This window comes from Apium graveolens, chromosome 4 (genome assembly GCF_009905375.1).
Source record: "Apium graveolens cultivar Ventura chromosome 4, ASM990537v1, whole genome shotgun sequence".
Taxonomy (NCBI): Eukaryota; Viridiplantae; Streptophyta; class Magnoliopsida; order Apiales; family Apiaceae; genus Apium; species Apium graveolens.
Genome location: NC_133650.1, coordinates 116,974,398 through 117,046,486, shown reverse-complemented (window position 1 = coordinate 117,046,486; position 72,089 = coordinate 116,974,398). Strand labels below are relative to the sequence as shown.

At 34.3% G+C, this 72,089-nt stretch overlaps 2 protein-coding genes and 1 non-coding gene across 3 annotated transcripts; 1 reads left to right on the top strand and 2 right to left on the bottom strand.

Moving 5' to 3' along the window:
• Nucleotides 1-25,031: 25,031 nt before the first annotated feature.
• Nucleotides 25,032-25,138, bottom strand: LOC141722738 (small nucleolar RNA R71). The gene has a single exon (XR_012575742.1). It is a non-coding gene; the product is annotated as a small nucleolar RNA R71 (small nucleolar RNA).
• A 26,674-nt stretch (nt 25,139-51,812) lies between these two features.
• On the top strand, nt 51,813-54,142 carry LOC141716867 (triacylglycerol lipase OBL1-like). Its single transcript, XM_074519036.1, has 5 exons — nt 51,813-52,207; nt 52,392-52,585; nt 52,869-52,902; nt 53,074-53,687; nt 53,833-54,142. Exons 1-5 carry the CDS (start codon nt 51,895-51,897, stop codon nt 54,085-54,087), a joined length of 1,410 nt encoding a protein of 469 aa, XP_074375137.1. The 5' UTR covers nt 51,813-51,894; the 3' UTR covers nt 54,088-54,142.
• A 1,327-nt stretch (nt 54,143-55,469) lies between these two features.
• LOC141719212 (cytochrome P450 CYP736A12-like) lies at nt 55,470-57,227 on the bottom strand. The gene has a single exon (XM_074521592.1). The coding sequence runs from the start codon at nt 57,115-57,117 to the stop codon at nt 55,618-55,620; it is 1,500 nt and encodes a 499-aa protein (XP_074377693.1). The 5' UTR covers nt 57,118-57,227; the 3' UTR covers nt 55,470-55,617.
• Nucleotides 57,228-72,089: the final 14,862 nt, after the last annotated feature.

Here is a 72,089-nt window from a genome sequence, read left to right as displayed (position 1 = left end):
TGAAGATTCAGTGTATAAGTGCTACCAGAAGATTTCAGTGTATTGTCATTGATTGAAGATAGACAGTGTTCGAAGCATAGAAATATGAAGGATTGAAGACATGGTATAGACAGAGGTTAAAGAAGACAGCTACAATATTGAAGTTATACTCACTGATAAGATTTCATTTATATGTTCAAGTATCGGTGAAGAATAGTGAATGAAGTATTCAAGATTGTAATAGGAATGAAGACGTTGTCTAAAGTACCAGAAATGATTCCAGTGAAAATACAATTATTTATTGACAGTCAGTGTTCGAAGCGATAGAGTTGTTGCAAGCTTAACAATGTAATTAAGACCATAATACGAAGACCTGATCGGAGTTAGTCGTCTGTGAATCGGACCAGTTGCACTAGGCGTCAACAGCTAGTGAAAGGAATCTGGGTATTATTTATATAAGATTTGTTAAATTGAGGAACATACTTGGATTGAACGTTTATCTACTAAAGTATGAGAAAAGGTGCACATGGGTACGGCTAAACAACCAGAGGGAGTGACCTAGTTTAAAGTTTAATTGTTAAATTAAATAAATTAATTTAATGGACTTTAATATAATTTATTTTATAAACTTAAAATGATTTATTTCATAAACTTTAAATAAGTTTATTTTATAAATTTAATTAGTTTATTTATGTAAGTTATATTTTAGTTTATTTTATAAATTAATTTAGTTACAATTTAAACTTAAATAAAAAGAAAAGAAAAAAAAAGAAAAGAAAAAAAAATAAAAAGAAAAAAACAAGAAAAAGAAAATAAAAAAAAAGAAAAAGAAAAACAAGAAAAAGAAAACAAAAAACAAAAAAAAAAATAAAAAATAAAAAACAACAGCAACCAAAAGGTTGTTGGTCGCAAGTTGAATACACAAAAGAAAAAACAAACCAAAACTTGTTTTGGTCAGAAGTTAAAATAATTGTCGCAAGTTGGCTGTTTGTGTCAATAAAAGTTAAGTGAAAGTTCTCCTCTCTCTGGTCGCAAGTTACAGAAATACTCCTGGTCGCAAGTTAATCCTCAGCCACATCTTTGTTGATACATTCAATTGATTTGCGTGGTTTAATTTTAGCCACACATTTTAATTGAATATAAAGTTTACACAAGCAGCAGATGGATTCAGCAATCAGAATTGTTCTGTTCATCTTCTCTCCCAAAAGAGCTGAAGAGTTGCAGCAAAGAGAGATAGAGGAGATATACACACAAATCCATATCAGTTATTCTTCTCACTGGAGTAACGTTATAATGCCCGATTTAACTCTTGTATATTCATAGGGGCATTATAAACGTTATCCGGTAATTAAGTCCTTAGACAAACAAAAGCTAGAAAATTGTATAGGATTTAATTTGTTGATCTTTGTAGAAGCTAGAAACTTTGTTGTTCTTAGATTGTAGCCGGTTAATTTATTTACCGGAGTGTAGCAACACCCCTCGCGGATTTATATATGAATATATACTTCCCCGAATATATTGTGTTTCTCGTTTTATATTCCCAAATACTATTCACCTCAAGAATACGAAACCACTAACCGAGAACTAAATTTTATATCCGCAAAAGATTCGAAAGAATTTTTTAATTTAGTGATTATCGTATTCAACCCCCTTCTACGATAATTCGAGACCTAACAATTGGTATCAGAGCTGATTGATTGATACACAAATAGGGATCCTTAAAATTGTTATTTTAATAATTTTTCATTTACATAAATTTATTTTGTAAATTTGATTTAGAAAATTTATTTTATAAATTTAATTTAAATAAGTTTATTGTTTGAATTTAATTTAAATAAATTTATTTTATAAATTTAACTAAATTAATTTACTACTTCAATTTTAGTTAATAAAAGTTTTTAATTTAATTGTTTTTTTGATTCTTTTAAAAGTGAATTCTAGCTGCCATTTTCTTAACTATATTAGGTGCCATTTTTTGAGTTCACTTTGGCAACTTAGTTTTGGCAGCTTCAGGGATGTACAAACAAATCAAAATGGTTTTTAAATGACAGCTAATTGAGTGAAGCTTCATTTATTTTGTTTGTTTAGAATTGGCTTGACTTTTAATTTGCTGTTGAGCTGCCAATTCACTTCAGCTAATTGGATTGGTAGTGTGGTATACCACGCGCCACAGAAAGGACGGTCGCCAGTTAGAAGTCAGTGAAGCTCACGCGGACATGAACAAAACAAGGATTGGGTTGTCTGAGGAGTCACACGCCATTCGTAACTTGCGAAAATAGGAAATTCACTCGCCTGCAAACAACCAAGTCCAGCAGTCGCAAGTTAGCCTCCTGGAAACTTCAGCCAGTCGCAAGTTGCTACTTAAGAATTTCTGTAGCCCTATTTTTTTAAATTTCTGATTTATTTATTTTCTTTTAGAAAATTTAAAATTCTTATATTTAAAATTTTCTTAAATATTAATTTACGTTTTATTTAATTTTTAAGAAAAATCAAAATTCTTGAAAATTAGATCTTACGTAAATATTTATTTTTGATTAATTTATTTTCTAAGAAAATTAAAATTTTTGGAAACTTAAAGATTTCTTAAATATTAAATTAAGGGTACTCAAAGTATTGGTAGACTCAAGATTACTCCGGGCTTCAAATATGATTTTAATCTTTTGAAGAATACGAAGACCATATGCTATTTAGACGAAAAATTCCCGAACACAGAAATTGAAGATAATGGTTTTCTTATTCCAATGAAAATGATTTCAAGACCTACAGAAGAAAATTGTGGAACTTCCTCAAAGGCTTACTCCATAGGATACCACTGGGTTTTCAGACGCAGGAAATGAATGAAATTTCTACGGGTACAATTTTGTCTCGAAGATTTTAAGACAACTCTATGATTCCAGATTATACAGTCACACAGTGGTTTGTACCAATGCTACAATTATCCGGGAATCACAGAGATTAGTAAGGCAGCAATTATGGAGGTCAGAGAGAATAGCGGGGACATACAAACATCTCAGTTATATGTATTAAAGTTGGAACCTCGGGACATAACGTAGAATTTACAGATAGCTGAATTAGAGGAAGTTTAGGTAGAAGTACTTGTGGGACTGAACGTCAGGGCAGTGTTTCACTTGTCAGGGATTTTAGTCGCATCAGATTTACAAGGAGTACATAAGCTATATCCAAGGATCAAGCCTATCTATTCTGAAGTAGAGACTTTATAGACTCAGTTCAAGAGGCGATTACAAGATTGAGATTGGGGCATAAACAAGATTTGATAGATACAGGTATGACAAGCAATATGTGTCAAGTAACTATCAGGGGTTTTGCTACAACAGAATAAGAAGCTTGACAAACAAGGATGAGTAGGAACTCAGTTGACGAGTTGAGACAAAGGTGGAATGTTTTCTTAGGGAAGCAGCCAGTCAAAACTTATAGTGCACGGGAAAGAGTTGGGGTGGATCAGATGACGAGAAGGAAGATCATGAATATCTTGCTTTCATAGCAATCTCTGAAGATGGTCCAACTCACATATCTCAGGTTTCAATTTCTTGAACCACTGCAATATTTTGTTTTCAATATTCAATGCATGATAAGATCTCAATGTTTAAATGTTTTATACTCGCACAAGCATGATAGCATCACACATAGATAATGCTGAACTAGTTCACTAGAATATGTTTCTGGTAGCTAGGTTTGATGTTTAACTTGTGCATATTACTTTACATGATCTTAAATATGTGTTTGAATATTTGTTGAACATGATTAATTGAGTTAGTGAGATATATGTTTTCCAGCACTTAAGACCTTTGTTTATGTTTATCTCCTATATCCTTTTACATTGTGCTTTATTCATTTAATCTGAATTGTTTGTTAAGATGTATTAGTTTATATTTGGATTGAGACAGCTAGATGAGATTCATCAACAGGATTGGACTAGATATAATTAGTGATTTATTTGTTAATTCAGTTTGTTCCATATCATGCCTATATTGCTTAATTCTTATGTATAATATTTCTGAATGAATGCCATGTAATCTTAATTCAATGCTTTCTTATTTTTATGACATGAATGCATCTTTTAGTACTTGCATTAATTGTAGAAAAAGCATGTTTAGGACTACAATAGGGCAAAGACTGCTAGTCCACCTTATGCAAGGTTGGAACCATTTTTCCCTAGCCTAGAGACAAATTTGTCAAAGGTATCAAAATGAAGAAAATGGTCAGTCAAAGATAAGAATTAGCATGATAAGGTTGCAGCTGTTGTTATCTCTATTTATAATAAAATCTTTAATCCAACTGGACCCAAACTGATAAGTTGGGTACCAAGAAATATTAAACCATTTGTGAGTGCAGGACATAATAGGTTAATTGATTCATATGTATTCTCGGTAATTTATACTCAAAGGATATGATCAAAGAAAGAGCCTCACAATCAAATATGATTAACAAAAGCTATTCCGTCAATAATCTTTGGAGATGACAACAAAGGTTTTCATTACGGGACAAAGCTATGAAGAAAAAGGGATGTCATCATGGATTTAACAATTGCTATCACTGATAACAACTAATCATTAGAGTCACCGATAACAATTGAAGCATCTTTCTTGCTGAACATTCAAGGCACAAATCCTCTTATCAGACGGTTCTGCATCAAAGGAGAACATGTCAATTCAACAAAGGATTAGTGTCTCATCTGAAGCAGGAAGGTTGAGAAGCCTGCTCTGCTTAGATTAAGGAAATGAATGCTTGTGACTAGACTTGAATCTCAAGAAAGGTGAATTCAATGGTTTCTACTATAAAGCTTCATCTGACAGATGTTTAGCTATGACATTAGAAGCTCTCACCCTTGAATATCAATTCAAGGAACTCATTTGTAAAAAGGGATACGTGAGAGGACTGCCTAATCTGGAATTCAGAAGACGATAAATGTGAGGCATGTTAGAAAGAGAAGTCTAAAACAACATCACATAAAAGTATAAATATACCTTAGTGATGATTGATGGCTACTCTTAACACAAAGTTGTTGTTTGTGCATTCTCAAGATAAGACATCACAGATGGTGATTGATCATATCAGAAGATCAAGCTGGAAGTAATTGTTAAAGAAACGATCTTGTGATCAGATAATGAGACTGAATTCAAGAAGCAGTTCTGATTAATATCTTTAACATCAAGAATATTTTGAGACATATTCAGCACTGGGAGCTCCGTGTCAAAATGGAGTGGTACAAGGGGAGAACCAGAACTTGATTAAAGCAACAAGGACAATGTCAAGCTAATCAAGACTTTCTAAATACCAAAGGGTTGAAGCAGTCAAAACAGTTTGTAACAAGTAAGATCAAGCCTTGATCAGGATGTATACATGAAGACCACTAATGAGTTAATGGCCAACATAAGCAAACAATGGATAACCTGAAAGTGTTTGGAGAGAATGTTCTACAATAGCAAACAATGAAATGTTTTTAGTTGGTTGAAGATCTTGGCATTTACAGCTAAGACTTGTAAGGATATTTTCCATGGCTACTCAGTGGAGTCTTCAACCTATATGGGCATCTGTGGTTGATCATCAAAAGGTGATAGATAGTCTAAGTACACAGTTCAACAACTCTATACTCCTAGCTGTTAAAGGTGAAATTAATGGAATTAATAATTCATATCCAAGCAGTGGAATGGAAGTGTATAACAGAACTCATTATTTCAATGAAGCCAGTCAGCAAGGGTAAGGATTTTCAGGAAATCCCAGCAATACCTTAGGGGGAGCAAAAGAAGGATCAGCTAATCAGACATAATATTACATTGTAAATCAAGAGGACACTACAAGAATATATCTGCTGAGACAAAGGATTTAATGTCAGTACTATTACCAGAGTCTAGTTCTTAAGTGATCCAGACAGTGGAGTAATGATTAGCAGAGCTATTGAGTATGAATGATTATTTCTCTAGTTTTCTATCTGAAGAAGAAACTAAGAAAGTTACAGAAGCTCCGATATATCCAAATGGATTGGGTGATTGCAAAGCAAGATGAACTCAATCAGTCAGCAAGCAGATTGTAGGGAAGCTGGTATCCAAACCAAATGACAATTTTGTAATTGGTACAAGGATAACCAAAAGTCAAAACTGGATGACAATGGAATTGTTACGGGGGACAAGGCCAAACTGGATTCTAGGTTATTATTAGGAAGCAATATCTAACAAAAATCGCCAGTGACGAGACTTGAGGATATTATGACATATCAGGCACCTGATGCATATTCAAACTTGGATTTGGACTCTAGTAGATGTGTACAAGTGTACTCCTGGTTGGTGAGTCAAAATAGGAAGTCAATGCACAACAGTTCATGGACTTTGCAGTTGCAGATCTACTGGACTCTCTCTATCTCTTCTTCACAAGCTCACTTCAGGTTGGTATGAACTAGTATACTACTCAACCAATTGTCAAGGACATGGTATGGCACTCTAACTGAAGTTATAGTTAAATATGAACTAGTAGAGTTTTCATATTAATAACTCTCTTATCACTAAGCACAAACATAATGTTATATATGTGTAGTGATATAATGATAATGTTATATGTTGGTCTACTAACAAGACTTGTGCAAGAATATTTTCTAAGTAATTGCAGATTAGGTATGGAGGAACATGTTAGAAAAGTTGCAATTTTTTTTGGGATTACTTCAAGCAAGCCATTAGAATAATTCTTTTAAGCTCAAGCAAGCCAAAAGAACAATTCTTTTAGGAGCACAAGTAAACCGGAAGAATGATGGCAATACAAGTAAGTTAGGGATCTTTTGAAGATGCAAAATTTGGAAGATTCTGAACATGTCAAGACTATTTACCAACAGGAACCACTTAAGCTTGATCAGTGCAATTCAGGTAACAACTACAAGCTATAGAGGTATAATAAGCTCACTCTTTTACTCAAATGCTAATAGACAACATGTAATGTTCTCAAGATGCCAATGTGCAAGGTTCCAAGTGGATCCTAGATAATCTAATATTATAGCATTAAAAAGATTATTAGATATCTTAAGGGACTATCAACACTTGGAGTAAAGTACCCTACAAATATTGTGCTTAACATGTTTGGCTATATAGATATAGTTTACCCAGGTTGTAAGAAAGACAGGAGAAGCATCTCTGAAGCTGTCAACTTAAGTGACAGGAAAAGCATCTCAAGAAGCTGTCAACTTCGTGGAAGAAGATTGATTTCTTATTATGATAAGGAACAACCTTAAATCCAACAACTCTGTGAAAAACTCTATGACAAGGCACCTTGACACCAGGTATCATTTATTTTGAGAGCATGTCTTTTAGTCAAAGAGTCACTTGCAGAAACACTTATTAAATCACTTGTTAAAGTCAATCTTTCAAGACTGGTTTGTAAGTGTGGGATATCATTCATTGCATATTAGTGGAAATCCCATATATAAGGAATTCTTAATATAAGTTCACATGTATTAAATCTTTAATATTTAAAGGACTTGTGAATTTATCAAGTAATCCAGTACCTCGTACTTAGTGCAACTATCTTGATTATCATGATTACAATGTCATAAATATTTGTGGTAGTTAAGTATTATAGCATTAAGTTTGAACATTATTTTAATTGATTTAAATTATGATGGTAGACAATTCCATTCTATATCATTCTCATAATTTAAATTATATTAAAAATAATATGCAGCATAGTTATTTGTATTTTGTACGAATAATTGTGGTACTTTTGGTATTAGTGATATTATTTAGAATTTTTGTTGTAAGTAATCAATGCTTATTTCTAAAATCACTAATATTGAAAGTTGAAGTATTTTCTAAGTTATGTGTATATAACTCTCAATATTTTATATGCTTAGAAAGTATTTCTAAAATTACTAATTATCCAGAGAGTGATTTCCATGTATATAAGTCATATATCCTTTTGGTGATTATTCAAAGATAATTATAAATATTTAGGTGCTAGTATCTAACTCATAGATATTTAGTATTTATTTATTTAATATTTCTTTTGAATAGTTTGGATTGTAGAAATTGAAGCAATTCAATGATTTTATTTGCTCCATAATTCAAACTAACTTAAAATAAATAAGCAACATGATTGATTATAACTAAACCTGTCAACAATTGATATCTAGTATATTGATTATAACTTATGTGTTATAAGTTAATTATGAGATTTTGGTTTTAGTGAATTTAGCAATGTTTATATCTCAAGAATTCACTTAAATCATAATCATAATTGTAGCATGATTAGTTTTGTGCTAATTCTTGACTTATATCAGTTATTTTTTGACATAATTATGAGTTTAGCTATGAACTAATTTTGAAGTATTAGTATTTGTGACATTACTTGGAACCCCTCTAAGTAATCAATGCTTATCCTCGATCACTTATACTAATATACAAAGTGTGTAAATCTTTCTTAAATTACAACTATGGTTATTGTGTTTGATGCTTTATTAGAAATAACCATATGTTGTCCACTTATAATATTTTTTATACTTATTTGCAAATTCATAAACACTTTGATAATAGATGCAATACTCATTAGATCAAAGTATATGGAACGTAGAATATTTTTCTAAGATTAAGAACAAGATAATATTGGTTAATGTTGCTTTATTTATCGAACCAGTATTGTTTGAGATATTACAGTTGTTAGGAGTTAACAATTGTATAATATATGAAATTGAATGCTAATATCTATTTAATAGATAGTTGGTATTTAATTCATTGATATCTTATTATAATATATTTGAATTATGATGTTAGACAATTCCATGTCAAATCAGTTTCATGATTTAAATTACATTAAAGTAGGATGTAACATAATTATTGGTATCTAAAGTACTTGACAAGTATAAGTCAATGATATATTGTTAATATTTTGTTGCAGATAATTGTGAAATTTTAAGTTTTAGTGAATTTATATGAGTTGCTATATCTGAAAGATTTACTATAATTTAAAATTAGCAGCATAGTCATTCTTATTAAGATTATTTATCAATAAACAATGTTGTTGATAATAATTTTAAAAAGATAGATTATGGAGCTTTTGACATGAATGAGAATTGCTTAGACTTTACCCTAAGTGATCAATGCTTTTACAAAAACTCATTCATATTGAAAGACAAAATCTTTCTTTCTCTTCTTATTACTGCTAGGTCATGAGTCTGTGTCAGTTTTATATTAAAAGACATGAGTATTTATCTCTTTATGAATAAAAACAGTCTCGTGCACTCGAACAATTTTAAGAGAAAAATCAAACTTCTTTTTACAGTGGTGGTTGCTTATTTCATTAAAATCTTTTGAAATTAATATTGTAAATCATTTCTCTCAAAAGATTAAATGCATAATTTTCGTTCATTATTGATCTTAAGTGCATTTTATCTCTATATTTTCATATATTTTTGTGATACAGGTTCAGCCTCCAATGGCCTTTGTTAATTTGATAGTCATGAGGTTGAAAACCCACAACTTCTATCCCAGACTGTAAAGATAAACACAAAAACAGAACCAACCAACACTCTCTTACCACTGAAATGAAGTATGAATGAGCGTGAGGGAGATAGTGCCTTAGTGCACCACATAAGGAAGGTTCTGAAGTCAACCAAGCAACTCTGTCTCCTATAAAGATGAGTAGTATTTAAACTGAGGCAACTTCTAGCCCCCATACATCTTCTCAAAAAGATGTAATGGCTGAAAAGGCACAAAAACAGTTGCTAGATTCATGCTCTCAACAGGGCGCGTCTATTAAAATTCGCTTGTCGGCCAGGGTATCCGATGTAGTGTCACCACCTCAAACATAAAAAATTCTTGATGCACAAGGATAGGTTACACACACAAAGGATAAGTTGACGGAAATAATAGTTTCAACCATTTACAGTCAGATTCGATTTATTCAAGGTTCTTTAATGGACCAATTACGTTTACAGGTGTTAGGAGAGGATACTAATCCAATAGCCATATGTCAATGGTTAGTGTCTACCTCCCCAGGCTTAAATTCCCTAGATACATCTGCGGATAATGAATCTAAAATAGGTGCAGATCGGCAACTTGTTGACAATAATTTATATTTACCTGATGAGTCACTAGGAAATGTCTTCACAGACATTAGAAGGGAACTTTGATCTTTATGCTAATTTTTTTGGATCATTGTTTACCTTCCCAGAGTTCAAATCTGGAACCCTAAAAGGGAAACTAGCAACTTGTAGATTATGACTCAGATTCATTAGACGAGTCTAACAAGGATGAGGATTTGCGAACTCCCATTGCACCACCTGTGACCTCCTTAAGGATGGCTAAGGTGATTTTCCTTGAAGGTACAACTAGATTTTGGAGCTATCAGAGGAGTGATACACTTGTGAGAATGAGTATAAACACGAGTGGAGAGAATAGTGAAACACTTGTGAGGTACACGAAACAGAATCACACACTCACAGTGAGGAAGAAAGAGAAACACCATATCCAATTCCCTATCCCTAAACATGGTTCTTGATACTTCGGGTCTCGAATCTGTTTATGATTGGAACCTAACTCTTAGGGACCTAACGTTTGCAGATTGTATTAGAATTCTTCGGGACCTAACAAGTTGGGAGCTAACAACTGGTAACAATTGATGATCTCACAGTTGGGAGTCATAAGAAGTTTAGAATATTGCTTAACAGGATGATCAACGGTGAAGCCATTTTTTGCAGCATTTAAAGGGACATGGTTGATCAGACTATGACTTGTTATTTCTTTTCCAACCAAGTAAAATATGAGAACTCCTTCAGACAACAACATACATTCCTTCTTTAAGGGGAAGATAAAAGCTTAAGTAATAGTTTTGAGGATTCCTCAACTAAGGGGGAGAAATAGCAGGCAGGAGGAAAAAGGTAAAGCGCATGTACATCACATAATATCAGAAGAAGTGGATCGATTCATCACTATTCTTCATAAGGGGGGAAGTTATTTTCCAAAAGGGGAGTACCATTGATTTTTATCGGCATATTCTATTGTACGGGAGAGGTGGTAAACGAAGGTGATCTCCTTTAAGTAGTTGATTCTCATAGGGGAGAAGCAAGAGAGATATGTGCTTATCAACAGGAATGTGGTTGTACAAAAGAAGCTGTTGATGATTACTTCAAGACTGAGAAGTGTTATTCGGCATAGAGTTGAAGAACCAAGGAAATGAAGATGGAACTACTTGAAGATCAGTTCAGTGCTAGAGGAACAAGCATCTTTCATTTCAGTTACTCGAGAAATCTGGAAATGCAGTATTTGATCCAGAAAACCAGTAGCATTATTTGCAAGTCATGGTACTTTACTTTTTCTAGTTTTTAGTTGAGTTATCCTCTCTATTTAATTTGTTTGTTAGGTTAAACAATCAAATAGGGGGAGATTTCTGGTGAGACTGTGTAGCTGTATGAATAGTTACGTGATAATTCAATACGAGAGCAACACTAGAACATGACATGTTAATAATACTACGTCTACACAAGAAATCATAAGAAATCAAGATAAGGCAAATACAAAGAATCAGAAGATTAGAAGAAGGCTTGAAGTCTGTTTACAGGTCACTGAAAGAAGCTTATTAATATGTTCATGCCTCAGTGAAGAATAAAGGTTAAAGACTTTCAGGGTTTCAGAAATGATGAAGATTCAATGTATAAGTGATACCAGAAGATTTCAATGTATTGGCATTGATTGAAGATAGACAGTGTTTGAAGCATAGGAATCTGAAGAATTGAAGACATGGTATAGATAGAGGTTAAAGAAGATAGCCGCAGTCTTGAAGTTATACTCACTGATAGGATTTCATTTATATCTTCAAGCGTTGGTGAAGTATAGTGAATGAAGTATTCAATATTGTAGTAGCATTGAAGACGTTATCTAAAGTACCAGAAATGATTCCAGTGAAAGTACAATTGTTTATTGACAGTCAGTGTTCGAAGCGATAAACTTGTTACAAGCTTAACAATGTAATCAAGGCCATAATACGAAGACCCAAATCAGTTAGTCGTCTTTGAACCAGACCAGTTGCACTAGGCGTCAACAGCTCGTGAAAGGAATATGGGTATTATTTGTAGAAGAATTATTAAGTTGAGGAACGTACTTGGATTGAACATTTATCTGCTAAAGTACGAGAAGTGGTGCGCAGGGGTACAGCTAAACAGCTAGAGGGAGTGGCCTAGTTTAAAGTTTAATTGTTAAATATATAAATTTATTTAATGAACTTTAATATAAATTATTTTATAAATTTAAAATGATTTATTTTATAAATTTTAAATAAGTTTATTTTATAAATCTAAATTAGTTTATTTATATAAGTTATATTTTAGTTTATTTTATAAATTAATTTACTTACAATTTAAACTTAAATAAAAAGAAAACAAAAACAAAACAAAAAAAACAAAAAGAAAAAGAAAAAAACAAGAAAAAAAAACAAAAAAAAGAGAAAATGAAAAACAAGAAAAAGAAAACAAAAAAACAAAAACAAAATGAAAAATAAAAAGCTACAACAACCAAAAGGTTGTTGGTCGCAAGTTGAATAAACAAAAGAAGAAACAAACCAAAACTTGTTTTGGTCACAAGTTAAGACACTTTTCGCAAGTTGGTTGTTTATGTCAATAAAAGTTAAGTAAAAGTGCTCCTCTCTCTGGTCGCAAGTTACAGAAATAATCCTGGTCGCAAGTTAATCCTCAGCCACATCTTTGTTGATACATTCAATTGCTTTGTGTGGTTCACTTTCAGCCACACATTTTAATTGAATATAAAGTCTACACAAGCAACAGAAGCATCCATCAATCAGAATTGTTCTGTTCATCTTCTCTCCCAAAAGGAGCTGAAGAGTTGCAGCAAAGAGAGACAGAAGAGATATACACACAAATCCATATCAGTTATTCTTCTCACCGGACTAACGTTATAATGCCCGATTTAACTCTTGTATATTCATAGGGGCATTATAAACATTACCCGGTAATTAAATCCTTAGACAAATAAAAGCTAGAATATTGTATAGAATTTAATTTGTTGATCTTTGTAGAACCTAGGAACTTTGTTGTTCTTAGATTTTAGCCGGTTAATTAATTTACCGGAGTGGCAACACCCCTCGCGGATTTATATATGATTATATACTTCCCCGAATATCTTGTGTTCCTCGTTTTATATTCCCAAACACTATTCACCTCAAAAACACAAAACCACTAACCGAGCACTAAATTTTATATCGACAAAAGATTCGAAAGAATTTTTTAATTTAGTGATTATCGTATTTAACCCCCCCCCCCTTCTACGATAATTCAGGACTTAACATAGAAGAAAGGAGATGAGAAGAAGAAGGTAAATGAGAAGAAGAAAGGGGATGAAAGGAGAAAGAAGAAGAAATAAGATGGCTCAGAACCACAACAACAGACCATAAAAATCCAAATTAACCAAGCTCAACCTTCTAAGCCAACAAACTCAAACACTGAACCACCTAAAATCTCAAAGCCAAAATACTTGTACAAACAAACAGCTAACACCTTTCTGAAAATTCCAATTATCTCAAGCCAAACATTTGTCAAGAAAATCTCAAAACTACCTTCTGGTAAGCCATAAACCATAATTCACTACAAATCTGTTAGGAGAAAACCAATAAAAATGCAAGTTACTGAAAGGGCCATCTGGAACTGTTATAATCAAAGTGATTTTCTACCTCTAAACTGGTGCATCTCAGATGAAAACTACTTTCTACAATTAGCTGAAGAAATGGTCAGAGTTTGGGTTCTACTATAAGGATGGAACTTTCACATTTCTTGGAAAAGGCTTAATGGATACATTTTCACCCAAAGAGATCAAAAGAGTGATAAGCTTACTGAAGGATAAGGATTATGCAACCAAGGCATGGAGATCTGTTTTGGTTGAATGGTTGGTAGAAAGGGAAGAAAGAAGAGCAAGAAACAAGGCTAAAAGTGAGGAAAGGAGGAGAAAGTATAATAAAGAGATAGACATGTATATTCAAAAATCTGAAGATCTCAAGGCAAAGGGGATGAGCAGAGTTACGAAGGATGGACAATTCCTAAACTTCAAGGCTGGCAGATTCTCAAGATTTAGGGTTGATTACCTGGACAATTATCCATTAACTGATAAACTCAAGTTTGTAGAAGCTTTAAGAGGGACACCTATCATAGAGGAACTAGAAATTCTTATAAAGTTAAAGGACCTCATTAGAGAAGAAACAGGATATGAGAAATTTGACTAATGTATGTATTTGTCAAACTCAAGGAATCCCTAATGTATAAAGTTTTTGTATTTCTGTTGATTTTTATGTATTGTTAAATTATTCATTTTATCTTAGGGTTATTCTTGTTACCAGGCATGAATTTGTCATAAGAAATCTTCTCACAAATTGGAGGAGATTGTTGTACAAGACATGCATGTGATATAACAAGACTAAGTCAAATTGACAGACCTAAGTAAGTTGTATGATAATCTAATTTTGCATCTTGTATTGTATTACTTGAGTCTGTAAAAATGTAAATGGATTAGACTCGAGTATTTTTCTGTAAACAGTCTCAAGCCTAAGAATAAACTCTGGAAGAAGATCATGAAGATCATGCCTCAGAGAATGTGTGAAGAAGCTTGGAGTTGAATATCTGTTTTGGGAAAAATATTCTAATTCAAGAAATCTACAATTCACAGATGAAGTCATATAGAGAGGTCATTCGAGAACTCCAAAATGACTTATCGAGAAGTCAAGAAAAGTTTATAGAGAAGTCTCAGAGATATCGACAAGTTAAATTCTCACTCGAGAACTCTGAGATATCGATAAGTCATTTCTGTACTGGAGAATTCAGAGATATCGACAAGCCAAAATGAAGACATGAAGATTGGAGATATTGATAATTCAAAATATCACTAGAGATATCAGAGATATCTACAAGTAAAAATTCAAATAGAGATTTCAGAGATATTGATAAGTCTAGTCTAAATGCAGAAATTCAGAGATCTCGACAAGCCAAAGTCTCTTATAGAGAACTTAGAGACTTCGATAAGTCAAAACAATTATAGAGTAATGAGAGATCTCGATAAGTCATTATACTTATCGAGATGTCGAGTTCTCTATATAACAAACTGGAGATCTCGATGTAAAACTCAAAGTGCAAGATATAGACCAGTTAAAGATCCAAGATTGTCAATCAACAAACAAATCAATCACTGATTTGAAAAGTCAACAAAAGCAGCTTGAAGAGTACAAGATCAAAGGCCAAGATTATCTGACAAATAAAGTCACAGACATGCGCGATTTGCAAAGATACACTAAGCTAGAAATAGAAAGTTGTAGTTAACTTAAAGTAGGGTTTAGTACATGTTATTGCATGCTGTGTCAAACCAGTGTTTACCGTTCTATAAAGTAAACACTGGATACTTTATTTTAGATGTAACAAAAAAATAGATATAAAAATCTAGTAACTCTCAAGAGAGAAGATGAGTTCTTAGCATACCAAGAATCCTAAAATTTGTAGCAAAATACTAGCTTGATTTTTTTATAAAATTAAGCGAGTTTTGAAATATTGTGTGCACTAACTTTAGTTCAGTTAGCATAATATTGTTATATTTCTTGTCTGCTTTGTTCACCAAGTTTAAGTAAATCAAAAATCCATTAAAATTGCCCAAAACACATTCACCCCCCTCTGTGTTGTATTCATTACCTAACAAAACCTCCAATAGAATTGGAGAGGATTTGAGTAGCTCCCCCTCAAAAGTACTACCCTCAAACCTTTTAGTCTGTGAAGACTGTTATACCCATGAAGGTGCATTGGAAACTTGCACATGGTCTTCAGTAAAAACTGATGAAACCCCTGTGGTTGTGATGGTGTCATCAAGGTCCACCTTAGCATGTAGCCTCACACCATCTAAATATTGTGCCTGAGTGGTGGGCACAGCTTCTTGAACTGTGTCACTTGATTTTGTCAGGGCTTGAGAAGTTAATTTAAACCCTTCATTAAAATTTGAATTTTTTTTAGAAATGAGATTAGTGAGCTCAAGCATAAATGTTGGCAACTCCCCCTGAATAGATAAGAGAGTTTCAATTGATATGCTCTCAGTGTATGCCATCCAAATTTCTTCTTTCACCCTCTTCAGAGTGCTCAAGAGGGGGAACAGACTTTGTACATGATGCATTGGGGAGAATGTTTGTTTCAACAGTGACACTTGGTTGAGAAGGTTCCACTGGAGTCTGTTTAGGCCACTGTGTTACAACTACATCTTTTTAAGTGTCATCATCAATACTTCTCATAACTTAAATATATCAATTTCACTTAAATGCACCTCTTTGTATCTCTTTATTAAATGACTTACTTTACTTGAATAGATTATCTTTGTATTTCGATTAAATGATAAGATTAACAAATTGATTTTTACAAAGACTAATAGAAAAACAAATTAGGTTTTCATCATTTTCAATCTGGATTCTCCAGAATTACTTCCTATACATATATTTAATAGCCGGCTCTTATAATACAATGAATAAATGAAATACAAATATTGTGGCGCCCTCAAACCCGGGTCAGAAGTTTGGGGTCCACACACACACGCCTTATTTATAACCTGCTTATAACAATAATAAAGATAGCAATAAAATGCAGTGACCCTATTTACCAACTACCACGGATCGCAACAGGTTAAAGTATGCACACAAGCCACACATCTACTTATATTACATACCGTTCAAATCCCAATCATTCAAACTTAAAACTGAGTATTAAACATTATTACAAACTTTTACAGACTTAAATTATCCCAAAAGAAACCTACTAGCTCAGCTCAATCAACCTGAACTCCTAGCTCTCGCGCTGGACTGGGGATCCTCGGTACCAACCGGTTCCTTCTTAACTGGAAAAGAACAGAAACAATATCACACAAATGAGCTAACTAGCTCAGCAAGTCACAATGACAAAACTGAGAATAATGATCATCAAGTGAACATGATTATGATATCAAATGAACAATGGATTATGATTTAGAATTGGATATTATATTTTCATGTTAAAAAAACAAGGTTAGGCTGTTGATCAGTCACGCACTAACCCCGAGCAAAGCACACAACACTGCTCTAACTACTGGATCCAAGGCACACGTTGGCCTAACTTGACCATTATATGGTCTGACCACGAATCTAGTCTACAATTTTATAAAAACAATCCAATTCTAACATAATAACAGAATAAGCAATAATAATCAATAACCAGAATCATTAACAACAATGAGTGTTTAACAATGAAAGGGTTTCAATCCTTGTAAGGATCAGTAAGGTAATTTCAAAGCTTGGATGCTGGGTAATAAAAGAATTGGATAACAAAGGAATCAATGTTTCAGGGTTTCAAGGATTTGGTCTTTCAAAGCATAAAATACAAAGATTTGATTGTGTAAGCAATCTGGTTCAGTGTTTAATATTTAGTTTGTATGTATTTGGGGAGTAGGATCGTATACTTGAGGTTCGTGTTTGGGTATACAACAATCAATGGTCTAGAAAGAATCAGGTTACGGCTCAAGATCAATAACTGGAATCAAGGTTTAGGGTACAGTGCTTCAAAGCACTTGCAATATCAACAAGACTATCAAGTACTACAATATTTCGAGAAAGTTCAGAACACTTGCCTGGTATTAGCTTACTACACTGCACTCGCTTCCAATCACAATCGTCTTACTCCTCAACTACATGTTTCCCTTTCCTACGACTTGCCTCTTCTGCTCACATATCATAAGCATCTATCAATAATCGACTCATAGAGTTCTATTCAACACATACTTCTATCTACCCTTCGTTTTACCCAAATCCGATTAACGGATTGAAAGTTATGCAATAATCAAGTAAACACCGAATATATAGACTAATAGTCAATCAACAAGTCACATATAGCACATAATACATCACATAATCAATGATATATTATTTATAAAGAAGTCTCGGGTCATAAATAGGCTTTCTGATATTTAAAATGATTTTTAAAACATTTTTCGGAATTAAAACGGGTCGTTGGATCAATTTCGGGTTAATAAACAGGGTTCGGTAGGCCAATTCTGGCTCCGAAACAATTTTATACTAATTATCGAGCTTTGAAAATAATTTAGAATAATATTTTAAAGCTCGAAACTATTTTTCGGAATTTTTAAATCATTTTTAAATAATTAAATCTAATTAAATAATTGATTAAAATCAATTAATAATTAATTAAAATCAATTAATAATTAATTAAATCAATTAATCAATTAATTTTCGAATTAATTGACCAATAAATTAATTAAAAATTAACTGAAATTAATTAACTAATTAATTTAGATTTATTTTTGAATTAAAAATAATTTCTGGAATTAAAATAATAATTTTCAGAATTTTCAGAAATTAAAAATGAATTTTTATAATAAAAATAAATAGGAAATATGATTTTTAAACAGTTTATAAACATGAATCCTATTTTTGAAAACTTTGCAAACTACAGGGACTAAACTTCACCATCTTCAAAAATACAGGGACTAAACTGCAATTTTTCAGTTTCAGTCACCGGAAAATCGGGGGTGGCCGGAGAACTCACCTCCGGCATCCTCCCACCACCATCACCTCCAGATTTAAACTACAACACATCACCAGGAACCTATCTCTGCAATCAAAATTCATCAATAACCCCAGACTTGGCCGAAATTTGATCAAGAAACTCGCCGGTTTCCGGGGGGTCGACGTAAACTTCAAAACACAACTCCCTTCTCTACAGACCTCGTTGATTCATGAAACTTGTACGACTAGATTGCAAATTTCACAGAGAATACAATACACTATACCACAACATCAATCTATTTCAGAATAAGAAACCCCTAAATTTCAATTAAGAACATTCATACGGGTTATAAACCCTAATTTTAAAATTCGAAAATCAAACTCAAATTTGAACATGTTATTGAACTCCAAATCAAACGTATAATATATCAAAATCATCAGGAAAACAAGCTCAACAACATGCAATCATCAAATCATACAAACAATCATCCGAACAAAAATTCATATTTTTAATCAAAATAATTCGAAAATAAATAAATTTCCAGAAAATAAACCTTTGATTCTGCAGTGAAACAAAGCTCAGAATCTGATAGAACACTTCAAATCCTTCGTTTTGGTTACTCAAGCTTTTAAAACAGAGATCGGTAACGCCTTCGTTTTGCTGTTTGATTCTTAGAACAGTTTATGTAATTAGGGTTTTTCTCTGAAAATTATAGAATTAACTATCTGCAAATGATTTTGATACGAAATAAAATACGGAAAAAGGCTATTTATATTTACGGAATATTAGTATCCCGTTGGATCATTCCGGATATAAAACGGTACGTTTATTTGTAAATACTGATCCAAACGGTATCGGTTTTCGGGATAATTATCCAAATCAGTACAATTTGTACTGCGGTCTTGGTCTCAGCGCCTGGTTACACGTATTACGAAGTGATAATTGTGATAGTTTAATAAAAAGCTCCCGTTTATCGAAAATACGGGTTTTATTGATTTACCGAAACGAATATTGTATCGAAAATGTTGCGCCGGGACCCGCGCATGACAAACCGTACGCCGGATCGAAAAAGTCGAAACATGGAATATGCTCGGAATATTACAATTAGGTTAGGAAGGAGTTCTCGGAAGAGTTTCGGGTTCCAAAAACGTAACAACGGTTGACGTCGGTTGGTTCCCGTTTTTATAAAATAGATTTTAAATACTCGGAAAAAGATTTTATAAATTTCATATGATCTTTATAAATCCATTAATCAACATAAAAATAATTAGGAAGATATGACAATTATCTATGTTTTATTTTAGACATATAGAAATTAAAATACTCAATTAATATTATTTTTGAATATCCAAGTACAGATAACATTTAACAATTAACTCACAGAATAGATACTGAACTCACATAATAATTATTTAATAGAAAAATAATTACACGATATATCCCGGATATTACAAACATCAATCATTTCTATGTTATATCAATTTGTCCATATTATGATGTGTACTATTGATAAATGCTACATTTTAAGTGTTAGATTGTCGATTTTATCATTATAACCTAACTGCATGTTAACTAATATATATATATATATATATTGTATCATTTTCCTATATATTGTATCATTGTCCATACATTTGAAGGTACGATTTAATTTTCCTCATATGATCTTTCTGGAGGGGTCAATTATTAGATTACTTTCTCAATTCACTTGAAACAAAATTTTTGTAGACATCTGAAAGTTTATTATTGAAAAAATATACAAGTGACATTCAATGAAAATGCATCCAACAATTTTATTCTTTGATACATTAATAAAAAATCTATGTCCATCATCAAATTAATTGTTAATTGAGTTAATGTTATATATATTGCTACTTTACCAACTTAATATTCATAGGTACATTACTAATAACAAAGTAGGTAAATTTGATGTAATATGTTTATATAAAATATTGATCTCATAGGTATTTAATATTTTTATTTTAGAGATCTGTAAATTTTATATTATTTAATGTTTCATATTTTTCTATACTTCTAACTTTTTTCAACCATTTCTTTAACAAACTTATCGAATTGATGTATATTAATCATATCGTAAAGTTGAAAATTATAAGAATCAGAAACTATTTCATTGTATATTATTTATGACCTGTTACAAGGCCAACAAACAAATTCTGTTAGGGAAAATCAGTCTATTGGCTTCTTTGAGGTTATACCAAATCTCAATGAGTATCTTTATCCCTTTCTCAAACCAACCATGTGTTGTGCAAGACATGCATGTATAATAACAAGACTAAGTCAAATTGACAACCCTGAGATGTAGTTGTATGATAATCTAAATTTGTTTTATATATTGTATCTCTTGAGTCTGTTAGAAGGTTAGAAGATTAGGCTGGAGTATTTTTCTATAAACAGTTTCAAGCCTAAGAATAAACTCTAGTAGAAGATCAAGCAAAGATCATGCCTCAGAGAAAAGATGTAGAAGCTTGGATTTGGATAAATCTCTTTTATGAAAAATGTTCTAAGTCAAGATATCGACAAGTCACATATCAAGTTATATAGAGAATTCATTCGGGTACTCCAGAATGACTTATCGAGAAGTCCAAAATGGCTTATAGAGAAGTCTCTAAGATATCGACAAGTCAAATGAAGATTGGAGATATCGACAAGTCATTTCTACATGTAGAGAACTCAGAGATATCAATAAGTCAAATAAAGATGTGAAGATTGGAGATATCGACAAGTCAATTTTTTATTAGAGATCTCAGAGATATCGATAAGTCAAAAGGCATATAGAGATCTCAGAAATATCGACAAATCATTTCTACATGTAGAGATCTAGAGATTTTGACAAGTCAAGTACACGTATAGAAAACTCAGAGACATCGAAAAGTCAAATACAGTTATAAAGAACTCAGAGATCTCGATAGGTCATTATACTTATCGAGATGTCACCTCTATATAGAACAAACTCGAGATCTCGATATGAAGCTCAAACATAGTAATATAGAGAAGTCAAAGATTCAAGATTATCGATTAAAAAATGATTTATTCACTTAGATTGGAAAGTCTACAAAAGCAGCTTGAAGAGTGCAAGATCAAGAGTCAAGATTAACCGACAAAGGATGGTCACAGAGCTACAAGATCTGCAAAGATTTATTAAGCCAAAAATAGAAAGATTCAGAGATAGCTTAGAAAAGTATTTAGTACATCTTATTGCATACTGTGTAAGCCTGTGGTTACTAATCTATAAAGTAAATAATGGTCCTTTGTTTTTAGTAACAAAACAGATCAAAATTTTCTTGTACCCTCTCAAGAAAGAAGCTGAGTTCTTATATTTTTAAGAACACATAATTTGTAGCAAGATAAACTTAATTAATACAAATTAAGTGAGTTTTGAAATATTGTGTTTATGCTTTTATTTTTATTGAATACAATATCTTAACAAATTATAAACTGCTTAATTCACCATATCCAAACAAGGTTTATAAAGGCTAAAATCAAGAAAACACATTCACCCCCCTCTGTGTTGTACTCAATATCTGACACCATGAGTAATTTTTTTATAACTATAAAGGATTTATATTTGTTAATTCAAAATTTTAGATTGAGAAAAAGTTAATATATATGATGATGCTGTAATTTTTTATAAGAGTTAATCACTCCATATCTCTATATTTCATTATTTTTACCGACAATAACACCAAAGCACTTATTCACACATGCATGCTTGTTCCACAGCATGTAGCTTATTTTAATTTAATAAATTTTCATGTTATGTTGAATATAAAGTAACCCGTCACTCTAAAACCTCGAGGTGGTAGAGAAAGGCCCGAACATGATCTTATACTCAATAACACTCCCCCAATCCTTACTCTTGTTCGAGCTCAGTTTGGCTCATAGATTTGATGAATTCTTCTTTATTATGTCATTTGATATTGTTATTGCGACGGTCGCCTTCGTTCCGTATATGACTTCTTTCGAATTTCTCGTATCATTTTTCGCGGATTAGCATCTCGAGGTGCTTTGATGGGCATAAAGAAAGCCATTCCTTTTCTAGAAAGGGGAGATCAACCCCTTAGAAACGAACTCCTGTCTCAAGCTATGAAATAAAAAGAAGGGGCCCCGCTTGCTTGGTAATTTTTTTTGAAAAAGTAAAAAATGGCTTTTGAATCTTTAGCACAATTTATAGAGTCGGAATTGAGATAGGTTACCTAATAAAATTGAATAATAGAAATAGATAATTGAAATAGATAAGTAAAGTCAATCTCCCGTTTAAACTCTTACGTTGTACAATATGTTTCTCTACGATTGATAATAACAAATATAACCAATACCAATACTCATACCAATGACAAAGATTTAAACTAAATAAATTATGGTGGTAGGACTCGAATCCGAGTACCTCCTTAAAACTGAGCCCTGACACCATGTTAAGTAAACAATCGCTGATAAGTGGCATTTTATACCAGTTAGAATGTCTTATAATGGCTTGAATTGATGTCTTGAAATCAAGTATTTTGTGTATTTGATGCGTTTTTCTAGTATCTTTGCATTTCAGGGTATAACTTGCGTAATTAGGGAGATTTCAGCATAATAAGCCTAGGGAAGTACTTGGAACCAGTTGCGGGGAGTTGTGCGAAGAATTCAGCAAAATCAGGAGCAAAAAGATGATTTTTCCAGAATTTGTGCAGGCGCCCGCCTGGGATATGCAGGCGACCGCCTGGAGATGCAGGCGCCCGCGTGGGAACTAAGGCGGCCGCCTGGGGTCGTAATTTTATATTCTGGATTTTTATAATTTAACTTCTATTAGGCTTCTGAGATTGTTGTTTCTTATGGACTCTTATATAAACCTACTTGAGAGACGTTTCACAATAACAAGCGACAAGCAAGGAGCAAGGAGAGAATATTAAGAAGACCGTTTTAGCACACCATAACGAAGAAGAGGAAGCATACGTTATCTTGTGATTCTTTTATTCATTGTAACAGTGGATGCTAGTTTTCTTTACTTTGAACCTTAATACTCTTGTGACGTATTCTGGCTTTAATAAGTATATTTATTAGTTTATATCGTTGTGTGATTATCATGTTTTCATATGAACCCATGGTGACGATGAGTTCTATCACGGGCTAATCGTGATCATGGGGTCATAGCAGATTTACTATGGATTTCTTTAGTTAATTGTTTAATACCTTGGTATGTGATGATTATATGATATCTAGCATAGGTTGTGATTATTCGTCTTATGTGTGTCGCGAACATATAAGATAGCCTGTTAATCTCCTGTGAGACGATGAATCTTGAGATTTAGAACTTGCCATGCTAGCATAGGTTCATGTATTGTATGAATGATTAGTAGGTAACTCTAACCGTTTTACTTGCCCTGTGTAATCATAATGAATAACTTGCGCTTAAATCGTTATATTGTCAAATTCTGTAGACATATAGGGTCTCAACATAATTGATGTCTATTCAACTTCTATCTTAATTGTGGATGCTTGGTAGAATGGTAATTGTGCAACGAAAGTTGGCTTTTATCAGTTTCGTGTTGTTCGATTAATATCATCCCCGTTACATTCTAAGGGTAATAACAATAACTATTGAATGAAGTAGTAATGAAGTTATGATCTCATGTGTGTTTAATATTGTTAATTCAAGTGTTAATTTAAGTGTTAAATTCTTGTAGTTATGAATTAGTTAATCAACCTTAAGTGTTATTGTTTTGACATTGAGAAGTAATCATACATTGGTGAGTAAGTGTTAATTGAACATAATTAGTCAGAGTCTCTATGGGAGCGAACTAGAAATCATTTTGTACTACTTGCGAATGCGTATACTTGCGTGAATTATTAGCGCATACTTTGTGCCTAACAAGTTTTTGGCGCCGCTGCCGGGGACTGGGTATTAATTTGTTTAGTTTATGTACTTGCCATTAGTGGTCATTAGGACTCATTGATTAAGACTTGTTACTTATTGTTTCTGGTTGTCTTTCAGGTACTCTAGCTAGCGTTTATGTAAACACGTTCTCGCACTCGCAAGAGGATTCTAGATACGGCTGAGGAGACAGATTCACTTCTTGACATTCCGGAGAAGTTAGATTTTGAAGATTCGGATAAAGAGAGTGAAAAGAAAGAACCGGTAATAATGGGTGATCGTATAGTTCTAGCAGATCCAGCTCTTATGGACTTTTCTCGGCCTAAAATTGATGACAGTTAGTCAAGCATCATTCATCCGGCTATTCAGGCCAATACTTTTGAAATCAAGCCGGGAACTATTTAGATGGTGCAGAATTCTGTTTCTTTCGGAGGTGCGGCGACTGAAGATCCCAACATGCATATCAGGAATTTTGTCGAGATCTGCAGTACTTTCAAATATAATGGTGTTACAGATGAGGCTATCAAGCTGAGGCTTTTCCCATTCTCTCTGAGGGATAAAGCTAAGGACTGGTTACATTTTTTACTAGCTGGGTCCATCACTACTTGGGAAGATCTTGCGCAAAAGTTTCTGGTGAAGTTCTATCCAATGGCTAAGACTGCAGCTATGAGGAGTGTTCTTACTCAGTTTGCGCAGCAACCAACAGAATCTATGTGCGAAGCTTGGGAGCATTATAAGGAGATATTGAGAAAGTGTCCACATCATGGTATGCCTGACTGGATGGTGATCACTGGGTTTTACAATGGTTTGGGGGCCCAATCTCGGCCCATGCTCGATGCAGCTGCTAGAGGCGCCTTGTAGGACAAAAGCTATACTGAGGCCTATAATCTCATTGAAACTATGGCTGCGAACGAGCTTCAAAACCCAACTCAAAGGATAATGCCTGGGAAGGTAGCAGGTTTTCTAGAAGTTGATGCAGCTACAGCAATTGCAGCGCAGCTCCAAGCACTGTCTATGAAGGTCGATTCTTTAGCCAATTATGGAGTCAGTCAAATAGCTATTGTCTGTGAGCTTTGTGCAGACTCTCATGCTACAGATCAGTGTTCTCTTGTTAATGAATCTGTTCAGTATGTGAACAATTATCAACGACCGCAGCAGCCTGTGCCAGCTACTTATTATCCTAATAACAGAAATCATCCCAATTTCAGCTGGAGCAACAGTTAGAATGTTGTTCAGTAACCATATCAATAAGCTGTAAGTAAATAGTTTAATCCACCTGGATTCCAGCAACCTGATCAATATGCTCAAAGGCAATCATGTCCTCAATAAGGAGGTGATGCTCCACCTTCTAGTGCTGATTTTGAGGAGCTAAAACTGTTGTGCAAAAGTTAGGCTGTTTCTATCAAGACCTTGGAGAATCAAATCGGTCAAATAGCCAATGTCGTGCTCAATCGTCAACCTGGCATACTTCCCAGCGATACTGAAGTGCCAGGAAGGAAGGAAGCTAAGGAGCAAGTCAAAGCTGTTACCTTAAGGTCTGGAAAAGTTGCCAAGCTGAAAAAGCAAAAGATGGAGAAGCTAAAGTTGTAGATGAAGAAGAGAAGAAAAAGGAGAAAGATGGGGAACCAAGGAAGACTACTGTTGAACACACTCTGCCTGAGGGTAATACAGGGGAGAAACATCTCTATCCTGCACCACCTTTTCCTAAGCGATTGTAAAAACAAAAGCTGGATAAGCAGTTTGGTAAGTTTCTGGAGGTGTTCAAGAAACTTCACATCAACATACCTTTCGCTGAGGCTCTGGATCAAATGCCTAGTTATGCGAAATTTATGAAAGGTATTCTTTCAAGGAGGGTAAAACTGGATGATCTTGATACTGTTGCTCTAACGAAAGAGTGCAGTGCTGTGCTGCAACAAAAATTACCTCCAAAGCTTAAGGATCCAGGTAGCTTCACCATTCCTTGCACAATTGGCAAGTTGTCATTCGACAAGTGCCTTTGCGATTTAGGAGCAAGCATCAATCTGATGCCGTTGTCTATCTTCAAAAAGTTGAATTTGTCTGATCAAAGCCCACCTACATGTCTCTACAATTGGCTGGTCGTTCTATTACATACCCACGAGGCATCGCGGAGGACGTGTTAGTAAAGGTGGATAAGCTCATCTTTCCTGCAGACTTTATCATTCTGGATTTCGAGGAAGATAAGAAGATTTCCATAATCTTGGGAAGACCTTTCTTGGTTACAGGTCGTACCTTCATAGATGTGCAAAAAGGTGAACTTACTATGCGGGTGCAAGATCAGGATGTGACATTCAATGTATTCAATGCGATGAAATTCCCTACAGAAGATGAGGAGTGCTTCAAGGTGGATTTGATTGATTCTACGGTAACTTCAGAACTTGATCATGTGCTAAGGTCTGATGCCTTAGAAAAAGCCTTAGTGGGGGAATTTAACAGTGAAGATGAGGAAGGCAATGAGCAACTACAATATCTAAATGCTTCTCCTTGGAAGCGAAAGCTAGACATACTATTTGAATCTCTTGGTAATATTGATCTCAAGAATGCTGAGGGAAAGCTCAAACCATCTATTGAGGAAGCACCTATTTTGGAGCTTAAACCATTGCCTGAACACTTGAGGTATGCTTTTTTAGGTGATGCATCTACTTTGCCTGTTATTATTGCATCTGACCTTTCAGGTTGTGATGAGGACAAGCTCTTGAGGATCTTGAGAGAATTCAAATCAGCCACCAGATGGACTCTAGCAGATATAAAATGGATCAGCCCTTCGTACTGCATGCATAAAATTCTGCTAGAGGAAGGTAGAAAGCCGATTGTTGAGCAACAGAGAAGACTTAATCCTATCATGAAAGAAGTGGTGAAGAAGGAAATTCTAAAGTGGCTGGATGCAGGAATCATATATCCTATTTCTGATATTTCTTAGGTGAGCCCCATACAATGTGTACCTAAGAAAGGAGGTATTACTTTGGGAGCAAATGAGAAGAACGAGCTCATCCCCACTCGAACAGTCACAGGATGGAGGGTATGCATGGACTACAGAAAGTTCAATAAAGCCATGAGGAAGGATCACTTCCATCTTCCATTTATTGATCAGATGCTTGACAGGTTGGCTAGTCATGAGTATTATTGTCTTCTGGATGGCTATTCGGGTTACAATCAGATTTGCATTGCACCAGAAGATCAGGAAAAGACTACTTCCACTTGTCCATTTGGCACGTTTGCTTTTCACAGAGTTTCTTTTGGCTTATGTGGTGCACCTGCCACTCTTCAGAGATGCATGATGGCTGTATTTTCTGATATGATTGGAAATAATGTCGAAGTGTTCATGGACGATTTCTCCGTCTTTGGACATTCATTTGATGAATGTTTAAATAATCTCCGTTTGGTGCTCAAAAGGTGTGTGGAAACTAAAATGGTGCTCAATTGGGAAAAATGTCACTTCATGGTACAACAAGGCATCATTCTTGGGCATAAGGTCTCTAGTAAGGACCTTGAGGTGGATAAAGCCAAGGTGGGAGTCATTGAAAATCTCCCGCCACCTATTTTTGTGAAAGGAATCCGTAGTTTTCTTAGTCATGCGGGTTTTTATCGGCGTTTCATCAAGGAGTTCTCTAGGTTATCAAAGCCATTGTGCAACTTGCTCGAGAAAGATGTGCCTTTCAAATTTGATGATGAATGCGTGGCAGCATTCGAGACTCTCAACAAGAGTTTAATAACTGCACCAGTTATTATGACATCTGATTGGACATAACCTTTTGAGATGATGTGCGATGCAAGTGATTATGCAGTGGGAGCAATACTTGGGCAGCGCAAGAATATTATCTTTCATGTGGTCTACTATGCTAGTAAGACGCTAAATGGAGCTCAAATGAACTACACCACTATTGAGAAGGAGCTCATGGCTATAGTTTTTGGTTTCGAAAAATTTTGATCTTATCTACTTGGGACAAAGGTGACAGTATTTACTGATCACGCTGCCATTTGCTATCTGGTCTCAAAGAAGGATTCGAAGCCTAGACTTATTTATTGGGTGCTCTTGCTACAGGAATTTGAGTTAGAGATCAAAGATCGAAAAGGTACTGAAAATCAAGTAGCTGACCATCTCTCTAGATTGGAGAATCCCGATTCTACTTCACATGATAAGACATTGATCAACGAATATTTTCCGGATGAGCAGTTGTTCACAATTCAAGAGGAAGAGCCATGGTTCGCAGACATTGTGAACTATCTTGTCATAAATATAATGCCTCCTAATATGAATGCGGCTCAAAATAAGAAGTTTCTACATGAGGTGAAGTGGTATATGTTAGATGAACCATATTTGTTTAGACAAGGAGCTGACCAGATCATCAGGAGATGTATCCCATTCTGTGAGACGGAGGGGATATTACGAGACTATCATTCCACAGTTTATGGTGGACATTATGGTGGTGAAAAGACAACAGCTCGTATTCTTCAAGCAGGTTTTTTTCTGGACTACGTTGTTTAAGGATGCACATCAGTTTGTTTTAAGGTGTGATCGTTGCCAAAGACTTGGGAATCTTACTAGAAAGGATGAGTTGCCTTTAAATGTGATGCTTGAATTTGAGGTCTTCGATATTTGGGGAATCGATTTCATGGGATCATTTATCTCATCCTGCAATAATCAGTACATCTTGCTGGCAGTCGATTATGTCTCGAAATGGGTAGAAGTCAAGGCTCTACCGATGAATGATGCAAGGGTAGTGTTGAGTTCTCTTCATAAGCAGATATTCACAAGGTTTGGAACGCCACGAGTTATCATAAGTGATGAGGGGTCGCATTTCTGCAATCGTAAGTTCACTTCTATGATGCAGCGCTACAATGTGAATCATCGCATTGCTACTGCCTATCATCCACAAACTAATGGTCAAGCTGAAGTGTCTAATAGAGAGATCAAGCGCATTCTAGAGAAAGTTGTTTGTCCGTCAAGGAAAGATTGGTCTTTGAAGCTCGATGAAGCTGTTTGGGCTTATAGAACAGGATACAAGACTCCACTTGGGATGTCCCCGATTCAACTTGTCTATGATAAGGGATGTCATTTACCTGTGGAGCTTGAGCATAAGGCTTATTGGGCATTGAAGAAGTTAAACCTTGATCTAGATGCAGCTGGGAAGAAGAGAATGCTTAAGTTAAATGAACTTGATGAATTTCGACTTCAAGCGTACGAGGATAACAAAATGTACAAGGAAAAAGTAAAAAGGTGGCATGACAAGAAGTTATCTCCTAAGTTATTTGTGCCGGGGCAACAAGTTCTTCTATTCAACTCTCGTCTCTGACTTTTTCCTGGAAAGTTGAAATCAAGGTGGTCTGGACCATTTATCGTCAAAACTGTGTTTCCACATGGAGCGGTGGAGATTTTTGAGAATGATCCGAGCCAAGCATTCAAAGTTATTGGTCAGATATTGAAACACTATTATGGGGATACGGAAAACTGGGAAGTAGTTAGTGTCGTTTTATTGTCAACTTGATTGAACTACTCTACGTCAATCTAATGACGTAAAAGAAGCGCTTCTTGGGAGGCAACCCAAGATATGAGACCATAGGAACCCTTAGAATTTAGTACTCTATCCAAAAACCCAAAAAATCAGAAAAAAAAACTGGCTGAATTTTTTTTCCCAGTAACCTTCCAGGCGCCCGCCTGTAGGTTCCAGGCGGCCGCTTGCTCGCAGGCGCCCGCCTGCTGGTTCCAGGCGACCGCCTGCGGCCCAAACTTTTAAAAATTCGTTTCATCTTATAAAAAAACAGAAAAAAACACAAAAATAATTCCACAGCACTACAACCCCATTACCCACGATTTCCTTCTCCAAATCAACCACAAACCCCACTCCTAATCTAATTCTAACCCTAATCTTACCCTATATATACACACAACTGAAAGGCATATGTCATAGCCTATTTATTTATTCGAGTATTTAACTCAACTCAAATAAGAATGTAACAAGTAAATAGTGGTTCTATCGTCAAAGAGATCTCTCAAAGTAACATCTGTCAAAAAATTAAGAAACAATGTTCATCTACAAACTTGAGAAGATAATTCACTAGAAGAAGTTCAAGAAATTGATCAAGCCTCAGTGATACAAATCAAGATTGTGGATTTAATCAAGTGTCATAGATCTTGTCAGTGTATCAAACAATTACAAGGATTTAATCTGAAGAAAATCAAGTTATTAAAGTCAAGATATGGAGAAACGTCACAGAAGTTAGTCACTCATGAACCAGACAGTACATCGAGTGCCAACATTGAAGTGGTGGAATTGATTTATAATTTTCAGAAGATTTTCAGAAGAATAGTTGCAGTTCAAGAGTAGTATTAATTCTCTATTAATTAATTAAGTCATATAATTTAATTAAGAAAATAAATTATATCTGCAAAGATTAATTTATAGATTAATTGATTAATTAATTTCAAATTAATATTATTGATTTTCAGAAGTATATTTGAATTAAAATCAGTTTTAATTCAATAAGACAATTAAACTTGAACTGGCATGACAATCCAGATTGTCATACCGATTGTCATGCCAGGTCATTTCTGATTGTCTCACCGAAAGTTCTAGCAGGGAGGAGAATTGTCTTGCCAGTTCAAATTTGATAGTCTTGCTAGTTCATTCAGTTGTCTCACCGATTGTCATGCTAGTACAATAGATAGTCATGCCAATTGTCTTGGTAGTTCAAATCAATTCTGTTGATTGGTTTATTTAATTCGAGAAGCAGACATTCAAGACAACAGAGAACAGATATTAAATACACTCAACTACTCAAGAACAGGAAGAACAGAGCAGCATAAATTTTTCATCTTCAACTGTTAAATTTAAGAAAATTAATTTCTAGCATTTATAGTTAAATCTAAACCACTAGAAATCATTCTCTTGTTCTTGTGTAACTATCTAGCGAATCAAAATCCCTAGAACTTAATCTGAAATTGCTTTTAGCATTTGATCTTTTTATTGCAAAAATAGAAAAAGTTCATGTCGAATTTATTATAGATTAGTGATAATTTATTTGAGATTAATCCCTTATAAATGATACCGTTGTTGTAACACCTTTCAAGTTTAATAATAGTTTTATTTAACTTGAATTTTGTTTCACCTTTTTATTCCGCATTAAATTCGATTAAACGGTATAGTTTGTATTCAACCCCCCCCCTTCTACAAACATATTGGGACCTAACAATTGGTATCAGAGCCTTCTGATTAACGAACAAATCAAGATCCTAGACTTTTGTGATTCTTCCTCTCCTTGAATTTTTATTTATTCAAAAATTCATAATGACTTCACAAAAAGTTGGAACCGTTAAAATTCCATTGTTCGATAAAGAAAATTATATTATGTGGAAGAAGAAGATGCTCTTGTTCTTACAAGTTGCAAATCCCAAATATTTGGATGTGTTAAAGAAGCGTCCAAAACTTCCGATGGTTATTGAACCAGAGGTTATAGAAAATGATGTTGTAATTACAAAAGCTAGAACCTATGCAAAGAGCCTGAAGATTTTACTCCTGCTGAAATGGAAGAAGCCTCCTTGGATGCCAGCCTTCAATTAATTTTAGTTGATTCCTTGATGAACAGACATGTGACGAACTGTAAAAATTCCAAACACATCTGGGAAACTATTGAGGTGATTAATGAAGGCACAGAGGAAGTTTGGGAGAACAAGTTAGAGATCCTAACCTCTGAATATGAACATTTTAAATCCAATCCAGGAGAAGGACTTACTGAAGTGTTCGAGAGGTACAATGCTTTGATCAACAACCTGAACATAAATGAAAATACTATTCAATCAGGGAGGTTAACAAAAAGTTCCTTTTAACATTGCCAACTCATCTTGAACACATAATCACTGCCATAAGAGAAGCGGGAGATCTGAGTGAGATTTCTTTGGAAAGGCTCTACGGTGTGTTAAAAACCTATGAGTTGGAGCAGATCCAGCAGAAGGAAGTCTACGGGAAAGGTAGAGTGGTCAGCATGTCTACTGCTCTAGTAGCTGAACAACAACAACAACAACAATAATAACAACAACAATAATCTCAACAGTCAGAGAGAATGGTAAAGTCTTCCAAGGCTGAAGAAAATGTGATAGTAGCAGAATTTGATCCTCCTACTAAAAATCAATTCGGTGATGATTTTTACTCCTTGAAAGAGCTGGAGCAATTGGAAGATGAGTCATTGGCCCTGATTGTCAAGAGATTCTCCAATGTCAGATTCAAGAGGAATCCCAAGTTCAAGTACAAGTCCAACTACAACAGATTCCAGAAAGGTGGATCTTCATCCTCTAACACCAGCAGTGGTGGATACAAAATAGGGATGGTTGATCAGAGCACCATTCGATGCTTTAACTGCAATGAGTTGGGACACTTTGCCACAGAATGCAGGAAGCCAAAACAAGTAAGGAAGAACTCTTATGATTCTAATCAGAAGAGTAAATCTGAAAGGGCTTACCTGGAAAATGGAAGAAGCTGGGATGATACTGACAGTGAAGATGAAGAAGTTGGGAATCTTGCTCTTATGGCTATTGATGGAAATACTTCATCGTCAAGAAAAGAGGTAAAATTTATTGATGCTGAATTAGTTTATCATCTAGGAGGCTCCTTAGATTGTGCTCGTCGTGATAATGAAATGTTAATTCAACAAATCAAAGACCTTGAGAAAGAGGTCAATGAATTAAGACTTGTGCAGATTAATCAATATAAATTGAAAGAACTAGTATCTTTTCTAGAGAATAGAGTTCACTGTTATAGATTACTCGAAACTATTCTCAAAGATAAGTTCACCGGTCTTGAGACTAAGGTTAAAGCTTACTTTAATTCTTGCTCGAAGGCTAAAGAGTTCTACAATAAGCAAGCTATTAATCAAACTTCTGGAGTAGGTTATGATTACAATGTTGCTATTGGAGAATTAGGCATAAACTCCCCTCCTCATATCCGTGCTAAAGGTAGGGAAGTACCACATGTGCTTAAGGGTGTTGATAAACCCCTCTATAAAGAATCAATTGTTGAACTATTTGATGAGACCTCCTTTATTATTCAAGAAGAAATACGTGCTGAAGATCTTGCTAATGAGAAGGTTATTTCCAAGCCAAGTGTGTCGAAAGTTCCAGTCAAAGTTGTGAAAGCAACTAAGACTAACTCAGACACACATGAGTTGGATAACAAAAATGCCATTTCTACCATGCATAATTTGCCTGTTGTTAATTCCTCTCATAAAGTATGTGGTGTTCCTAATTGCATGTCTTGTGCTTTTAATTTGATGTATGCTTATTTTAATGGTAAGCATGTTTCTAGTGATAAGACTACTCCTCGTCAGCATGTGAATAATAGAAAGTATAATAGGTCTAACAATGCTAGTCCTCCTAAAGCTAGAAAGGAGACATTTGTGCCTAAGCCTAAACAGAAATTTGTTAAGGCTCTTTATAAGGTCAAATGTCCAGTCATTGAGAAAGTTGAGAACATAAAAGTTAAGAATGTTGTTTTGCCTGATAAAGCCAATTCTACAAGTATGCCGGACCCAACCAAGTTTGGGTTCCGAAGAAGGTCTAATTCATTTGTATTGCAGGGCATTAAACAGGTGGAACCGATAGTGTGGATTCTTGACAGCGGATCGTCAAGATATATGACCGGAGATAGAGCCCTGCTATCAAATGTGGTTGAGAAAGCTGGCCCAGTGGTTACCTTTGGAGATAACAACAAAGGTCTAACTAAGGGATATGGCTGTTTGCAAGCTGGAAATGTTATCATTGAAAATGTGTATATCGTGCAAGGACTTGAACACAATCTGCTTAGTATCAATCAATTCTGTGACAAGGGCTACTATGTTTTATTCGACAAGCTAAAGTGTCAGATCCTGCATAAGAAAAGTGAAAAACCCTCCTTGATGGGAATCCAGAAAGGAAATATGTTCGTAGCTGACATGAACTCTGGAAGCAGTCCTGAAGTCAATTGTTTCTATGCAAAGGCATCGTCAAATGAGAGTTAGCTATGGCATAAGAGACTTTCCCATCTCAATTTCAAAGCAATGAATTCTCTTGTTAAGAGAGAATTGGTGAGAGGTCTGCCTCAACTGGAATTCTCCACAGAAGGACTGTGTGAGGCATGCCAGAAAGGAAAGTCAAAGAAAGCAAGTCACAAAGGCACTAACACATCCTCCATAACTTTTATTCTTCAATTATTGCACATGGATTTGTTTGGACCAGTTAATGTTCTTTCGATGTCAAAGAAGTGTTACTGTCTTGTGATAGTTGCTGACTATTCCAAGTATACGTGGGTTTTATTCCTTCACTCTAAGGATGAAACACCACAAGTTGTGATTGATCATATCAAGTTGATCGAGTTAGATTCTAATGTCTCTGTTAGAGCAATAAGGTCAGATAATGGAACAGAATTCAAGAATTCACTTCTCAATGAATTTTGTACAGACAAAGGGATTACCAGACAATATTCAGCTCCTAGAACCCCTCAGCAGAATGGAGTGGTAGAAAGGAAGAATCGTACATTGATTGAAGCTGAAAGAACTATGTTAAGTGAATAAGGTCTTCCAATGTACTTTTGGGCTGAAGCTGTCAATACTGCATGTTATACTCAGAATCGAACTCTAATCAACAAGGACCTCATGAAGACTCCTTATGAGATTATGGATGAACAGAAACCTTCTATCAAATACTTTCATATATTTGGTGCCAGATGCTTCGTGCTCAAGGATGGAGATGATCGTCGTGGTAAATTCGAGGCAAAGGCATATGAGGGTATTTTTGTTGGTTATGGAAGAAGATCATACAGGGTGTATATCATTGATCAACACAAAGTAACTGAAAGTGTTAATGTTACATTTGATGACACTAAACTCCCAAGTATCCAAACTGAAGATCCTTCCGAGAAACTGAAGTTTGGTGATATGTCAGATTCAGAATCAGAAAATGATCAAGAACCTGAGGTTGCTGCTGGTGAAGAACCTGTTAATCATGATGATACTCAAGGTAATGGTGATGGAAATATTGGCAACAATGGAGATACCACTGCTACTGACGGAGAATCATCAAGTCAACCTGGCAACAACTCAGGGGGAGATGCTGAAGGATCAACTAGTAGGACACAACATCCCAATGTATTTCAAGGGAAATCATCAAGATCAAATCTTCCAAGACAGACTGTCTAGAATAAAGTTCATCCTTTTGAGTAGATTATTGGTGATCCAGATATTGGAGTCAGAACTAGACGTGCTACTCAAAATAAATGTTCGTTCTCAGGATTTCTTTCTGAGATGGAACCTAAGAAGATTTAGGAAGCACTGACTGATCCAGATTGGGTGATTGCTATGCAAGATGAACTCAATCAGTTTGAACATCAACAAGTCTGGAAAATGGTACCTAGACCTACACACAAAAAATCTGTTGGCACTTGGTGGGTATTCAGGAATAAACTAGATGAAGACGGTGTGGTTACAAGAAATAAAAGCAAGACTGGTAGCTAAAGGGTATTCTTAAGCTGAAGGCATTGATTATGATGAAATCTATGCTCCAGTGGCTAGACTTGAGGCCATCAGGATATTTCTGGCATTCATAGCATTCTCGAATTTTAAAGTTTATCAAATAGATGTCAAGAGTGCCTTTCTGAATGGAAGGTTGGATGAAGAGGTATATGTAGAGCAACCTCCTGGTTTTGAAGATCCAGATCATTTGGATTTTCTCTACTTTCTTTTCAAGGCTATCTATGGTCTCAAACAGTCTCCGAGAAAATGGTATGACACTCTTTCTGAATTTCTAATTGAAAATGGCTTTACTAGAGGTGTCATAGATAAAACTCTCGTTTCTAAAAAGCATAAGAATGATACTTTATTAGTCCAAGTCTATGTGGATGATATAATATTTGGGTCTACTAATGATAGTCTCTGTAAGAGATTTGCTAAGTTAATGCACAACAAATTTGAAATGAGCATGATGGGAGAGCTGAAGTTCTTTCTTGGATTACAAGTAAATCAAAGGTTAGATGGAATATCTATTTATCAATCCAAGTATCTCAAGGAACTCCTCAAAAAGTACAATCTAGAGGATTCTGCATCAGCAAGGACTCCGTCATCTACAGTTGTCAAGCTTGGACCATGTGGAAACTCCATTAAGGTAGATGTCACAAGCTATAGACGTATGATTGGCTCATTACTCTATCTTACTGCAAGTAGACCAGATATTATGTATGCGACATGCTTATGTGCAAGGTTCCAAGCGGATCCTAGAGGTATTCATCTTGTTGCTGTTAAACGAATCTTGAGATATCTTAAGGGAACACCAAATCTAGGTATTTGGTACCCTAAAGAATATGTTTTTAACCTTGTTGGATATACAGATTCAGATTACGCAGGAAGTGTTGTTGATAGGAACAGAACCTCAGGGAGTTGTCAATTCCTAGGTAGCAGGCTAGTCTCATGGTACAGCAAGAAACAGTAAACAGTTTCCAACTCAACGACCGAGGCTGAATATATTGCTGCTGGAAGCTGCTGTGCTCAGATCTTGTGGATTAGGAACCAGCTACGGGACCATGGCTCTGTATTGAACAAAATTCCTATTTATATGACAATACAAGTGCAATAGCCATCACCAACAACCCTGTGCAGCACACAAGGACCAAGCACATTAACATCATGTATCATTTTATTAGAGAGCACGTCATGAATGGTACTGTTGAACTATTTTTTGTTCCAACAAAAGAACAAATAACAGATATTTTCACTAAACCACTTGACGAATCCACATTTACCAGATTAGTTGGTAAATTGGGTATGTTGAATAGTTTTAGTGATTAAACTAGTTAATATCTGAGATCTGTTCTTGAATGAATTTACAAATGAATTTTTCATGATTGAAAAATTTATTTGCAAGTTTATTTTATCATGTTTACCATATTTCTTGCTTATTTCTTTGTAATTTTTATTATCTTATCTTCTTTATTTTTTTTTTACTTGTTAATTTTAATATCTCAGAATATTTTATTTTCACTAAAAATATTTTTCTATGAATTTTATTTGCTAAAATTCAAAAGAAATCTATTTTTGGACTAAATATATAATTATTTCTGAAATATTTTAATTTTGTAAATATTTTCTTCCATATTTATATTAGTCTTTATTTCAATTTTCTGTAATTGTTAATATTTTCTGTATTATGTGTTTTTTTATGTTATTTTAACTGCAATGACAATCGGCAAGACTATTACAATTGTCTTGCTGAAAGTCATTCCAGTTTAACTTTGTTTATTTTAATTTTCAGTGTAGTTTAATAATGGCAAGACAATCGGTAATTGTCTTTCCAGTTTATTCGGTTGAACCTTCTTTTATTTTGTACTGATATGACAATCGGTATGACTATCAGATTGTCATACCGATTCTTTTTTATTTTTTATTTTCTGTTAAAATTTCTTTTATTTTGTACTGGTATGACAATCGGTATGACTATCGGATTGTCATACCAGTTATGTTTATTTTCTTTTTAAATTCAAAACTTTTGCCTGGTATGATAATCGGTATGACAATCCCGGATTGTCATACCAGTTGTAGAACTTAGGTTCTTTTTTCTTGTTTTCTTTCTCATTTCAGTATAATCAGCTCTCTCTCTCTCTCTCTCTCTCTCTCTCTCTCTCTCTCTCTCTCTCTCTCTCTCTCTCTCTCGTTTTCAATCACTCGAACAGACTCTCTCGCTCCATTAATTCTTCCTTGCTCGAGTTTCTACTCAGCAAAACAAAACCTCACTACTTTTATATATACATACATACGTGTGTATACATACAGAAGTGCTGCCCGTTTTTTTTAAAGGTTTAATTAGTTCTGGTAATTGGAATTGGGTGTTCTTTTTTAACTTTGTTTTTATACTCAAAAATCCAATTCATTTTCTTGAACTTAAATCAGGTCTTCTGTTGTGTGTTTCCTTTATCTTGATTTACTAGTGTGTTTGTGGGACAAAAATCAATAAGCCACAATTTTTTATTTTTTTGGATATAATTGAATTAATTCGAATTATTAGTTATTTTTTAATTCGATTTTTTTTAATTTAATTCTTAAAATTCTAAAAGTGTGTGTTTTATTGAACTTTTTAATGGCTCTCAATTTCCAAATTGTCTCGCATAATCATGTTGGTTATTCTAATCCAAAAAATTGTAGTGTTGAAAAATTTAAGCCGTGGATTAGATTTTTAAATGACTAGTCGATTGTTAGCTCTTCTATTAAATCGAATGTTCTATTAAATGTCGACTTGCTTAGACTGATTTGCACAACTTCTACTGTGGCCACTGATTCTAAATCTTTTTCATTCACCGTGGCAAACACATAGTATGTAATTGATGAAACAGTTATCAATAGAGCTTTAAATTTTCCAATGGACAATTTCTGTACTTTATCCTCTGACAATGAGATTTCAAATTTCGTTCATGCTATTAACTATCAGGGGGTGATTAATTTGACTAAGTTGTCTAAATAAAATTTGGTTTCTGAATGGGATATTTTCTTCGATACACTTTCCAAAGTGTTTTCCAACTGCACTAAATCCAATTTGCACAACATCACTTCCACTCTGCAGTATATTGGTCTTGCGGTTGTTTTCAATTAAAGGATAAATTTAGGCAAATTATTCTTACCCATTCTTCTGAGACGTCTCACTGCAGCTTTGCGTGATCATTCTACGAATCGTAGGGTTTCTTGCTACTACGCTCGATTTCTTATGCTTATAGCATAACATCTTCTCACACCTGAGCATAAGGCTCTTTTTGCTAACTCAACAGTATAACTCATCAGTAGCTGAACCCCCTCCGGTAAGCAAAAAGATCTACACACGCCAAGACACAACCTTTAAATTCATGCAAGTTCCAGTACTTGTATCTGCTTTCATGGCCACCTTCATTCCCTTACCAATTTTTAATTTTCCCGGTCATGAACAGCAAACTCAACCTCCAGTGCTTCAAGCCACCCAGGCACAAACATCATATGCTCTTCCACTGCAGGTAATAATTCCTCACTCTCAACCTATTCCTACTTCTGATGTAAGACCCCCAGTGGTTGATAGGGCTGACCATGAAGTTGTAGAACCACAGCTTCAATCTCAGGTCATAGAGCCAAACACAGAGTCACAACCTATCTCAAACTCCCCCCCACTGTCAAAAATGTTACCGAGAAGGTTAGTTGGAAGTAGTGTGTTTTTAGAAGTGAATGAACCCTCAGCTCTGCCTCCTCCCAAGAAGAGAAGAACATTTACTGAGGCATCTGAAAGCCCATCCTTGTCCTCCCAACATGACATGGACTTTGAAATGGCCACTGAACAGTTACTAGAGACATTCTCTCAACAGGATGAATCTATTGAAATTCGCCATAGGGCCATGGCATCTTGTACTGAGTCAAGCACACTTCCATTAATCACAATGGAAGCATACATACCAATAGATGACACTCAGGACACAGAGAGAGGAGTGCACATTGAGTCAGTTACAGTGCCTGCCATAGTTACGGCAGAAGAGCAGTCACATGCTTCAGAGAGAAAATCTGTTTCTCAGCCACCTCTAATAGAGTCATTTTCTCCCCTCCCAGATCCAACACCTCTGGCTCCCTCACGGGATTCTCCACTCGCAGATTTATCTGGAGAAGGTGGAGGACAACTCGGTCAGTCTATCCCTAAAGCAATTCAGACATCTATTTCCCTTGAAAAGATAGACTTGGCTGAGGATCGGGACTCGCGAATTCCCATTGCACCACCACTGACCTCTCTTGAAGAGGCTAGGGTGATTTCAATTGTAGGTACAGAAGACCAGCAACATAATGGCTCCTCACGAGCAATTATATTGAGAGAAACATAAGCACGTGAGATGAGTGAACCAGGAACGAGAGTTATTCAGGTGAGCGCACACACAGACACAAACACTGAAAACCTGTTAGCTCAGATTGCTACTCTGAAAGAACAACTTGCTAAAAGTCAGGTTGAGGCTCAAACATTCAAAGCACAAGTGGTTGAACGGTCTTCTTCTTCCACCTCTGTCAACAATCAGCTGGCATTCATCAGGAATGATATCTCAGATTTGAAGACCACTGTGATACCAAAGCTTAACTCCATTCAGGAATCTCCAACTTTATCAGCCGAAGACATTTCAAACCTCTACTCTATCCATACAAGAATGAATTCTCTTGAAGATCTGATTGAAATGAACCATTCACTGGACTCTTCCAGATTCCTAAATATAGAAAAGGGCATGGAACATCTCAATGAAGGGATGAAGCACTTGTATTTCATGATAAAAAATTCCCACTGCCCTAATGAAGAGCAAATGACCTTCTTTGAAGGGCCGTCTGGTGGAGGCTCGGGCTCTGGAGGTAATAGGGGTCATAAAGAGTCTAAATGGAAATTTGTAGAGGATTCCTCAACTAAGGGGGAGAAGCAGGGGAAAAGTGCAAAAGAAAAAGAAAAAGATTCTTCTACTAGAGAGACAAGGAAGGCTGATGATGTCTACTATAGTGGATAACAAGATGACTTCGATATTCTTGATGTTCCCACTGAACCAGTCTTGGAAGATAAAGCTGGTATCTTTGAAGCTGAGGAGGAAAGTAATTTTGAAGAATGGAAAGAGGAAGCTCAAGTGGATCCTGTTTTTGAGAAAGAATTCCAGTAGCAGCAGTCAGAGTTGAAGAGAAAAGAAGCTAAACTTAAAAAGATATCTCAGATAATTGATATGAAGAAAGAAATCCAAAGAACAGAAACTCTTGAAAAGCAACGTCTTCATGACATTAAAGTTGAAGCAAGAAGAAGAGATGTCAATCTAAAGATTGGTATAAAATGGGATGAAGCAAGAAGAGTTATTGATATACCTCAGCTGAGTACAAACAATGATAGGGAGTTTTTATATCTTCTCGACAGGCTGGAAATTTCTAATCCAAACAATGACGTGTACATGAATGCTATCAAGACTGAAATCTCAAGGATCTCAGCTGCTTTTGACAGATCATTAAATGAAATGAGCATATTTGTATATTTTCAGAGTGAAGGATCTTTCAAGGTATCACTTCATCTGTTTGAGAATCTTTCTTTATCAAAGATTTGGGTTCTTCTCAACAAAGTCAAAAGGAGCTCAGAATTAAATGAAGTCCTTCGTGAAAGGCTAAAAGAGTTTGCTAATAGGGCTAGTCCTCAAGTGGTCAACTTACCCTTTCAAGTAAGATTCTTTAAGTCTAACTGTCTTCAAATCTGCCATTTCGATTCACAATCTCTTAAAGACTACTCTGCTAAACATCTTTTCTGAATGGAACATCACTTAAGATCTGCTGGATACTCATCTGAGTTGAAAACTAAAGCTGCTGATTTGATTCAAGCTTACTTTGAAAAGAACATTAAAAGGTACAATCAGTTGAAGAATAAGCTAAAGTCAGTTGGAGGTCAACCAGTTAGACCAGTCAGTTTCACTTCAGAAAGGGATTGTGTCTATGACAAAGAGTTGCTGCAAGATTTGGAAGAAGGTGAATTCGGAAGAGAAGACAACTGAATTCAAATAGCTCAAAACTTAATATAATATGCTTAGAGTTTAATGAATCAAGATAGATAAATGTATTCATATGTTCAGTCTAGAGGAACATCTATCTTGTATTCACTTGTAAATTTCTTTTGGAATCTGGAAAATGTTAAATATAATTCAGAACTTTTCTACTATTTACTTTGCATTACTGTTTATATCTTTTTCTTATTTGTTAGTTGAGTTATTCTCTAGGTATTTGTTGTTATTGTCTAACAAACAAATTGGGGGAGATTGAAAGGCATATTTCATAGCCTATTTGTTTATTCGAGGATTTAACTCAACTTAAATAAGAATGTAACAAGTAAATAATGGTTCTATCTTCAAAGAGATCTCTCAAAGTAACATCTGTCAAAGGATTAAGAAACATTGTTTGTCTACATACTTGAGGAGATAATTCACTGGAAGAAGTTCAAGAAATTGATCAAGCCTCAGTGATATAAATCAAGATTGTGGATTTAATCAAGTGTCAGAGATCTTGTCAGTGTATCAAATAATTACAGGGATTTAATCTGAAGAAAATCAAGTTATTAAAGTCAAGATATGAAGAAACGTCACAGAAGTTAGTCACTCATGAACCAGACAGTACATCGAGTGTCAACATTGAACTGTTAGAATTGATTCATAATTTTTAGAAGATTTTCAGAAGAATAGTTGCAGTTCAAGAGTAGTATTAATTTTCTATTAATTAATTAAGTCATATAATTTAATTAAGAAAATAAATTATATCTGCAAAGATTAATTTATTGATTAATTGAATTAATTGATTAATTAATTTCGAATTAATATTATTGATTTTCAGAAGTGTATTTGAATTAAAATCAGTTTTAATTCAATAAGACAATTAAACTTGAACTGGCATGACAATCCAGATTGTCATACCGATTGTCATGCCAGGTCATTTCTGATTGTCTCACTGAAAGTTCTAGCAGGGAGGATAATTGTCTTTCCAGTTCAAATTTGATAGTCTTGCTAGTTCATTCAGTTTTCTCACCGATTGTCATGCTAGTACAACAGATAGTCATGCCAATTATCTTGGTAGTTCAAATCAATTCTGTTGATTGGTTTATTTAATTCGAGTAGCAGACATTCAAGACAACAGAAAACAGATATTGAATACACTCAACTACTCAAGAACAAACTGAACAGAGCGGCAGAAACTTTTCATCTTCAACTGTTAAATTCAAGAACATTAATTTCTAGCATTTATAGTTAAATCTAAACCACTAGAAATCATTCTCTTGTTCTTGTGTCACTATCTAGCGGATCAAAATCCCTAGAACTTAATCTCAAATTGCTTTTAGCATTTGATCTTTTTATTATAAAAATAGAAAAAGTTCATGTCAAATTTATTCTAGATTTGTGATAATTTATTTCAGATTAATCCCTTGTAAACGATACCGTTGTTGTAACACCTTTCAAGTTTAATAATAGTTTTATTTAACTTCAAATTTGTTTCACCTTTTTATTCCGCATTAAATTCGATTAAACGGTATAGTTTGTATTCAACCCCACCTTCTACAAATATATTGGGACCTAACAACAACCTCTCCATATACACTACAATATACTTTTCAACTTACAAACCCTTTCCTACACACAAAATACAACTCTACAACTCTTATTCTCAGTTTCAATGGCCCCAAAGAGATCTCGAACTGTCGATAGCAGCAACACCATTCTGACTGCTGATTCTTCAAGGGGTACTGCTGTGAGGCCCCGATTGATGGATAGGGCTGCTGAGGAGGAGTATGCTAGGCTTTTGACTAAGCTGATTTTAAAGGAGAGGGGATTTTTTCCATCGGGGAGGGATGGTGAGTTATTGTCGATGATTGCAGAGAAGGGTTGGATTACTTTTTGCGAGTCGCCTGAGTCGGTCCCGGTGAGTGTTATTCGCGAGTTCAATGGGAACGCCAAGGCCGACAAGAATGTGTATTCTGTTGTTCGTGGGCTTACTGTTGATTATCAGCCCGAGGCGATTCGCCGTGTTATTGGGCAGCGACAAAGGAAGCCCAGGAGGAGAATTGGAATGAGAAGTCCCCTAAGGATTTTGACTCAGATTTGATTATTGCTACTCGCTGCCAGCCGGGCACGGTGTGGAAGTTTAAGACGGGATCCAACGAGTATCGTTCTTTCCCGGCTGTTGCGATGAACAAGTATGCCTGTGCATGGAATGCCTTTATTTGTGCTAATATTTTGCCTTCTTCGCATGCACATGAGGTTACAGTTGAGAGAGTCAGGTTGTTGTGGGGGATTCTGAATGAGGAGTATTATGTAGACCTTGGTGAGTTCATCTACCAAGGGATTTTAAAGTTTTTGAGGGGGAGGACGCATAACAGCATCCCTTATGCCTCTGTTGTCACGAAGCTGTGCAAGGCAGTTGGATTCTACTGGCCTTCTTATGAGCAACTGCAGATGCTGGCCGGTCCTATTGATTCATCGACGCTGAATGCGATGCAGGAGTGGACGGGTGGAGAGCCCGAAGAGCATGGGTTGGGATATCGTCTTCTAGGAAGACGTCCAGCAGCTGGTGCTACGATGGCTAGGCCCAGTCAGACTCATGGCGAGGCAGGTTTTTCTAGAGCCCAGGGAGGTGAAGGTTCAGGGATGGCTGATTTTCAGTACAGGATGCTTTCCAGGAGGATGGATGCGATGTACGAGTCGCAGAGTAGGTTTGTACAGGAGCTCACCCTAACACTTGGGACTGCTTTTAGAGGCCTTGGAGCTGACATCTAGTGACCCGTTTTTGGTGAGGACTCTGCTTATCCGTCTCCTGACACTCCACCCTCTGAGGGTGATGATGATGATGATGATTTCTCTGAGTAGGTATACCCTATGTTCCTTTCTATTACCTTCACTGGGGACAGTGAAGATTTTAAGTTTGGGGGTGGTAGTTAAGGAACATATTTATGTGTGTGTGATGTAGTTGCATATTCATGATAGTTTAGTTCATATAGTGCATATTTTTGCCATATAGTTTTTTTTTTATTATTTTATAGCTTTATTTATCATGTCATATAGCTCATGCATATACCATGATCTCTTTGTGTTGCTTTACCAATTGATATGTGATATTGATGCGAGTGTAGCGATAGCGTTAAAGTGATGTTGAATCTTAGAGTATATTATTAAGGACTAGATTGTTGTCATGGTTTGATGGTTTTTGAGGTTAATCTATTGCTTATGCTTAGAATGTATGATAGGCTATTGATGATAAAAGACATGAACAAATAAAATTGGAGTAAAAATTGGAATTCATTGCTAGTTGTGGCTAGGCGTCAAATGGCTAGTAGCCGGCTCGTATTGTATTCAAGTAGTCTAGGGTTGAGCAAGATGGAGCGAAACACACTTCCTCAGAAATTGAAAAAAAAAGAGAAAAAAAACATTGAGAAAAAAAGAAAAAAATAGAAAAAATATAAAAGAAAAAAATATGGTTTAATGCATAATTGATCACGAGTGAGCTCTTTGGTATTTGAGTTATTAAGTTCTTAGGGGATTTTGTGCCTAGTGACCTAAGGCTTTTATAGTCTGGGATCCGCTAACCTAACGCTCGCTAAATGGATGCCATTGCATAAGTCTTTTGTGGACCTCACTCATTGCACGATCAAATAAGCATTTGTTTATTGTGTTGAATAAAAGCATGATTCTGTAATCAGCTCCAATGATCTTGAAGAGTTATAAGTCATTTTGTGTCTAGAATATATTCTTCGTATAATCTTGTGATTGCCTTGAGGATAATTGAGTTATGATAATTGATCTAGTTTCGAAGCATATCTGTTAAGCATTCGCACACGCCACGTTTCTAGTTGTATGTTAGCTTGCGTGATTTGATTGATCTTTAGTCGCCTAATTGCATTTGTTGAGATGTCATATGTTGGTTGGTTTAGACATTGCGATGGGGATCACTGCATTTCATGTAGTTTGCATTCATGCATGTTTTTATTTTATTTTTGAGTCTGTGACGCTTGAGGACAAGGATCGATTTAAGTTTGGGGGTGTAATAAGTGGCATTTTATACCACTTAGAACGTCTTATAATGGCTTGAATTGATGTCTTGAAATCAAGTATTTTGTGTATTTGATGCGTTTTTCTAGTGTCTTTGCATTTCAGGGTTTAATTTACGTAATTAGGGAGATTTCAGCATAATAAGCCTAGGAAAGTACATGGAACCAGTTGCGGGGAGTTGTGCGAAAAATTCAGCAAAATCAGGAGCAAAAAGATGATTTTTCCAGAAGTTGTGCAGACGCCCGCCTGGGATATGCAGGCGACCTCCTGGAGATGCAAGCGCCCGCGTGGGAACTGAGGCGGCCGCCAGGGGTCGTAATTTTATATTCTGGATTTTTATAATTCAACTTCTATTGGGCTTCTGAGACTGCTGATTCTTGTGGACTCTTATATAAACCTACTTGAGAGACGTTTCACAATAACAAGCGACAAGCAAGGAGCAAGGAGAGAAGATTAAGAAGACCGTTTTAGCACACCACAACGAAGAAGAGGAAGCATACGTTATCTTGTGATTCTTTTATTCGTTGTAACAGTGGATGCTAGTTTTCTTTACTTTGAACCTTAATACTCTTGTGACGTACTCTAGCTTTAATAAGTATTTTTATTCGTTTATATCGTTGTGTGATTATCATGTTTTCATATGAACCCATGGTGACGATGAGTTCTATCATGGGCTAATCGTGATCATGGGGTTGTAGCGGATTTACTATGGATTTCTTTAGTTAATTTTTTAATACCTTGGTATGTGATGATTATATGATATCTAGTATAGGTTGTGATTATTCGTCTTATGTGCGTCGCGAACATATAAGATAGCCTGTTAATCTCTTGTGAAGCGACAATGAATCTTGAGATTTAGAACTTGCCATGCTAGCATAGGTTTATGTATTGTATGCATGATTAGTGGGTAACTCTAACCGTTTTACTTGTCCTGTGTAATCATAATGAATAACTTGTGCTTAAATCGTTATGTTGTCAAATTTTGTAGACATATAGGGTCTCAACATAATTGATACATATTCAACTTCTATTTTAATTATGGATGCTTGGTAGAATGGTAATTGTGCAACGAAAGTTGGCTTTTATCAATTTCGTGTTGTTCGATTAATATCATCACTGTTACATGCTAAGGGTAATAAAAATAACTATTGAATGAAGTAGTAATGAAGTTATGATCTTATGTGTGTTTAATATTATTAATTCAAGTGTTAATTTAAGTGTTAAATTCTCGTAGTTATTAATTAGTTAATCAACCTTAAGTGTTATTGTTTTGACATTGAGAAGTAATCATACATTGGTGGGTAAGTGTTAATTGAACATAATTAGTCAGAGTCTCTGTGGGAACGGACTAGAAATCATTTTGTACTGCTTGCGAACGCGTATACTTGCGTGAATTATTAACGCATGCTTTGTGCCTAACAATCGCTCCAAAACCTTAAAGTGGTAGAGGAAAACCCTAATAAGATCTTATACTCATTAGCATTGTGGGAAAAAAATTGTTGCAAGAGTAGTATAAGACACACCTATCTATATTCACAAAATCAATTCTGTATTTTAATAATCAACTTTAACATATATACTTTATAAACTCAAGTTAAAAAATAAAGAATAATTCTAGAGGTATTAAATTGGTACCCAAAATGGTTCCTAAATGTCACGTATCGTGGTTTGATGAACTACAACTCAATTAATAATAGTGCACCCTTGTATTCACATAAATTTTCCCAATAATATCATGCCAAATTGCCAAGTCACAAATATCACATCATTTGAGATCAATTTTTTTAACCTATTTGGTACCTTTAGCACTACTTAAAAATAAAACTACCATTACTTACTCTCTATAAAGATAATTTTTTTAACCATTTATTATAATCAATCTCATAATAGTTAGTGCATTTTATAAATGAGTGAATTTAATTTCATAGTTAATGAGTGTCGCAATGATTGTCATTGTATGTTTGAAAAGCCTTTGATATTTTTGAAACTTTTCTTAAATTTATGTGATACTTTTTTTTTTCAAAGAAAAAACTAAATAAAATTTCAAGTTACCGAGATAATCTATGCAACATAGCATGACTATCCACCAAGCTCCAAAGATAACAAACTCATTCAGCAACATTAGATTTAACATGGTCATTTATTACTCTACAAAACATTGATTAGTTCATGTTTTTTCAAATTCTGTACGTCCTTTCCCATACATCTCTGTTCAATGACGGGCCTAGGTATAAAATTCAGTGATGGCCGAGTTATGAAAAAATTAAAAATATGTTAAACACATAATATTTGATGAATAAAAAGTTTCATTTTAACTTGTTCTGGGAATCAAACCATTGCATCCTCACCGAAAATCCAACATAATCATCACTAGACCAAAACTATTTTAATTTCATATAATAATACAAATATTACTTAATCTAAAGTTTCAGGGTGGGTTAAGGTAAGTGCTGGGCTCAGTGTAAGTCCACACTATGTCTGTTAATAATGTATTTTAATTATTTTTCATACTCATCTTTTAAGACATGTTGAACTGAATTTTTTGTAAATATGGTTTAAATGTTGTAAAATTATATGGAAAAAAACAAATTATAATAAAAAAATTATACTTATATTATTATATACTAGTATATACCCTTGTGATACATGACTTTTTAACCAAGGTAAACCGCATTTAAGCGACAGGCTCTGACTCAGGAGACATAATCATAAATTCTCCTCCCGTGGGATTCGAAGATTCGAACCTGTGACCAAGAGGACAATTTTCCTCTCTTTAACCAACTGAGTCAACCCTTGCGGGCATATGTTGTTGGTGAGATTCGAAACGTATACCTCTTGAATAATAATTTTTAAGACTATATCTAAGATTTTTAAAATTTTGATCTACAATTGACGATAGGATCAATACGCAAACTTTTAATATTTGGTCATAAATATTTTTGTAACTATTTTATTTGTTTTTAAAAAAAAATTGTATGTTGTACGGGTAAAATGCTAGTATATAAAAATACGTCGGTCCCTATTTGGCGAATTGAGAGAGATTTGGAATACTAAACAAAAAATTTAAAGTTTAGATCTAATTACAGACAACACTTTAAACTTTTAATTAAAGACCCTAAATTCTTGTTCGTCTATGTAATATAGTTGTTGACGGCCAGCAAACCTTGGCAATATTATATATGATATTGTGGGTTTTGAAGAGACCTGCACATATTTGTTGTTGGACGTCCAAACCTTCATTATTACCTAATAAAACTGCTCTAAAAATTCCGTCTTCAGTACGGAATACGGGTAACTATGACGTGCAGTATTTATTGACTTCAATACGGGTAAAAAACTAAAGATTCCGTCTTCAACCATTGAGGAAACAAGAGACGCTGCTTGTGATAATAAGCCGCCACCAACTTGTCATTCTTTATCCATGTCACTGATATATTTGGCTAACTTGGATTCTCGGCGACTTCCTGTTCTTTGCTTGTAAGTTTATATAACATATTCCCCAAACAATATACGTCCCAACCTTTCTAACAAAAAAAAATTCCTTGTTTATTCATAAAATTAAGTCATATCATCAACTGAAGAATGAAGCTCCCGTCTAGGTGGATAATGTCTATTAAAGAAATTGGAAAGCCACGTAAATTATTGTTGGTTTATCTTATAGTATAACTGCTGAATACTTGATCAAACCCATAAAGCAATTGAAACTCTGTTCCTTGTCATTATATAATTTAACACGTTCAAGTGAACCAAGTGATAAGAAATTTCCTTTGGTAAGATAAGAAAAACGTGCTATCTTCAATAATTGTGTACTGTAAAAGGAGACGAATGATAATGCAGGAAGAAAGCCAACCGATTAGTATCATGAATAATCACATTTTTATATGTATGTATACCCTCATGGTCACAACTCTGAAACCCCTGGCTAGGTTTTCAAATGTAAATTTATAATGGTCTATATCTCCTCTATATTTAGGTCGAGGTTGCACCATAATATTTTGGAAATTATTATGAGTATTAAATTCATTTCTAGAATATTTATTAAAAAAAAATTATTTGTTAAATAAAAATGAACTTCCTACATTCACATAAATAGAGGCACAAAACAAAATTACAAAAAATTGTCACAAAATGACATGACATGATTAATGTTACACAATGAAAAAATTCAATTGGTCGAACCAATATGTTACCTGTGACATTTGTAACTATTTTAATAACTCATTTTGACATTATACTCTCGCACAAAAGTACTACTATTAAATATTATTTTATGAGTTAATTTAGAGTTACTACTTTTATCACATAATTAACAAGTATGTTACAAACTCTTCCAAACTAATGAGTTACTACTTTTATCACATAATTAACAATTAACAAGTATGTTACAAACTCCTTCCATTCTTATAAAAAATAATACTCCTACTTATGCTGCCACCCTACCTATGTCACAAATTTTCGCATGTTCCTGCTTAATCACAAAATATGAATCTATTTAATTTCTTTAAATTTCTAACTCCAATTGTTTTACAAAAATATAGATATTTGGTAATATGTTTTACAATTATTTTGACACATTTTCAATGCCAGAAATTTTATTTGAGTAAAATTTATGATATCCCAATATTTAACATGTTTTATATTATAAAAACACCTTTAAAATATTATAATAATATAAATATGATATTTTTAAATTATATTAAATCTACTTGATGTGAAAGCCAACTCATAAAATTTAGACATAAATATTTATAAATGTACTGATTAATGAGAATATCTCAAACAAAAATTCTAGCAAAAAACAAAAACATCCTGCCATACATTTAATTAGTTGTTACAATGTTTGAATATTATATTAACCATGAGTGCCAAACTGATTTGATTATTTGAGGCTGTTTAGACCTTAAAATACTCCTATAAAAAAAACTTAAAATACTATAAAAAGCATTGTAGATATTCTCATTCAGTCAGCTTCTTTAGCAACCCGTTTCTTCTTTGTTAACTTGATTGCTGTGGAATTAAGTACATAATTGCTATGAGACAAAATAAATTATGTATTATGAAATTTAAAATTTACCAGTCATAAGTTTTCATCATTCAGGATAGTACGGAGTAGATATAATGTGACTAATCCACTAGCAACAACGTACCAAAGATAGTTCATTACCCGTGAGCAAAACCAAATCGAAAAATCGAACCAAACCATATAATTTCGGTTCGGTTTGATTTGAGTTTTTTCAAAAATTTTGTTTAATTCAGTTTTTCGGTTTTAACCGAAATACTATTGGTTCGGTTCGGTTAATCTAAAAATTAATTCGGTTTAACTGAAATAACCGAAATCTAAATATAAATATTTTTGAATTATATATATATATAATATAGTAAATATAAACAAAAAATAGACTGTATGTATTTTCAATTGGTTAGAATATATGTATCTTCAATTTTTTACATATATAATATAATATTATATGTATTCTTTTAACATTTCAAATTATTTTTTATTTTCATTTTAAATTATTTTGACAAAATTTTCAAATATTTCGGTTTTCAAAAACCAAACCGAATTAATCAAAATAATTCGGTTTAGTTTTCGGTTCGGTTTGTGCATAAATTTGGTTCGATTCGATTAGGGAAAAACTATCACATTCGGTTTTCTGATTTCTAACCGAACTGACCGAATGTACGTTGGATGAGTTGCTAGTCCTGGTTATGTCTTTTTTGGGTCGACCTTAATTTAACGAGTGGGCTACAACTCCCTAATCATCTACTTTTATAGTAAGCCCCCGAGATTGATCAAATCTTATGAGTTCAATATACTTAATTAAATACCATTATGGCTTTATTATCGTGCTTTACTATAAATACAACCGAATATGTTAGTGCACAAACATCATAACATTCTTAATCATATTTCATAATTATATAATTTCTCCCACTCTGCATTTAATATTAAAAGAAGAGTTCTAATGGATCGGAGTTGCAGTAAAGAATTCGCCAGTAATTACATGCTACTGAGTTCTGAAAACTTGGGTTTTCTTGATCTCTTTTACATATTATTTTCCAAGGACCTGAAGAACAGAACTTTTATAGACTGTTCTGAAGCAACTCGAGAAGAAAGCTGCAGCCGCAGATGGATTATATTTGCTTCGATCGTTGCCCAGAAATTACTATTCTTATTAGCCAAACCCATGGCACGCTTCGGATATAAGGTGGAGTATTGTCTTAACTTAATATCAAGCAACGGTGGCTTTCTTGGCCTAGTTCAAAATTATTTACGAGGTTGGTTACTTTCCATATGCTTTATGTGTAAAAAGTTCTTTCTGTCATTTAAATTTTATGCAAAAATAGTCTGAGCCATAGTAATCCAAGAGTGTACTAGAGTTCTATTTCACCTAACCGAGGAAGGGCTTAAGGATCTTGTGCTATTCAACATTCTATTTACAATGGATTGTTGCTTATGCAGGGAAGGTTATAGAACCTAATATGGAATCAGCAAGTTTCTTCTCAGTTACTGAATATACGGACAAGCGTATTGATTTAGACCAAAATATTAAACCTGGAGATTCTAGATACTTGAGTGTACTTTCAATTATGGCTGCTAAAGCCTCTTACGAGAACAAAGCATATCTGGAGACAATTGTCAGAGATCATTGGAAGGTATATATATATATATATATATATATATGTATTCTAGACCGCAGCTAACTATATACTGATAAAACGTTTAAGCAACTCTAATTTATTACAAACTTATCAGTTCCAAATGAAAATTTTGTAAATAAACTTTTGAAAATCTTCTATTCATATATCAATGACCAAAGATTTAAAAAACTTGTATCATATTTTGTTGTTAAGTAGTGCGTTGATTCATACTTTTCTTGGCCACATCCGGCATCCAAATTAATTATCTAATTATATATCTTGTATGCAATTTGTGCAGATGGAACTTTTAGGTTCGTTCAACTTCTGGAATGGTGAGCAGTTAAAATTTTAGAATTTACTTTATTAAAAAAAATTAATAAATAAAACAACTCCAAAAATTTTAAGTAGCATTATGTAATTCTTGTACTAATCAATGATGAAAATGAATTTGAATAACAGAAGAGATGTAACTAATTCTATTGGAAATGCTATTTTTTTTGCAGATTATCAACAAAAAGCAACCACGCAAGCCTTCATGTGTCGCGAGACACGTGGCGATGAGGAACAAATCGTGGTGTCTTTCAGAGGTACGGAGGTATTTGACGCAGATGCTTGGTCATCGGACGTTGATCTCTCTTGGTACGAGCTTCATTGCGGTGTGGGAAAGGTTCATGGGGGCTTCTTGAAAGCTCTAGGCTTACAGAAGAGTCTAGGCTTTCCAAAAGAAATTGAACATGTAGCTGACAAACCAGTAGCTTATTATTTCATTAGAAACATGCTTAGAGAACTTTTGGGAGCTAACAAAAATGCAAAGTTCATTGTTACGGGCCACAGTTTAGGAGGGGCATTAGCCATCCTGTTTTCGGGCCTTTTAGCTTTCCACAAGGAGGATTTGTTGCTTGAGAGATTACAGGGGGTGTATACATTTGGTCAACCGAGAGTAGGCGACGCGGAATTTGGAAACTTCATGGAAGAGCAGTTAAAGAATAACAATATTCGTTATTTTAGAACTGTTTACTGCAATGATATTGTGCCTAGACTTCCTTATGATGACTCCAATTTTATGTTTAAGCACTTTGGAGAATGCCTCTACATTAATAGTTTTTATGAAGGACAGGTAATTAAACTGCTAATGAATAATGATCCCCTCTTTGTATAGTGTATATTAAATTGCAGCAAAACACACACACATTATGCACATCTTCATATATAATTGCACAATATGCATAATAGAAGTTTAACTATGAGGTTGTGTTGTGAAGATTGTTGCAGAGGAACCGAACAAGAATTATTTTTCGCTTTTGCATGCAATTCCGAAGAGAGCAAATGCAGTTTGGGAGCTTGCAAGAGGCTTTATCATTCCATACACAAGGGGAAGTGATTACAGGGAAGGGGCTCTTCTTCGAGTAATAAGAGTTTTAGGAGTTTTAGTACCGGGTATCTCAGCTCATATACCCCAAAATTATGTTAATGCTGCCCGATTGGTATCATCTGGTGTGTTGGATACTGATGACTAAATAATCAGAATAATGTATTCTTTAATAATCTCTATCTATGCCTTTGATTATCTAATGTATCTTATAATTGGGCTTCCAAGAATCTATTTAAGTTTCTCTCTAATTCTTCATCAAACAAACAAGTTTTGTGTTATGATGATTAATTGGTGTGAGTTTTAATAAATTATAGCATAGAAGAAAGAGAAAAGGTTCGGGTAATAAGACTATCTCCAACACTCTAAAACTCTTAGCTTAAAATAGATAAAAGATACCATAAATTTAAATCGTAGAGAATAGGTAAAAAATTCTACACTCCAGCAGGTCAATGAAGGCACAAGAGACTTCTTTGTGGAATAAAGGAACCTGCAATTAGAAGTTATCACCGGAGAATATCTTCATTAAGACTAAAATCATCAGCTTCCTGCAATTACATTAACGAAATTGCAATATGAATATGGTAAAACTTAAGCACACTAAGAAAAACTCAAAATTAGAAGTTAATATTCAATATTATCTCCATATCTAGTGCACTATACATTGTTGTAGAGTGCTAAATGGTACACCAGAACTGAAAAAACAAATCTCAGTAATTCTTCATTGTTTTTGCTCGACAGAAAAGATTTCCATGCACTTGGAAATGTACCTCGTCCATTTCACAAAACATTCTAAATCTCAAAATATATTCCTACACTTATATAGAAGCAGCAAGATTTCATGATCTCTTCGGAATTTATTTTTCTATCAAAATTAGAAAACAATATATAGAACACACCCTGGTGTCAACAAGAAGATCCTAGAGCTTACATTGATCCTTTTTGCTTCGGTGCTGGTGCAGAAGTTATTAAAACTCCATACAAAATTCTTAGCCCTTCACTACAAGAATTCAAGCCATTTACGACAGTTTTTTTAAACCGAAATCGTCGTAATTGAGGCATTTACGACGAAAATATTTCGTCGTTTTTGCTCGAGTAGTAAGTTCATTTTTTGTCACAAAATAAAATTTTGTCGTATATTAAATTTTCATCAGAAAATAAAATTTCGTCGGAAGTTCAATTTTTCGTCACAAAATAAAATTTCGTTAGAAGTTCAATTTTTCGTCAGAAAATAAAATTTCGTCGCAAGTTTGGAATTGAAACCTACTTATGACGGAATATGTGATGAACAACCGTCGTAAATAACCCAGTAATCCAAAAATATTAAAAACATTAATATGTTTTTTTTGTCAGATTTCTAGACATTTTTGGCTTTTAAATTAATTCATTAATCTCTCTAATATCACATAATTTGCATACAATTGTGCAATATAAACTAGTATAAATAAAATTATAATCACAAGATCACCGTGCAATATAAACTTTCATACATTTGGTCATAACTGAATTACCATAAAATTAATGACGCTATTGTATACATGTCAATCTCATGAACAAATTAAAGAATGTAAGAATATTACAATGAATCAAGAGACCCTTTTTATACCAGAATGAATGAACCAATAAATAAATAAATAAATAATGATAAGCCTTTAGTTAATTTCTGAGGTCACCATGCTTAAATACGAAGCTTAGGCACCAAGAGCAAGTGCTCGATTCGGGGAATTGTTAGCCCAAACTGCTCAATCATATCCATGTCTTCAGCTGATTTCCCATGCGGCAACTCCCAGTCAAAACAATGTAACAACTGAGCCAACACTAGCTGAACACTCAGCAACCCTAGTTGCATACCAGGACACCCTCTTCTACCACTACCAAATGGTAAGAGCTCAAAATCACGTCCTCGGAGGTCTATTTTACTCTCAGAAAACCTCTCTGGAATAAATTCTAGAGCATTGTTACCCCACACCTTAGAATCTCGTCCTATAGCCCAAGCATTTACGATTATTCGTGACTTCTGAGGGATATGATATCCATTAACTACAATATCCTCCTTAGCTTCGTGGGGACCAAGTAACGGTACTATAGGGTGTAGTCTCATACCTTCTTTTATAACCATGTACAAATATTCTAGTTTGAGCAAATCTGTCTCCTCCACCAATCTATCAAGTCCAACAACGCAAGTAAGCTCCTCTTGACACTTTTTCATTGCCCTTGGATGTCTCATTAGCTCTGTCAGTATCCATTCGATTGATGTAAATGAGGTGTCAATTGCTGCTGTAATGATATCGATCATGATAGACTTGATACTGGATCTGTCAATCAGTTTGGCTAGCTCTTGATGGTTGACAGAAGAGTCATTTTTAGACAAAGATATCATTTCATCGACAATGTCACGATTATTCGTACGAGTGCCAGTATTCAAATTTTGCTCATGCTCCTCAATAATTAGCTCCAACATTGCATCAAGTTTCTTGCCTGTTTCCTTGTATTTTCGTGTCAATCCCTGAAGGTCAAGTGGCTTTAGGGAGGGCACAAAGTCAGCAAGATTAAACTGTCCAGCCAAAGTAAAGGCTTCCGTCATGATACCCTTGAGATCAAATCGATCATCTTTGCTTCGTCCTAAAAGGAACCTAAAAGTCATGTTTTCAATTAAACCCCCTACCTTATCACTAACATTCACCACCTCACCAGCGACCGCAGCTTTCTTGATCTCCTCCACGACTAAGCCAACCTCATCCCTTCTCATCCCTCGGAAAGAATTAACTTTTGCGAGAGCTAAAAGCTCTTGCACAACAAATTTTCTCACATGCCTCCAGTATGTACCATTGGTGAAGCTAATGCCATTGTTACCATATGACATATGTGCAACAGCCTCCATTTGTGGTCGTGCTGCAAAAGCACTGTCATGAGTTTTTAGGAAAAGTTGAGCAGCCTCAGGAGACGAGACAACTATAGACGGCACGGAACCCATGCGTAAAGACATTATAGGACCATACTTCTTGGACAACTCATGGAAGGTACGGTGGGGAAGGCTACCCAAATTTAAAAGGCTACCAACAATCGGTAATCCTCTCGGGCCTGGTGGCAGTAGCTTACGCTGCTTGGCGTCGAGTATCCACCAGAATGCAGCTCCAAGGAAGAGGAACAGAAATGAAAAGGCCAAGGAAAGGATCATCGTTGGTTGAAGAAATATAATGGTTTTTAAAGATTGGAGCTCTTGATTAGTAATTCAAGTGTAGTAGTAGTTGCTTGTTGTGTGCTGTTTAGTAATTATGTTAGGAGTTGGTTTTTATAGCTAGAGAAAATGAGCAGCCAAAAATGAATCACCCTAAACGACAAGCAGCTGCATTTCAGTTGATTTTGTAGCACATGCCAAAAAACATTTAAAATAAATATAATTCATTGTCTAGGAAAGCTTCTGCGGGTTTCATTTTTTCTTTAATATGTCATCTTAATCTTCTTGTTTTTCCTGTTAATATATGTTTCCAACAGCGACCTCAACCACACCCACATGTTCAGCATATATATTTAATTATTTCAGTCCTTGTTATCTATTTTTTAAATGTTTAAAGACTGCAAAGAGTTCATGAACCTGCGTCTATGCTTCTCAGTTCTCGTACCCCTTCCAGATTAGTTAGACTTCAAGGAGGCTGTTGAATTACAATATTAGTATAATAAAATCAGTCTAACCATTTAAGTGTCCGTTTGATAACTTGAATTTCATTTAAAATTCTAGATTTCATCAAATAACATGTTTGGATAAGCTAAAGAATTTGAATTTGGATTTCATTTGAAATCAAAGGCAATCAAATTTAAGTGTATATATATGAATTTGAAATGACAATTCAAATCACGTCATTTGAAATCTTTCATTTAAAATGAAATGCTTGTTTCCAAACAAGGCGATACACAGACAAGCCATATATGCCTGGCCAGAAAAGGTGAAAAGTGATAGAAGAATTAATTGTGATTAAAGGCTTGTTGGAGTTTCTTAGTAATTTATGACGTACTTATGGCAATATTACCCGACCCGATGGATACCCGACCTATTTCGATCCGTTTGGATTTATCCGAATCTGATTTTTTGGATTTGGATCCGAATCGGAATCTTGATTTTAGACCCGAAAAAGTTTGGAAATGGATTTGAATCTTAGGTATACCGAACAGATACCCGTAATTCGTTCCAAACCCGATCCGAACCCGAAATCCGAAAAAAATCCGATAGCATATTCTTATCTTACATAATTTTATAACAATAATACATGATTTAAACGTATCAAATATTTAAATTTAAGGTTTATAATCGGGATGTTGGATAATTATGGATAATTAAATTTATTATATTTGACGTTAATACTGAATTATCTATCTATGTAGCGTACAACTTTTTTTTTTGTTAAATAAACGCACAAGCATGAGTGAGTGAGTCGAACTTTTAACCTACATTTAGTAAAAGAAGACCTCGACTACTGTACCAACTTTTTATTGACAATATATAAAATACTATTTTTGTATTTTTAACATTCAAAAAACATATTTGTATAATAATATAAATTTATTTATATTTTTTTTTAAATATCAGAATTAAACTGGAAACCGACCCGAACCCCGAAAAAACACGATAGATTGGATTTGTATCTTTATTTTTAATATCCGGATCCCAACCCGATCCCGATCCGAAACGAACATAACGAATCGGATTTGGATCTTACGAAACCCGATTTGATCCGACCCGTCGCCATCCTTCATTATTATTATGACTTTAAAGGTCACGTTATATGAAAATTATTAATTATAAGTTATTTAGGTTTGGATAATTTTATTTATAAATTATTATTTATTGATGTATTTGGTAAATTTTAACTTATAAATTAAAAATGATTTTTTAATATAATAATTGAATACATGAAAATATAATCAATAAAAATACATAATATAGTGAAATACAAAAATAACTAAATATTAAAATACAAATTAACAAAAAAGTCTAAAAAATTATTGTAATTATAAAATTAAATTAATTGACAACTAAAAATCAAAATCTAAAAATTATTAAATTATATTTGTGATTAAAATATAAATATTTTGAAATTAGCTTAAGAACTTTACTAAATAAAATGCATTCCAATTACTCGGCACATTTGTTAAAAATGAATAGACCTTAAATTGATAACAAATTTAACACACATAATGTGAACTAAAAAGTAATCTTGGTCTTAAAATTGTTTTGCAAGAGTTTTTACACTGTGATGTGACATGTATTGTTAATCATACATATTAGGTATGCTTGTGATTTTAAAGAATAAATATGTAATCAATATTTTTTTTTTACATTTGTTACTTTGTATCATATTATTATATAATATATTTTTAATTAACATATATGAAATATTTTTTTAAATACACACAATACGAATCAGGGTTAATCAAACTGTAATCATATATATATATATATATAAATTATATTATTTGATTCAATCAATTTTATAATATTTATAGAAAAATAATTATATTACTCACGACAAATGTCATAGAATTATTTCACAATTTGGAAATTTGGAAATTCAATTACAAGAATTGAAATTCCACAATTCAAATTCTAGTATGTTACCCGCAAGGAGCGGCTCACTTGATTAAAAAAGGGATAATTATCCTCTATTTGCCTTGTCCTCATTCTTCCTGATTTCTTGTGTAGACGTAGTATTATTAACCTGTCATGTTCTAGTGTTGTTATCGTGTTGAGTTATCACGTAACTGTTCATACGGCTACGCAGTCTCACCAAAAATCTCCCCCTATTTGATTGTTAATCCTAACAAACAAATTAAATAGAGAGGATAACTCAACTAACAACTAGAAAAAGTAATGTACCAGGACTTGTAAATAATGCTACTTATTTTCTGGATCAAATACTGCATTTCCAGATTTCTTGAGTAACTGAAATGAAAGATGCTTGTTTCTTTAGCACTGAACTGATCTTCACGTAGTTTCATCTTCATTTCCTTGGTTCTTCAAATCTCTGCCAGATAATACTTCTCAATTTTGAAGTAATCATCAACAACTTCTTTTGTACAACCACATTTCCTGTTGAGAAGCGCATATCTCTCTTGCTTCTCCCCCTATGAGAATCAACTGCTTAAAGGATATCACCTTCGTTTACCACCTCTCCCGTACAATAGGATCCGCGGTTAAAACTAATGGTACTCCCCTTTTAGAAAACAGCTTCTCCTCTTATGAAGAATAGTGATGAACCAAACCACTTCTTCGATTACTAGGAAATCACCTTGTGTTTTACCACCTCTCCCGTACAATAGGATCCATAGTTACAAACAATAATGGCATGGTGTAGTGTACATGTGCTTTGCCTTTTTCCTCCTCCCTGCTATTTCTCCCCCTTAGTTGAGGAATCCTCCAAACTATTACATAAGCTTTAATCTCCCCCTTAGAGAAAGAATGTATGATGTTGTCTGAAGGAGTTCTCATATGTTACTTGGTTGGAAAAGAAATAACAAGCCCGAGTCTGATCAACCATGTCCCTTGAAATTTTGTAAAATGGCTTCACTGTTGATCATCATGTTAACCAATAGTCCCAACTCCTTATACCTTCCAACTTTGAGATCACCAATTGTTACCAATTGTTATGTCCCAATTGGTTAGATCTCGAAGTATTCAAATCCAATCTGTAAATTTTAGGTTCCCAAGAGTTAGGTTCCAATCATAAACATATTCGAGACCCGAAGTATCAAGAACCATGTTTAGGGATAGGGAATGTGATATGGTATTTCTCTTTCTTCCTCACTGTGAGTGTGTGATTCTGTTTCGTGTACCTCACAAGTATTTCACTATTCTCTCCACTCGTGTTTACACTCATTCTCACAAGTGTATCACTCCTCTTATAGCTCCAAAATCCAGCTGTAGCTGCAAGGAAAATCACCTTAGCCATCCTTAAGGAGGTCACAGGTGGTGCAATGGGAGTTCGCAAATCCCCATCCTTGTTAGACTTGTCAGATGAATCTGAGTCATAATCTACAAGTTGCTAGTTTCCCTTTTAGGGTTCCAGATTTGAACTCTAGGAAGGTAAACAATGATCCAAAGAATTTAGTATAAAGATAAAAGTTCCCTTCTAATGTCTGTGAAGACATTTCCTTGTGACTCATCAGGTAATATCTGAATCATTGTCAACAAGTTGCCGATCTGCACCTATGTCAGATCCACTATCCGCAGATACATCCAGGTTTATTAGTCCTGGGGCGGTAGACACTGACCATTGACATATTGCTATTGGATCAATATCCTCTCCTAACACCTGTAAAGGCAATTGGTCCATTAAAGAACCTTGAACAATCAAATCTAACCGTAAAATGGTCGAAACTCTTGTTTCCGTCAACTCATCCTTTGTGTGTGTAACCTTTCCTTGTGCATCAATAATTTTTTATGTTTAAGGTGGTGACACTACATTGGGTACCTTGGCCGACAGGAGAATTTCAATAGACGCACCCTGTTGATAGGATGAATCTAGTAACTGTTTTGTGCCTTTTCAGCCAGTACATCTTTTTGAGAAGATGTATGGGAGCTAGCAGTTGTCTCAATTTTGATATATCTCAAATTCGTAGGAGATAGAGCTCCTGGGTTGACTTCAGAACCTTCCTTAAGTAGTGCACTAAGGCACTTTCTCCCTCACGCTCATTTATACTTCATTTTAGTGGTAAGAGAGTGTTGGTTGGTTCTGTTTCTGTGTTTATCTTTACAGTCTGGGATAGAAGTTGTGGGTTTTCAACCTCATGACTATCAAATGAAAGAATGCCATTGGAGGCTGAACCTATATCACTGAACATATGGCAATATAGAGATAAAATGCACTTATAATTTATAATGAATGAAAATCATGCATTGAATCTTTTGAGAGAAATGATGTACAATAGTGATTTCACAAAGATTTTAATGAAATAAGCAATCACCATTGTAGAAAGAAGTTTAATTTTCTCCTAAAACTGTTTGAGTGCACAAGTCTGTTTTATGCCTAAAAGATAAATGATTTGAAAAGACACAGACTGGCCTAGCAGTATTAAGAAGAAAAAGAAAGATTTTGTCTTTCAATATGAATGAGTTTTTGTAAAAGCATTGATCACTAGGGTAAAGTCTAAGCATTTCTCATTAATATCAAAAGCTCCATAATCTATCTTTATAAAATTATTACCAACAATATTGTTTATTGATAAATAATCTTAATAAAACTGATTATGCTACTAATTTCAAATTGTAGTGAATCTGTCAGATATAACAACTCATATAAATCCACTAGAACTTAAAATCTTACAATTATCTGCAATAAAATATTAACAATATATCATTGTCTGATACTTGTCAAGTACTTTGAATACCAATAATTATGTTGCATCCTGTTTTAAATATTAAAATAAGATATCAATGAATTAAATACCAATTATCTATTAAAAAGATATCAACATTCAATTTCATATATCATATAATTGTTAACTCCTAACAACTGTAGTATCTCAAACAATACTGGTTCGATTAATAAAGCAACATTAACCAACCTTGACTTGTTTGTAATCTTAGAAAAATATTCTAAGTTCCATATACTTTGATCCATTGAGTATTACATCTATTATCAAAGTGTTTAGGAATTTATAAGTAAGTATAAAAATTATTCTAAGTGGACAACATATGGTTATTTATAATAAAGCATCAAACATTATAACCATATTTGTACTTTAAGAAAGATTTTTACACTTTTTATATTAGTATAAGTGACTGAGGATAAATATTGATTACTTAGATGAGTTCTAAGTAATGCAACAAATACTAATACTCTACAATTAGTTCATAGTTGAACTCTTAACTAAATATCATTAACTGATATAAGTCAAAAATTAGCATACAACTAATCATGCTACAGTCATATTCTGATTTCAGTTAATTCTTGAGATATAAGCATTGCTAAATTCACTAAAACAAGTATCTCATAATTAACTTATAACACATAAGTTACAATCAATATACTAGATATCAATTGTTGACATATTTAGTTATAATCAATCATGCTGCTCATTTATTTTAAGTTAGTTTGAATTATGGAGCAAATAAAATCATTGAATTGCTTCAAATTCCATAATCCAAACAACCCAAAATAAATATTAAATAAATAAATACTAAATATCTATGAGTTAGATAGTAGCACTTAAATATTTATAATTATCCGTGAGTAAACACCAATAGGATATATGACTTATTTACATGGCAATCACTCTTTCGATAATTAGTAATTTTAGAAATACTTTCTAAGCATATAAAATATTGAGAGTTTTATACACATGACTTAGAAAATACTTCAACTTTCAATATCAGTGATTTTAGAAATAAACATTGATTACTTAGAACAAAAATTCTAAATAATATCACTAATACTAAAAGTACCACAATTATCCGTACATGATACAAATAACTATGCTGCATATTGTTTTAATATAATTTAAATTATGAGACTGATATAGAATGGAATTGTCTACAGTCATAATTTAAATCAATTAAAATAGTATTCAAACTTAATGTTATAATACTTAACTACCACAAATGTATCTAAAATTGTAATCATGATAATCAAGATAGTAGCACTAAGTACGAGGTACTGGATTACTGATAAATTCACAAGTCCTTTAAATATTGAAGATTTAATACTTGTGAACTTATATGTAGAATTCCTTACAGATGGGATTTTCAACTAATATGCAATTAATGATATCCCACACTTACAAACCAGTCTTGAAAGATGAATTTTAACAAGTGATTTAATAAGTGTTTCTGCAAGTAATTCTTTGACTAAAAGACATGCTCTCTAAAGTAATGATACCTGGTGTGAAGGTGCCTTGTCATAGTGTGTTCCACAGAGTTGTTGGATTTGAAGTTATTTCTTATCATAACAAGAAATTAATCTTCTTCCACGAAGTTGACAACTTCTCGAGATGCTTCTCCTGTCACTTACAACCTGCGTAATCTATATCTATATAGCCAAACATGTTAAGAATAATATCTTTAGGGTACTTTACTCCAAGAGTTGATAGTCCCTTAAGATATCTAATAATCTTGTTAATATCTATAATATTGGATTCTTGGAATCTTGCACATTGGAATCTTGAGAACATTACATGTTATCTATTAGCATTTGAGTAAAAGAGTGAGCTTGTCATACCTCTATAGCTTGTCATTGTTACGTGAGTTGCACTGATCAAGCTTAAGTGGTTCCTGTTGGTAAGTAGTCTTGACGTGTTCAGAATCTTCCAGATTTTGCATCATCAAAAGATCCTTAACTTACTTGTATTGCCATCATTCTTTTGGTTTACTTGTGCTCCTAAAAGAATTGTTCTTTTGGCTTGCTTGAGCTCCTAAAAGAATTATTCTAATGGCTTGCTTGAAGTAATTCCAAAAAGAATTGCAACCTTTCCAACATGCTCCTCCATACCTACTATGCAATTACTTAGCAAATAATCTTGCACAAGTCTTTGTTAGTAGACCAACATATAACATTATCATTATATCACTGCACATATAACACAATATATTTGTGCCTAGTGATACGAGAGTTATTAATAAGAAGACTCTACTAGTTCAAATTAAACTATAACTTCAATTAGAGTGCAATACCATGTCCTTGATGATTGCTTGAGTAGTATACTAGTTCATACCAACCTGAAGTGAGCTTGTGAAGAAGAGATATACGTAGTCCAATAGGTCTGCAACTGCAAAGTCTATAAACTGTTGTGCATTGACTTCCTCTTTTGACTCACCAACCAGGAGTGCACTTGTACACATCTACTAGAGTCAAATTCCAAGTGTAATGTGCATCAGGTACCTGATATGTCATAATATCCTCAAGTCTTGTCACTGGTGCTATATGTTAGATACTGCTTCCTGATAATAACCTAGCATCCAGTTTGTCCTTGTCCCTCATAATAATGCCACTGTCATCCAGTTTGACTTCTAGTTATCCTTGTACCAATTACAACAAAGTCATTTGGTTTGGATACCAGCTTCCCTACAATCTGCTTGCTAGCTGATTGAGTTCATCTTGCTTTACAATTACCCAATCAATCCGGATCTATCAGAGCTTCTGTAACTTTCTTTGTTTCTTCTTCAGATAGAAAACTAGAGAAATAATCATTCACACTTAGTAGTCCTGCAAATCATTACTCCACCATCTGGATCACATAAGAACTAGACTCTGGGAATAATATTGACATCAAACGTATTATCTCAGCAGATTTGTTCTTTTGTGTCCTCTGATTTTCAATGTGGTGTTGTGTTTGACTATTTGATCCTTCTTTTGCTCCCCCTAAGCTGTTGCTGGGATTTCCTGAAAATCCTTACCCTTGCTGAATGGCTTCATTGAAGAAATGAGTTGTGTTATACACTGCCATTCCACTGCTTGGATATGAATCATCAATACCATTAATTTCTCCTTTAACAACTTGGAGCATGAAGTTGTTGAACTGTGCACTTAGACTGTCTATCACTTTCTGTTGATCAACCACAAGCGCTCTGTAGGTTGTAGACCCCACCGAGTAGCCATGAAGAATATCCTTACAAGTTTTAGTTGTAAATGCCAAGATCTTCAAACAACTGAAAATATTTCATTGTTTGCTACTATAGAACATTCTCTCCAGACACTTTCAGGTTATCCAGTGTTTGCCCCTGTTGGCCATTAACTCATTAGTGGTCTTCATGTATACATCCAGATCAAGGCTTGATCTTACTTGTTGCAAACTGTTTTGACTGCTTCAGCCCTTTGGTATTTAAAATGTCTTGATTAGCTTGACATTGTCCTTGTTGCTTTAATCAAGTTCCGGTTCTTCCTTTGTACTACTCCATTGTGACACGGAGCTCCCAGTGCTGAATATGTCTCAAAATATTCTTGATATTACAGATATTAATCAGAACTGCTTCTTGAATTCAGCCCAATTATTTGACCATAAGATCATTTCTTTTACAATCGCTTCTAGCTTGATCTTCTTTGATATGATCAATCACCATCTGTGATGTCTTGTCTTGAGAACACACGAACAACAACTTTATGTTAAGAGTAGTCATCAATCATCACTGAGGTATATCTTTACTTTGATATGATGTTTTCTTTGACTTCTCTTTTTGACATGCCTCACATTTATCATCTTCTGAATTCTAGATGAGGCAGTCCTCTCACTAAACCCTTTTTACAAAAGAGTTCCTTGAGTTGATGTTCAAGGGTGAGAGCTTCTAATGCCATAGCTAAACTTCTGTCAGATGAAGCTTTTTCAGTAGAAACCATTGACTTTACCTTTTCAGAGTTTCCAATCTAGCCACGAGCATTTTCTTTCCTTACTCTAAGAAGAGCAAGCTTCTCAAACTTCCTGCTTCAGATGAGACACTAATCCTTCTTTGAATTGACATTTTGTCCTTTGATGTAGAACTGTCTGATAAGATGATTTGTGCCTTGATTCTCCAGCAAGAAAGATCCTTCAATTGTTATCAATGACTCCAATTTTTAGTTGTAATCAGTTATACCAATTATTGAATATATGATGACATCCCTTTTTCTGTATAGCTTTTCCCGTAATGAAAACCTTTGTTGCCATCTCCAAAGATTATTGACGGAATAGCTTTTGTCAATCACATTTGATTGTGAGGCTCTTTCTTTGATCATATGCTTTGAGTATCAAATACCAAGAATACATATTAATCAATTAACCTTTTACGTCCTGCACTCACAAATGGATTAACAGTTCTTGGTACCCAACTTATTAGTTTGGGTCCAGTTGGATTAGAGATATTATTATAATCATATATAACAACAGCTGCAACCTTATCATGCTAATTCTTATCTTTGACTGATCATTTTCTCCATTTTGATACCCTTGACAAAATTGTCTCTAGGCTAGGAGCTAAATGATTCCAACCTTACATAAGGAGGACTAGCAGTCTTTGCCCTACTGTAATCCTATGCATGCTTTTTCTACAATTAATGCAAGTACTAAGAGATGCATTTATGGCATTCATTCAGAAACATTATGCACAAGAATTAAGAAAGACAGGCATGATATGGAACAAACAGAATTAACAAATAAATCACTAATTCTATTTAGACCAATCTGTTGATGTATCTCATCTAGCTATCTCAGTCCAAATATAAACTAATACATCTAAACAAACAATTCAGATTAAATGGATAAATCACATGTTAGGAATATGTTGTGTACTTGATGATAAGCTAAACAAAACACCTTAGTAGATTTAACTTAGTGAATTTTGTAGCACCCGACGGATGATCAATTATAGTCCCGACGGATGATTCAATATAGTCCCGACGGATGACTAATTGATATCCACCGGGTGAGTAGCTTATGTAACAATAAGTACTGTAGCACATTTCTACAAACAACTTTGTATATATTCTATAGAAGCTTATGAATCATGTAGACTACTAGTAGATGTGCATAATAGGTTGATTAAATGTAAATATAAGACGTCTTGTAATTCTGCACAAATGAAATAGAGTCAACTGATAAATGGCTACCCGACGGATGATCAACGAAGCTACCCGACACATGATCAACAAGGCTACCCGACGGATAACAAGCATGTACCCGACAGATGATCAATTCAAATATCTGTTGACAATGACAACACAGTCACATATATTGGGTGTTTGCAAAAGGAATGTGGCAGCCTGTTTAGCAAGGTTTTGAGAACAAAGAAGCATTACCATTTCCATGCTATTTTGAAGATATTCAAAGATGCTAGAATAGAGTAGTGAAGCAGCATGGAGTTAGACTTGATAGGTTTTGTTTTATTATCCTGTCTTATTACCATGTAAACTTGGTGATATATAAACCAAGTGTATCTAGTAGAACAAACAAACAGATTTTTAGCAGAGAAACATTTGTAAGCTGTATTCTGTAGAATTTCTCTGTAGTTTATTTATTCACTTGTACAAACATCTGTGAGCTATTCAAGCTTCACAGGGTTCTCTTGATATATATATATATATATATATATATATATATATGTATATATATATATATATCTGGCGGATACATTCAAATCCACCATAAAGTTTTAAAGACTTGTGTTTTTATTACTTGTGTTTTGATTTATATAATTCTTTCATTCCGCACTTTGCAAATCAAACACATATATATTATTAAGTTAGAACAGTTTTATAAATCTCAAAAAGAAGCCAGAATTACATTCAACCCCCCTTCTGTAATTCTTATTGTATTGTTAGGGAATAAAAATTGGTATCAGAGCAAGCTTTTGAAGTACAAAGAGTTTAAAGATCACAATAAAACAACAAGATGAACACGAAGGATGTTGGAGTGAAGATTCCATTTCTGGACAAAGACAATTATCACCACTGGAAGTTGAAGATGCACCTACATCTTCTTTCTCAAGATGAGGCCTATGTGGATTGCATAGAGAGAGGTCCTCATGTTCCAATGAGAGCTGCTACTGAGCAAGTTCGAGAAAATAAGATGCAGCTGCTAATTCAGCAATATGAGCACTTTCATTGTGAAGACAGTGAAACTCTCACTGACATATTTAGTAGGTTTCAAAAGCTACTAAATGCTCTGAAGTTGCATGGATGAGTCTATCAGACAAAAGACTCAAATCTCAAGTTCCGTAGATCTCTTCCAAAGGAATGGAAACCAATGACAGTCTCATTGAGAAATTCTCAGGATTACAAGGAGTTTACCTTGGAAAGACTGTATGGCATACTGAAAACTTGTGAGCTTGAAATAGAGCAAGATGATAGGATGGAGAAAGGAAATAAGAAAGGAGAGTCCATAACACTGGTTGCTGAGTTGGAAAAGGAGAAGGAAGTGAAGGTAGAAGCTGTTGAGTCTACTACAAAGGTCTGTGAAAATAAGGGCAAGGGGATGGTAGCTAAAAATGAAGATTCAATGAGCAAAGATGATATGGATGATATTAATGAACATCTTGAATTCCTTTCCAGAAGATTTGCCAAGCTCAAGTTCAAGAAGAACTTTGGAGCAGCTAAGCCAAATAGAAACATGGTGGATAAATTAAAATTCAAATATTTCAAATGTGGCTTGGCAGGGCATTTTGCTAGTGAGTGTAGAAAGTCAGATTACAGCAAGAAGAAGTTTGAGCCTGTGGATTATAAACAGAAGTATTTTGAGTAGCTCAAACAAAAGGAAAATGGCTCTTATTACACAAGAAAATGACTGGGCAGCAGATGGTTTGGATGAGGATGAAGATGCCAGCTATGTAAATCTAGCCCTAATGGCCAAATCTAATGAAATAGAAATAAGTTCTTCAAGTAATCATGTAATCACCACTAACCTAGCACATTTATCTCAGGCTGAGTGTAATGATGCAATTAATGACATGTCTACAGAATTATATCATTTGCGTGTTACACTTAAGTCTCTCACTAAGGAAAATGCTAAAATCAAATAAAACAATCTGTTTTTAAGTGAGAGGAATAATGTGCTAGAGTCTCAGTTTATTGAATTTGAGAAATTGAAAATAGAATATAAGATTGCTAAGGAGGAATTAACTGAGTCTTTGAAGAAAGAAGAGATTTTGAAGAAGCAACTTGAACGAGAACAGGAGGTGATTAAGGCATGGAAATCATCTAGAGATGTTCATGCTCAAATCACCAAAGTTCAAGGTATTGAGTCCTTTTGTGATGCAGCCTGGAAAAAGAGTAAGGAGAAACTGGAATCCAATTTGGTTGAAGGATTGCTAACAGATATGGACTCAACGGATTATGAGAGTCATCCGTCGGATAATCAAAAGGATTATCCGTCGAGTGACACAAATCCTCATCCGTCGGCTGTGAGCAAACCTGTGAGCAAAGCCAAACTTGCCAAGTTAAATGAAAAGTATTGATCAGTTTCCAAAAACTTTGTTCCAGGAGAATCAAGTCAAGTGAAGAAGGAGAAGAAAGTGAATGTTATACATCTGTCTATCAAGCAATTGAATGACAAATTAGAAAAGATTGAGGTTAAAACAGAAACTAAAAAGAAAAACAATAGAAATGAGAAAGTAGGGATTAACAAACATAAAAACTACACACCTGATAAATATGCTCCAAGAAAAATTTGTGTTAAGTGTGGTAGTGTTAATCATCTGTCTGTTAATTGCAAACTTGCTATGCCTACTCCTATATCTGTACCATCTTCTTTTCCCAACATGAATGCCATGTCTTCTATGCCTATGAATGTTATGTCTGCACAGAATATGAATGCACAATTTTCTAATATGTCATTTGTACCTAATCCTTATTATCTGCATTTAGTATGCCTCAAATGCCATTTAGCAAGCCTTACTGGAATAACATGTTTGCAAACAGCATACCTTTTCATGTTAATCAAAATGTGCATGATAATTCTGTTTTAATGACTGGTTTCAAAGGTCCAACTCAGATGACTAAGGATGAATCTGATATCCCCAAGTCAAATGAGATCAAACCTAAGAAATAAAAAAAGAAAGCTAACAAGGCAGGACCCAAGGAAATTTGGGTACCAAAATCAACTTGATTTGGATTTGATGTGTGCAGGGAAATAGAAAGAATCTGTGGTACTTGGATAGTGGTTGTTCAAGACACATGACTGGAGATTCTACCCTGCTCATAGAGTTCAAGGAGAGAGCTGGCCCAAGTATTACTTTTGAAGATGACAGTAAGGGTTATACTGTGGGATATGGCTTGATGTCTAAAGACAATGTCATCATTGAGGAGGTTTCCTTAGTGGATGGTCTCAAGCACAATTTGTTGAGTATCAGCCAACTTTGTGATAAAGGCAATTCAGTAACCTTCAATTCAGAAGCCTGTGTTATGACTAACAAAAGAAGTAACAAAGTGGTTCTCACTGGTGTGAGAAGAGGAAATGTGTATCTAGCTGACTTCAATTCATCAAATGCAGAAGCTGTTACTTGTCTTCTCAGTAAAGCAAGTCAAGATGAAAGTTGGCTGTGGCACAATAAGCTATCCCATCTAAACTTCAAGACCATAAATGAGCTTGTCAAGAAAGAACTGGTTAGAGAAATTCCTCAAGTGGAGTTTACCACGGATGGACTGTGTGATGCCTGCCATAAAGGAAAGCAGATTAAAGCATCATTCAGAAAGAAGCTTGATTCAACAATTGAAGAACCTATGCAATTGCTACACATAGATTTGTTTGGACCAGTCAATGTGTTATCCATCTCAAGGAAAAGATTTTGCGTAGTAATTGTAGATGATTTCTCAAAATTTTCTTGGACATATTTCCTAAAGTCTAAAGATGAGGCTAGTGAAATCATCATCAATCACATAAGGCAAGTCAACAATCATCCTGATTTCAAAGTTAGAAGAATCAGGAGTGACAATGGAACTGAGTTCAAGAATTCTGTTATGGGAGCATTTGGTGAAGAGAATGGGATTATGCATGAGTTTTCAGCAACAAGAACTCCACAACAAAATGGAGTAGTGGAAAGAAAGAACAGATCACTTATTGAAGCTGCAAGGACAATGCTTGAAGAATCAAAGTTACCAACATACTTCTGGGATGAAGCTGTAAATACTGCATGCTACACTCAGAATATTTCTTTGGTTAATCAAGCAAAGTGTATGACACCCTACCAATTGTTCAAGAACAAGAAGCCAACTCTAATTTTTCTTCATGTCTTTGGCTGCAAATGTTATACCTTGAGAAATCAAACTGATCAAAAAGGAAAGTTTGATGCTAAAGCAGATGAAGGAATTTTTGTTGGATATGTTGTTGGTAAAGTATATAAAATCTACAATGTAAGAACCACATTGTTATGGAATCAATACATGTTGTGTTTGATGATAAGTAGATTGAAGGACTGCAAGATGGAGATTACCATGAGAGCCTCAAATTTGATAATATGAAGATGATTAGTGATGACAGTGATGATGAAAGTGATCAAGAAATAATATCAAAGGACAATGCAGAAAAATCTACTACCAATGAAGCAAAAAAATCAACATCTGTCGAGGTTGCAAAATACTTCATCCGTCGGGAGACAATCTGCTTTATCCATCGGGAGACAATCAACTTCATCCGTCGGAACTCAAAATGCACCATCCGTCGGGTCATCAAAAGAAGATGAAAGTCAGAATAGATCAC

What these genes read in the sequence shown, in the direction of transcription:
- LOC141719212 (XM_074521592.1), bottom strand. Translation starts at nt 57,117, where the DNA reads ATGATCCTTTCCTTGGCCTTTTCATTTCTGTTCCTCTTCCTTGGAGCT.
- LOC141716867 (XM_074519036.1), top strand. Translation starts at nt 51,895, where the DNA reads ATGGATCGGAGTTGCAGTAAAGAATTCGCCAGTAATTACATGCTACTG. An exon ending in TTCGTTCAACTTCTGGAATG is followed by an intron (nt 52,903 to 53,073) that starts GTGAGCAGTTAA and finishes TTTTTTTTGCAG; the next exon opens with ATTATCAACAAAAAGCAACC. An exon ending in ATAGTTTTTATGAAGGACAG is followed by an intron (nt 53,688 to 53,832) that starts GTAATTAAACTG and finishes TGTGTTGTGAAG; the next exon opens with ATTGTTGCAGAGGAACCGAA.